We start from the raw sequence: 72,089 nt of genomic DNA, 5'->3' as shown, positions 1-72,089 counted from the left end.
TCCTCTCTGTCTCTTTCTGTCCCATCTCTAAAACCCTCAGTCTCTTCTATTTTCCACTGCCCAATCACAAGCTATAGCCTTATCTTGTGCTTGCCCTCACTTACATATAGACAGCAACCCACATTTTCCCAGTGGTCGTGGATGAAATCATTGGCTCCGGCTCCTCAGCAATCCCTACAGAAGCTCCTTCATCACTTTATGGCTTACTTTCCTATTTCAGTGACAAAATACTCAGCAAGAGCCATTTAAAGTAGGAAGGATTTCTTTTGGCTCGCAGCTCAAAGTGATACAGTCCTTCCTAGTGAGGAAGTCATGGCACAGGAACGTGAGCAGCTGAACGCATTGCAGTCCCTGTCCAGAAGCAGATGGAGATAAATGTGAATGTCGTGCTTGCTGCCTTCATTTCACTCAGTGAAGGATCTCAGCCTGGAATAGTGCCACCCGTGGTTAGGATCCTGCCTCGATTACCTCCATCCAGAAGTTATGTCACAAACGGAAGTTTGTTACCATGGTAACTCTAGATCATGACTAGTTGCCATTCTATATTAAACACTAGTCACATAACTTTGCAATTTATTCCACTGAATATATTTTACAATGGCTTGGTGAGATATATAGATCCAATGTAAGCCAAGACCTCAGGATGACACACTGGAAAAGGTTAAGCTACTGAAAGCCCACCCCAGTATGAGAAATGACACAAAGCTGGAACCCTGGATCTCTGCATGACTCAGAGCAGTCCTGACTCTCCTCAGTGGTCTTTGCTGTTTATATAACCTTGGGGAGACAGAAGCACTTAGGTAGGTTCCTATGTCTGTGTTAAAACACCATGAACAAAAGAAATTTGGGGAGCAAAGGGTTTACTCTCTGCTTAGAGTTCAGCATCACAGTCCATCTCTGTAGAAACCCAGGGCAGGGATCTAGAGGCGAGAGCTGATAAAGAGGCCACAGAGGGATACTGCTTACTGGCTTGTTCCTTTTGACTTGTTAAGCCTGGTTTCTTATCTCCAGGGCCACCAGTCCAGAGGTGGCACAAGTCTTATGGTGGACCCACCCACATCAATCATTAATTAAGAAAATTTCCCCGCAGGCTTGCCTATATGCTAATTTTATGGACTTACTTTTTTTCCAGCAGTTCCTTCTTCTCAGATAACTCTAGTTTATGTCAAGGTAAAAAAAAAAAAAAAAAGACCAACCAGGACAAGGGGCATTTGAATGTAGTAAATTTGACGACCACCCTGAGAGTTGTGAGCTATTTATTTTCTAAGTCCTACTAGGATTCTCTCCAGGATGCCTGCTATACAGCAAGCTTCGACTTGCTCTTTTTCCCTTTTCTGTGATGAGAACCTCCTAAATCAAACCGCCTCTCCACTGAGAAGCCTTTAAGGCTCCCTGTCTCACTCAGAGAAAAGGGGCAATCCCCGTAAAGAGGTCCAACTATGTTGGGCTTTCCTCTTACCTCCCTCTTCTCTCTCTTCTCTTCATCCCCTCTCTCTCTCTCTCTCTCTCTCTCTCTCTCTCTCTCTCTCTCTCTCTCTCTCTCATGAGTCTTTGAACTCCAGAGGGTAAAGGTCACCTTCCAGACACATGGATCTCCATAGTGCTTTCTAAAGCTTGGGTTAGATAAGATTTTTTCCCTATTATCTCCTCTGTTGTGTTTGTTCCTTATAGATACCCACGCAGTCCAGACCTTCAATAAAGAACTCTCCTCCATGAAGATTTCATTGATCATTCTATTTAAAGTTAAAAATCACTTCATGAACTTTGTGGATCCACTGACATTCTACAAGTTTCATTATACTTAATATTAGATAGATAGATAGATAGATAGATAGATAGATAGATAGATAGATAGATTCTGCTTCCTACTGCAAAAAAATGTTATTTCTACCTTGTAAGATATTGGACCCTATTCTATTCACTGATGTTTCAGCACAAGGAGAGGGCAGAGTGTCCTATGGGTAGCTGATTAGATCAGCTATGTGTGTTAACTTAAGACTTTCAAAAGTATCAGGGTTTAGTGCAGAATTCTATCAAACCTTCATAAAACACCAATACTAATACTATCCAAACTATTTCACAAAGTAGAAACTTTGAAGAAGGAACATTACCCAACTCTTACTATGAAGCCATAATTGTGCTTATACCTAAACTACACAAAGACCCAACAAAGAAAGAGAACTTCAATTTCCCTTATGAATATTGATGCAAAAATACTCAACAAAACACTTGCAAACCAAATCCAAGAATACCTCAAAACGATCATCCATCATGATCAAGTAGGCTTCATCCCAGGGATGCAGGGATGGTTCAATATATGGAGGTCCATCAATGTAATACACTATATAAACAAACTCAGAGGAAAAAAACACATGACCATCTCAATAGATGCTGAGAAAGCATTTAACAAAATTCAACACCCCTTCATGATAAAAGTCTTAAAAAGATCAGGAATTCAAGACCCATACATAAACATAGTTAAAGCAATGTACAGCAAACCAGTAGCCAACATCAAACTAAATGGAGAGAAACTTGAAGCAATGCCACTAAAATCAGGGACTAGACAATGCTGCCCACTGTCTACCTACTTATTCAATATAGTACTCAAATCCTAGCCAGATCAATCAGACAACAAAAGAAGGTCAAAGAGATACAAATTGGAAAGGAAAAAGTCAAAATATCACTATTTGCAAATAATATGATAGTATAAATAAGTGACCCCAAAAATTCCTCCAGAGAACTAAACCTCATAAACAACTTCAGCAAAGTGGCTGGGTATAAAATTAACTCAAACAAATCAGTAGCCTTCCTATACTCAAAGGATAAATAGGATGAGAAAGAAATTAGGGAAACGACTCCCTTCACAATAGTCATAAATAATATAAAATACCTCAGTGTTACTCAAACCAAGCAAGTGAAAGATCTGTATGACAAGAACTTCAAGTTTCTGAAGAAAGAAATTGAAGAAGATCCCAGAAGGTGGAAGGATCTCTCATGCTCATGAATTGGCACGATTAAAATTGTAAAAACGGCCATCTTGCCAAAAGCAACCTACAGATTCAATGCAATCCCCATCAAAATTCCAATTCACTTTTTCATAGAGTTAGAAAGAGCAATTTGCAAATTCATTTGGAAATAACAAGTGAAGTCCAGTATAGTGAAAACTATCTTCAACAATAAAAGAACTTTTGGGGGAATCACAATCCCTGATCTTAAGGTGTGTTACAGAACAATAGTGATAAATACTGTATGGTATAGGTACAGAGACAGGCAGGTAGATCAATAGAATAGAATGAAAGACCCACAAATGAACCCATACACCTATGATCACTTAACCTTTGACAAAGGAGCTAAAACCATCCAGTGGAAAAAGGATAGAATTTTCAACAAATGGTGCTGGTTCACCTGTTGGTCAGCATGTAGAAGAAAGCATATGGATCCATTCTTATCACCCTGTACAAAGCTCAAGTCCAAGTGGATCAAGGATCTTCACATAAAACCAGATATACTCAAACTAATAGAAGAAAAAGTTGGGAAGAGCCTTGAACACATGGGCACTGGGGAAAATTTCCTGAACAAAACATCAATGGCTTATGCTCTAAGATCAAGAATCGACAAATGGGACTTCATTAAATTGCAAAGCTTCTGTAAGGCAAAGGACATAGTCATTAGGACAAAATGGTAAGCAACAGATTGGGGAAAGATCTTTACCAATCCTACATCCAATCATGGATTCAGAAAATGTGGTATATCTACACCATGGAGTACTACTTAGTTATTAAAAGCAATGACTTCATGAAATTCATAGGCAAATGGATGGAACTGGAAAATATCATCCTGAGTGAGGTAACCCAATCACAACAAAAAAAAACACATGGTATGCACTTTCTGATAAGTGGATATTAGCTCAAAAGCTTGGATTACCCAATATGTAATCCACAGACCACATGAAGCTCAAGAAGGATGAACAAAGTCTGGATGGTTCAGTCCTTCTTAGAAAGGAGAACAAAAATATTCATAGAGGAGATATGGAGACAATATTTGGAGCAGAGACTGAAGGAATGGCCATTCAGACTGTCCTACTGAAGAATCCAGCCCATATACATACAGCCACCAAACCCAGTCACTATTCGGGATGCCAAGAGGTGCATGCTGACAGGAGCCTGATATAGCTGTCTCCTGAGAGGTTCTGCCAGAGCTTGACAAATACAGAGGCAAATGCTGGCAGCCAACCATTGAACTGAGAATGGGGTCCCCAATAGAGGAGTTAGAGAAAGGACTTAAATAGCTGAAGGGGTTTGCAACGGCATAAGAACAACAATATCTACCAACCAGAGCTCCCAGGGACTAAACCACTACCCAAAGAGTACACATGGACAGGCCCATGGCTCTAGCTGCATATGTAGCTGAGGATGGCCTTGTTTGGCACCAATGAGAGGAGAAGTCGTTGGTCCTGCCAAGGCTTGACTGCCCAGTATAGGGGAATGTTGGGGCAGGGAGGCAGGAAGGGGTGGGTGGATGTGTGGAGGAAACACCCTCATAGAAGAAGGGGGAGGGGAATAGAATAGAAAGTTTACGGATAGGAAACCAGTAAAGGGGATAACATTTGAAATGTAAATAAATAAAAAATATTCAATAAAAATTATTTTAAAAAGAAAAAGAAAATCAACAACAAAGGAAAATTTGGGGACTAGGAATATCCTAACATGAATTGGCACAAAACAAAATATGTCTCATTGTATACCTATAATTTATCATTCTCCTTATATGATATTTAGTTCACTACAGTTCATTAAACTTATAAAAAATGGAAACCTCTGGGCCTTTATCAGGGACAACCAGTTTGGTGTTTTGGGTTTTTTGTTTGTTTGTTTGTTTTGTTTTGTTTTTTTCAATTTGAAGGTCAAATGATGAGGATTTCAAGACTGCTGTAGGTAATGGTGAGCATGACTGAAGGAAGAATTGAAACTTAAGAAATGGGCACATGTTAAAATGTGCTAAGTCGATCTCTTACAGAGGTGATTTTTTTTCTTCAAAACTGTTTAGAAGTTTTGGACTTAACATTATAAAACAGCAAATTTCACATTCCCTTGGATCCCTTTCCAGGTAATTTCTCAAGAGAAAATCAATGAGGTGACAGATGTAAGCAGGGAGATAAAACCTCACATTCTGGGGTGGCTGCTATGCTCACATTCAAGGAAGAGCTAAGTCCTGGAGCCTTCATAAGCAAATGGAAACACCCAGTCTCTGCTGCCCCTACTTCACCCCAGCCCTGCACAATTCAGGTCCCTGATTTCTTCCTGAAGTGTCTGACCTTGAAGTAGCTTGCTGTTCACTGTGTTCACATGTCATATATGCTCAAACCATATCCAGTCCCAGTTTCCCCAGAACCATGTAAACTGCATACAATGGTGCATGCCCCCATAACCCAGCAATCAGAAGGTAGAGATGGGACGGGGGAGTGTGTCAAGTGTCTAAGACCATCTTCAGCTACAGCGTGAATTCAAGGTGAGTTTAAGATACATGAGACACTGTTTCAAAACAGGGAAACAAACAAACAACAACAAAAAGCTACTCATTACTTTTCTCACAAAACTTCAAGAATCTTTATCTGCCCACTCTTATCTGAAGTTGTACTTGCAACAGGGTATATTAAAATAAATTCCCCTTGTCTCTGAACATATGGTATGTAATACATACATATGGCAAAATAAATATACATCATATATATTAAATTCTTTGTAATTGCCTGACATCCATAAAGCAAAAGTAGATATTCCTTTTCTAAAGCCCAAAACATGTTTGTGACCACGATCCCTTGGTTGCTTTGTGACTAGAGAAAATATTGCTTCCAGAATAAATGTGATTGTGTCTGTGAGACATGCTATTTAATTGTTCTGAAGAATGTGTATATGTATTATCATAGAGACTCTTCATCTGTGAAACTGCAGTACAATGGGAAATAGAACAGTTCAGCTTTGGAACATGGAGATCTAACTCTATCTATCTCAACTCAATGAATACCATTCGTCTTCCCTGGTCTTAGTCTATACCAGCCATATGGAAATAATCGGGAAGGGGATTATAGAGAAACAATGATTAAATGTAACATACTTTTTTCTTAGGATTCGGTCACAATGAAACTAGAATAGACAGTGAGTTGGGGTACATCCCAACTGAGACAGAAGCTGTAGAAATAGACTGCTAAAGTCAGCAAACAAAATAAGGTTCAGGAAGCATGGCAGGGTGTTAAGATGTAAATGTGAAAGTTCTGATTTTCATTTGACACGAATCATGCTGTCAATGATGTTGAGAATGGATTGAACCCAACCAATATGGGAGGTGGGAGTATGCGAGTACGGGACTTTTGAATTTTAACTCCCAGTCAAGGGAAGAATCTCAATGGGAAACAGACAGAGAGGAGAGAGTATGAACCAATGAGTTTGGCAATGACCAAAGCAAACAAAAAAGGTTAACCTGCTGTTCTGCTGAAAATGGGGGGTGCACGATGAGATTTCAGGGTGCAGGTCAGCAGGGGAAGAATGACAAGTTGTCAGTGGTGACTTCTTCCAGAATTAGAATCCCAAAGGTGCTGGTTCCTTAGTCTGGGTTGCTAGTGGATGGGGAGTTAGATCAATATGTAAATCAGTGATGTCCTCTGTATCCATGTAAAGGCAAGGCTGGCAAGTCATACCTGCAATATCTGTTCTGAGGGGGGGAGAGGGAGGGAGGGGGGGAGAGAGAGAGAGAGAGAGAGAGAGAGAGAGAGAGAGACAGAGACAGAGACAGAGACAGAGACAGAGACAGAAAGACAGAGACAAGTGGATCTTCGGAGTTTCTTGGCCAGGCACTCTACACCAAATGATCAGCTCCTGGTTGGTTTGTCTAAGCTCTTGGTATCTGTTATAAATGTCCCCCTGGACTTAAATTTTAATCAGAAAGCTGACATTATCCACAAGCACTCATGGCACTATTATGCTAACTGACACATCTTGCTTGACACAGCCATCATGAAGCACGTGGAGTCCACGACTGAATGGTACTCTGGCTCATAAGCATCCCCAGCAACCTTAGCAGAACTCCGTGGGACTACACGAGCTAGGAGGAGACCCTTCCTGGGCATAGCAGAACTCTGTGGAACTGTAGGAGCTAGCCTGCAGGGAGGAGACCCTCCCTGCGCATTCCTCATCCTATTTAAAGTCCTTCTTTGTCTCCCACAGTAGGTTCTTCCCATCCATTCTAAAAGGTGACTGGTTTCAGTGGCAATATCTTTTAATGTTTTAGGGACCTTCCTGGCTAACAACTGTTAAGGCAGTAGTCTGCCACTAACACTAAGATCTCCAAACCTTATGGTTTGGAGCAGGCCCTGTTTTAGTCTTCTAGGACCCACTGGGTTTCTCTGTAGCATTTACAAGACAAGGCTGTGACGGATTTTTCCAGTTTTGTGTAGACCATCAGCCCGCAATTTGAACTTACATTACAACTGTGGACAGTTACTTCCTGGAGGAGGGTAAGTGGTGTTCATTGGAAGAGGCTGACACTTGGAAGGACTCGACATCCCCCAGAGTTGCTCTCATTCAGCCGACCCTCTTGCTTGCTTTCTATAGCAGCCTGGCTCTGCATCTCCCAGTGAAGCTACTCTTGTTGGATCTATAGGACTAGGTTTCTTTGAAAGAAGGAACAATAACCTGGCTAAAATCAAGTCTGAGGAGATGGAGAAGAGTCTTAGGCATGCTTGGAAAGTTGGGCCAAAGAATTCCCAGGTTTTCAGAGGCATGCTTCTTTCTAGAAGGCTGCCATTCTCCATGAAACAAAGTTCCCAGAGATCTCTGTCTCTGAGAGATCTAAAATTAGCCAGAGCTGGGTCCGATCTATCCCCAGAGTGATGGGCTGGCTTCAGATGCTCCACAGGGCAAGACAGGGCTTTCTCTACCCCGCAAGGTAGCAATAAAAGAGTTATCAATTCATCTTGATCTTCCTCTGGGACTCAAAGAGAAAGAAACAACAACAAAAAATCTAAGTCTGGCACCTAGTTTCTTCCCTGAGTGGGTTGTCATGGCAACAGAATGTAGCAACTGTTTTCAGTATTCTGGGGCCTTGGCAATCCTCACGAGTTTCTCTGCCTCAGCTTCTATGTATGCACAGACATATGGACACCAGAACCAGTGCCAGCGTGAAGGAGAGGGACGGAAATTCATGCCAGGATTCCTCTGGGTTGCTTGGGACCTCAGCTGACCTCACAGGGTTTAGCTCACTGCACACCAGTGCTCTGAGCAGGACCCATCTGGTTCCTGGCCTGGAGGAATTTGACAGCTTTTGCTGTGGAGTGAGGGACTGAGTTCATTGAACTCAAAGGTCAGTGCCAGCTCCAGAGGGATTGAATCCAGAGTCCGAATCTCAGTAGTTCAGTTTCATTCCAGAGTGCCACAGTTTCGTCCTGGTCATTCTTATTCCGATAAAAGGAAATTTTTCTCCATTGTGTACATTGTCGATACGACCATTGACTCATGATCAGTGGCTTCATTGTAACTCAAAAATAAAATGTACTATATGCAGTACATTTTAAGAAGGCAAGATTGTGTGTGTGTGTGTGTGTGTGTGTGTGTGTGTGTGTGTCTTGTGTACTTCCATATAAGGATCTTAATGTCACTAGGTCCTCTTTAAATGGAAATTAAGATTTTAAACTGTCTCCTCTAGATATTTGAAAGTGCGAGGCAACCGGATGTCCACACATTTCTGTTCTTTTCTTCCATGCTTTCATTTGTTTGTATTGATGTCTCTGTGGCATGTGAATCTGTGTTATCAACATATATTCTTGTGTCCCTGCATGTCTGTGAATGTGCATCTATGGATTTGCCTCAGTTTGTGGGCTATGATCCTGGTATGTGTCTTTGTTTGTGCAGGGTGTGTGTGTGTGTGTGTGTGTGTGTGTGTGTGTGTGTGTGTGTATGTTCAGAGCATGTGTGTCTGTATATGAGTACATGTGAGCATTTCTCTATGTGTGTAGATGCCTGACAAGCTTCCAGCTTCAGCCCAAGTTCTGTTCCTTCAGAGGAGAGAGTACAGTGCTTATGAGCTCAGTGGCTGTTCCTGGCTGTTCCTGCTTCACACACTGATGTACCCTTAGCACTCTGGGTAATTCTTAGCAAACGATAGGTGGTCAACAACCCCCACTGGAGGAAAATGAAGGACTGGTGCTGTGAAGGAGTCAGTGTGGGCCGGGGAAGTTTTCGTTGTTTTCATTCAAAAGTGTCTCTTCAGAAAGAACACAGTACATTCCGCTCTTCTCTGGCAATGTAGCAGGTAACTCGAAAACGTAGTGGCCCCAACTTTTTGTAGTTTTAATTAATTCAACTATTTAAATAAATTAGTATTATTGTTGTTATTATTATTATTATTTGTGTATGTGTGTGTGTATGCGCAGGTGTGTGTGTGTGTGTGTGTGTGTGTGTGCACATGTGCATAAGAGTGCCAAGGCACACGTATGAAGAGGGACAACTTTGAAGAGTCCTCTCCATCCACAGTGTGAAGAACTTGGTCCCTCAGCAAACAAGTACCCTCACCTGCTGACGTATCTTCCAGCCTAAGAGCTTTTTCCTCTTTAATTTCAAGTGCATAAATTCTGTCAGTCAGGATTGAAAAACAAAAAGGACACAGTGAAGACGTAGATGGCTGTTCTCCATTTCAATGGAGCCCTGGTTGAGCACACTCAGTCAGCTGGGTGTGGCCTTTTAGTAGCTGGAAGCTCTAAGGTCTGCGGCTGAGGGACACTGTGCCAGGCTGCCCTCTTTGCCCCCATGTTGATGTCTTAGGACCTTTCTTCTTCCTGTCCATCCTTCTGTCCTTTCCAGGAAAACAGTGCACTATCTGCTGAACATTTCACATATGAAGTTTTTGATGCCTGGATGCTCTCTGTTTCTAATCTAAGACTTTTGTCCCTGAGTTTATCCCTCCAGTGTCTTCCCACTTTTAAGGGCACATGTCTGGTGTATTTTACATACTCTCCTCTCTGTCTTTTTTCCCGTAAAGTACTTGCAACTAACATGGAATCTAATCATTTTGCCTGATGCTCCATCATTGTGTGTAACGTAAAGAATTCAACATCTACTCAGCCTGTGCCCTGCAATCTGGCCAGGGTGAGGCCTCAGGTGCTCCTTTGCCATTCTACCAAGCCTTTCTGCCAAGCAGCAGATCATGTTTAGATCATCAGAGGAAATAAATGTATGGAGAAGAGAGACCTTTCATGGATGTAATCTATCAGCCCTAGAATGTAGAGAGAAATCACCGAGTCCCTGGATCCATGCACTTGTGAACATCCACTCTTTAACCTGGCAGGCGGGAAGCTAACTTGTGCCCTCTGGAAGACAGCAAGGACTTTTAACAGCTGAGCTATTTTTCTATCCCAGGAAATAGCTTCTTTAATGCCTTACTTCTCAATCAGTCATTTGTTGGCTTTTCTCTCTCTCTCTCTCTCTCTCTCTCTCTCTCTCTCTCTCTCTCTCTCTCTCTCACACACACACACACACACACACACACACACACACACACACACGACGGCATCAGGTATCACACTTTTCCAGGAGTCTCCCCCTTTTAATTCCCCCAATACCTCTAGGGCTGATAGGAGGGGAGGCACCTGCTCCCCATACTAATTTTCCATCTCATCAGAAATGTAAAGCTCCTCCAACACCTCTTTTTCTAATTAAATACATTTCCTGAGGTGAACTGCAGAAGGAATATTCAGAAGGACAAAATATTCATTTTTAAACTAAATGCCCCAATTGTACAGTACCCTGGTGATGTGTCTGTGGGATGTATCTACTAAAATGAGGCATCTGTGGGAATTTTACTCAGGTACATTAGGATTATAATTGTAATTATAATCATCTTAGTTACTATTTAAATAATTTATTCAGGATTTTCTAATGCCACATTGGGTAATACTATATACATGCACACACAAACACATGCATATGTATGCAAATGTTTGTGTGCATATGTGCAAATTTATATAGATTGTTCCTTTTCAGACAGATATTCCTTAGTACTTACAGAAAATTAGAGAATATAGTCCTATAAATTAAAGGGAATCAAAATGAATTAAGGAACCAAATCATATCTCAGTCTCAAGAAATACATACACAGATGTTTCTTATGACTTTTCCCCTTTATTCTGTTTCTGGTCTCACCACATGGGACAGACTGTCATTCCTCTCTCTGTCTCTCTCTGTCTCTCTGTCTCTCTGTCTCTCTGTCTCTCTCTCTTACACTCTCGTGTGTGTGTGTGTGTGTGTGTGTGTGTGTGTGCGTGTGCGCGCACGCCTATGTGTGCATGCATGTGTCTCTGTGTGTATAGATTTGTAGATATACTTTTCTGTGAACTTCCCATTTTGTTTCTGGTCTTAAGTCCGACCTCTTTGGGTTTACTTTGTGTTGCCTAAGACTTACTTGGAAAGATAACGTCCATAAGGAGACTTGAGCTTGGAAAACCAGTGTAGCTCTTTGGTCAATTGGAGAAGGACCAGCAGGGATTTCTTTCCCATACATTTGAACTCATTCAGTGTTCTTAGAATCAGAACCGTATTCTTTGGGTGAGGGCAACAGGCATCAGACAGCTAAATGTGTTTGTCCAAACTTGCATTGGACTTTCTTATAACTGTAAGGGGGAGAGTTCTTCACTCAAATGTTGATGTTAGTGTTCATTCCTGGCTCTCTAAAGTATCTATATCCTTCCACTAAAGGATAATTTTTTTTTTAAAGAATGGAAAATTCCAAACCTTCTTCAGATAAATGTGCTATTTCCTCTGTGATAGCTTTGACCAAGGGAGACACTGTGCTTAGGAAACCTGCCTGAACCCTGAATTGCTGTTGCCCAGTCAGCTATAGTTCCACTCCTATGAAGTCCCTCACCCAAGGCTACTACTAATTCATATGCTAGGTCCCATAATGTGGAAATAACCAGCTTTACAGCACTCAGCACCTATTAATAACTCCTGACAAGGCTAGCTCATTGGAACACTGATTTGCTTATTACCATCATCATCGTCGTCGTCGTTATTATTTACAATTTAGTATATTGTCCTATTTTGCTTTTCTTGCTGCAGTAAACATCATGACACCTTGGAAGGAATGTGTGCATTTGGCTTACACTTACAGTCCATCATTGAGAGAAGCCAGTGCAGAAACTTAGGGTAGGATCTCGAAGCAGAAACCATAAAGGAATGCTGCTTACTGTCTTGCCCCCTCTGGGCTGCTCAGCTACCTGTCTCCTTCAGCCCAGACTCAGCTTTCTGTGGATCCCACTAGCTACAATGGGCTGGGTATTTCTACGTCAATAAACAATTAAATAAATGCCTCACAGACATACCTATTGGCTTGTCGGAGGGAGACAGTTCTTCTATTGAGGTTTCCCCTCGACAGGTATGTCAAACTGAAAACTAAATTTAATTCCAGTTTAGAAGTACACTTTGCAGGAGGGAGGGCCAGTTAGCAGTGGGAGGGAGGGGGAGCCTGGCATCATCAGTCAGTAGGCACTGGAGTTCTTGTTTTGGGATTTTAGGTCATTAGGTTAATTAATGAATGACCTGAGACATTCATTATATAGTTTCTGCTGGACTTTTTTGAGATGTCTTTCGTCAATGCAATTAATACAAATCTCTTTACCTTAGCTTCAGGTAGATTCTTCAGACAAGGGCAGAAAGCAACCATATTTTTCACCAAAATACCACAAAAACACTCTCTATGCTACACACTGAAAGTCTCCTCTAAAACCTCTCGGGTTAGGTCTGCACAGATAAAATTACTCTCAACAACAGTCTTCCATACTCCTACTAAGATGGCCCATTAAGCCCCATTTAAAGCACTCCACTGCTTTCCAAATCCAAAGTCTCAAAATCCACATTCTTCCAAACAAAGGCATGGTCAGGCCTATTACAGCAATAACCCAATCCCTAGTACCAACTTCTGTCTTAAGGTGTTACTGTTGTCAACAGACACCATGACCAAGGCAAGTCTTATAAGGATGACATTTAATTGGGGCTGGCTTGCAGGTTCAGAGGTTCAGTCCATCATCTTCAAGGCAGGAGCATGGCAGCATCTAGGCAGGCCTGGTGCAGGAGGAGCTGAGAGCTCTACATCTTCATCTGAAGGCTGCTAGTGGAATACTGACTTCTGGGCAGCTAGGATGAGGGTCTTAAAGCCCACACCCACAGTGACACCTCCTCCAATAGGGCCACTCCCTGGGGCAAGCATACACAAACTATCACAGCAGGATAGAGTTACCCAACAACAACTGTAGCTCTCAGAGTTCAGACATGCCTATAAATTTTCCATATAATCTAGAAATGCCATTTTCATCCTCTGAGACTAGAATTAAACTTTCAGGTGTCAAGAGATGATACAAAAGTTATCCATGAGGAAATTTGACAATGACATACAGGATTAGGTTAGAGGATTGAAAGGAAAAGGAGGAAGATAAAAAAAAAATTTCCAAGAAATTTGATTTACTTATACCTATAGACCAAATCTCTAATAATAACAAAATCTAAACTTTTGACAATGGCCTAGAGAATATTTTGTGTGCCTTAAAAACCAATTACAGATGGTGTATACCAGAAACAAGCCAAATCTATTTATTTCCTGCATACACTATATGAAGAATTGAAAACACGCAATTCAAGGGTTCAGAATCTACAAATCTGTGAACTGACACGTCCAAATGGTAGGTTGTTTCTCCTCGCCCCTACAATATTTTAGATAAAACATAATTGATTTCTTGGTTTGAAACAAAGAGGTAATGGGTGCATTAAAGAATAAATCAACTCCATGTTTCTGTAGGGTTTGCAATTTTCAAAGTGCAGTTACCAACATCATGCATTTAATCAGAAACTATTTGAATCTGTGTCACTACCACTTTACAAATAATAAGATAAAATACACACATACCAGAGTTCAGGAATAGAAAGCTCTCTGGAGCACCCAACTCTCTCTTGAATTCTAGCTATATTTAGACATAGAATCTTAGATGCAACCTACCCTGTGAAACTAGAACCGCACGCAAATCAAACCGTCTGAAAAATACTATGTTCTAAAGTCATAATCAACATTAAAGAAGTATATGAAAGAGAGGGACACATTATAGATTTTCTTAAGTATATTTTTAAGTATTGCATTAAAACCTTGCTTGTCTTCATGGCTACACTCTTGTCAATTTCTTAGACTTTTGTAGTTGAGCTATCATCCCTTGCCCTATCCCACTCTCATCTCGACATCCTTCCCTTATGTCAGCCTAGATTTTGAAAAACAGGCATCATTCCTGTTGTTGGGCCTTGCAAGTTCCTGGTGGTACAAAAGCTCACTTCCTTTCTCTGACACTGGCGACATCAAGGAAATATGGAGGAGAGTTTAAATTGTGAATATTTGATGGGAGTTGATTGTTTCCAGGTTTTTGTTTGTGTTTACTTGCTTCTCTGTTTGAAGATTATGTTTGTGTTTCTGTCCTTTTATTTTGCTAGCTGCACACAGTCTCAGTCAGGGCCAAGGAGTGGACACTTCTGTCTTTGTTGTTATATCTTTGCTAAAAGTACCTTGACAAAAGCAACTTAAGGGGAAAAGGGTTCATTTTGGCTCAGTCCCAGAGGAAAATTCCCCATCATGGTGGGGAATGACATGGCAGCAGGAACAAGAAACTTGCTGGTCACATTGCATTCACATTCAGGAAGTAGGGGGTGAAGAGGAAGTGAAGCTTCCATAGAAAGCCTCAAGCCAGCCCCAACACCAGAGTGGCTCAAGTGCTCCAGCAAAGTTCTGCCTCCTAGAGGTTCCTGACCTTGAACAATGCCACCAACTGGTAACCAAGTGTTCCAACACACAGGCCTTAGTACAGAACTCACATTCAAAGCACAGCAGCCCTTCTCTCTGCTATTGCTGCCCCACCACACTCTCTGTAGAACTGGAAGAGACAGGGCAGCAGGCCGAGCTCAGCGGCTCCATTAAATCCATCCCTGCTGGGTGTCAGTTATCTGCTTCGCCACATGCTCCCCAATTTTAATAATGCTCTATTGTGAGCTTCATAAACTGCTAGAGACATTCATTTTAAATATTCCATTCGACCACAAAAGAGGTGATGGCTATATATTCATCAACTTGGCTGACTCTACAAAGTGTACATAGATAAAAATATCGCACGGAACTATAAATAGACAGCTATTACTTGTCTGTTAAAAGCATTTTTTATATTTTTTTCAGACTGACAATATAGCTGTTTACTGTTTGAATATCATGCATAAGGCCCTGCGTGCTATGTGTATCTCCTTACCCAAAATACTGGATTCTTCAAGGTTATTGGGAGCCCCACACAGAATATTCCTTCCTCCACTGTTCAAGCCTAACAGCTCAAAACTATGCACACCACAAGAAGAGGGGCAGGAGACACAGCACAGGGAGACCCCTGGTGTTCCAGGCCCAGCATAGCTCAGTTGGCGTCAGAGTGAGACAAGACGCTCTACGGTTGAGTTCGCAAAGGGTCACTGCATCGGTTACCTTCCTGACAAAAAAAAAATAAATCTGCAGCTTTATACTGATAACAGACTTCATTTTGACAGGAGCTTTAAAATGAGAAACCAAAATTGACTCAGTAAAGGAAGAAATTGGACAGTGTGACCAGCAAGAATAATTTAGCTTAGCACTTCCCAAAGTAGAGTTGACATGAAAAATTAACAATAATTGTTTTCGCTTGCTTACAAGGAATCCCAAGATACTTTTAGGCCCTTTGTTATTTTCAGCCTTTGTAGCAGTCTCACAGGAGTCACTGCTTTTCCATAGTAAAAGGTCACAAGCTTTGACAGACTTCAGAATACGCTAGCCACCATGCTACATGCCTCTAGCCACTATGATCCATGCCTCTCAAGGGTTTAAGAAAAATCCCTTCCGGGAAGTTTAAGCAAATCTCATTAGCATAGATGTTTGTCTGACAGTTGTAAGGTGCCGTGTGTATGTACATATTTGGAGGGACACACTTATGGAAGTCTGGACATTAATCCGCCTGGAAGGCAAGTGAGAAGTAAGAGAAACAGAGTTGTAAAGCCCACCAGTGCCTTGAAAAGACAAGGATGAACAGAAGTTCTTCAGGGAGGACTTGGAATAACTCATACCAGGAGCATCATTGCTTGGTGTACGTTGGTGATGGTTGTGCTACTGCAGTCCCTATCCATTCAGTCCCTTTATTGTCACTTGGCCATGCTTACTGGGGCCATGAGAAACACTGAGGACAGAAGGAGACCTTGAAGATGCTGGAGGAGCAGGTGATGGTTCAAAGGCTACACAGAGCCCTGGATGCTCAGAGAAAAGGAGGAAGGAAGACTGAGTGGAGCTCATCTGGTCTGTTGCTATGTAACTCCCATCCCTAAGGAAAGGGCTGGCACAACCGTATCAGACTGCAGAAGCAGCTTTTATTTTTAAACCAGTGTGTGAGTGATGTGTGAACATGGGATGTGTGAGAGTGAGACTGGGTAGTGGATGTGTGCAGCATGAAGGGGAGCAGTGTGGGTGTATGTAGTGTGGAAGTATGAAGTGTGGATGTGAGCTGTGTGGGTGTGTGCACTGTGAGTGTGTGCAGTGTGGATGTGTGCAGTGTGGATGTGTACAGTGTGGATGTGTGCAGTGTGGGTGTGTGCAGTGTGGGTGTGTGCAGTGTGGGTGTGTGAAGTGTGGGTGTGCAGTGTGGGTGTGTGCTGTGTGGATGTGTGCAGTGTGGGTGTGTGCAGTGTGGGTGTGTGCAGTGTGGGTGTGTGCAGTGTGGGTGTGTGCAGTGTGGGTGTGTGCAGTGTGGATGTGTGCAGTGTGGGTGTGTGCAGTGTGGGTGTGTGCAGTGTGGGTGTGAGCTGTGTGGGTGTGTGCAGTGTGGGTGTGTGCAGTGTGGGTGTGTGCAGTGTGGGTGTGTGCAGTGTGGGTGTGTGCTGTGTGGATGTGTGGTGTGTGTGCAGTGTGGGTGTGTGCAGTGTGGGTGTGAGCTGTGTGGGTGTGTGCAGTGTGGATGTGTGCAGTGTGGATGTGTGCAGTGTGGGTGTGTGAAGTGTGGGTGTGTGCAGTGTGGATGTGTGCTGTGGATGTGTGCAGTGTGGGTGTGTGCAGTGTGGGTGTGTGCAGTGTGGGTGTGTGCAGTGTGGGTGTGTGCAGTGTGGGTGTGTGCAGTGTGGGTGTGTGCAGTGTGGGTGTGTGCTGTGTGGGTGTGTGCAGTGTGGGTGTGTGCAGTGTGGGTGTGTGCAGTGTGGGTGTGTGCAGTGTGGGTGTGTGCTGTGTGGATGTGAGCTGTGTGGATGTGCTGTGTGGATGTGTGCAGTGTGGGTGGAGCTATGTGGGTGTGTGCTGTGTGGATGTGAGCTGTGTGGATGTGAGCTGTGTGGATGTGAGCTATGTGGATGTGTGCAGTGTGGGTGTGTGTGGGTGTGTGGGTGTGTGGGGATGGGTGTGGGTGTGTGTGGGTTGGGGGTTGTGTGTGGTGTGGGGTTGTGTGGGGGTGTGTGGTTGTGTGTGCAGTGTGGGTGTGTGCAGTGTGGGTGTGTGTAGTGTGGATGTGAGCTGTGTGGATGTGAGCTGTGTGGATGTGTGCAGTGTGGGTGTGAGCTATGTGGGTGTGTGCTGTGTGGATGTGAGCTGTGTGGATGTGAGCTGTGTGGATGTGAGCTATGTGGATGTGTGCAGTGTGGGTGTGTGCAGTGTGGGTGTGTGCAGTGTGGGTGTGTGCAGTGTGGGTGTGTGCAGTGTGGGTGTGTGCAGTGTGGGTGTGTGCAGTGTGGGTGTGTGCAGTGTGGATGTGAGCTGTGTGGATGTGTGCAGTGTGGATGTGTGCAGTGTGGATGTGAGCTGTATGGATGTGAGCTATGTGGATGTGTACATATTCCCGGGATTTATGGCACTGCTCACAGATCAGGAGCAGAGTTTAAAAGGTTAAACCCTACAAGAGATTTGCGAAACATGGACGGATTTTCAGACATCAGAGGGTTGAACCCTTTCAGCAAGCACTCCACCCATGTGTGTTCTTTCACATATATGGGAAATAAAAATCAAATTGCCTTATGTCTCCCATGGGGCAAGCAAGTGCTGTGGCTTTGCTTCCTAAGCAGATGTCAGATCTGTGCTAATACCTCAAACCAGAGCCTGGTCTTTCATGTGACAAAGTCTCTTAAAAGCCTGATCGTTTATTCTAAGGGAAAGAGGAAAACGGATAGATGGAGTTTATTTGAAGTTGGAGTTCAGAGGCAAGGAGACGTAGCAAATTCACATTGGAACGGTATTTTATTCATATTATGAATTTTTATCATGTTTAGTCAGTGAACAAAGACTGTCAAGTTGGCCTAAGGGCTGGCGAGATGGCTCAGTGGGTAGAAATACCTACCTCCAAGCTCAATGACCAGAGTTCAATCCTTGGGACCTGCATGGTTGAAGGAAAAAACTGACTCTCACAAATTGTCCTCTGACCTCCCCATAGTGCAGTTGCGCCTGCATGCACACATACAAAATTAATCAATGTGGTGTTTAAAAATAAGTTAGAGGGACTTTCAAAATAGATGGCTGGAGATTTACAAAAATCACATCGAATCCACCAGAATTAGGTCAAATTCAATGTGACTTGGGAATGTTCGCCAGTGTGCAAGGAGAGTTTCATTAGGTCAGGGGCCATAGCGTCCACTCAAAGTGTGGCAGTAAAGGCAAAGAGAAAATGAAATCTTTGTTCTAAGCAAGAATTGCTTGCAAGTCTCAGTCTTTAAGTCAGGTTGCTGACAGGAAACAGATTGACTGCATGACTAATTTAGACCTTGGAGCCTGGCAAAAATCCCAGAGGCTGCACCCCAAGCAGATTTTCCTCAGGGGTGAGGGTGGATAATGGAGCTAAACAACTGTGGTATCTACTGATTTGGGAAGGAAATGAATAACCAGGGGTCCCTGAGAAATGGACTACATTGAGCTGGCTGTAGCCTGTTTTTTGGGGGGATTAGTTCTAATGCTTTGCCTTAATTCGGTTCCCAAAAGCTGTGTTTCCAGACACTGAGGGTCCCTGTCCCCAGCTGGCTTTGATTGGTAACAAAGAACTGCCATACAGCCAATGGCTGGGCAGGGAGATGGAGGCGGGACTTTAAGGTTCTGTGGGTAAGGGACCAAGGGGAAAGAAGAGCAGAAGAGCAGACAGAATCACAGAATCGCCATGATGGGGGAAGGGCTGGGAAGCAGAGGGATCAAACTTAAGGTCTACTCCCCTGACTGGGTCTGGGGCAGCAAGGATAAACTATAGGTTTAAAGGGTGTTAATTAAGGATTACTGGAGGGGAATGTGTGCTAGCCGCATGGATGGTCAGAAAGTGTCCAGCCATGGCACTAGTAAGGCATATTAAAAATTAACTGACAAATGTGTGTGCGCGTGCGTGCGTGCGTGTGTGCGTGTGTGCGTGTGTGTGTGATTCGTGAATCTCTGGTGGGTGCTTAAAAGCATGACCCACTGAGAGCTCAGAATAGATGAACTATTCCCACTACACATCTTGATGATTAAGATTTTCCAAAAATCAGATGCTATGGCCAAGAAAACTGTTCAGGAGAGCTTGGTTAGATCCAGGATGACTCTCAGCCTTGGTCTTGAGACTCTTACCTCTCTCACTGGTCATGAACCGGGAAATTGTCAAATGACCAAACGCTCCTTTTGCCTAGAGACCAGACTGAAGCGCAGGAGTTATGGCATATAATTTTCAGATAAATAGAACTGTATCATATAAATATATATACATATATATATATATATACATACACACACACATACATATATACATTTGAAAGGAGAATTGTTTGAAAATGGTGAACCCATACTAAGTTGTCCTAGGTATATCAGAGTTTAAAGTCTGATATGTTCTCAAAATATGAGTTCATTCCTCCAACCACAGAGCTACAGCACATGGGTCTAATGGATCAACAATACTAAACTCATGGAACGACAACAACAACAACTGTCTAACTCTGGAATACTTACTACATAATCTTTCAAGCCTTCCAAAGCTTCTAGAAAATTTTACCTGGAGTGAATACTAACCCAGTGACTTCTGAATCCAAATTCCAAGTGTGTTTTATGAATTTTCCCTCATAAATCCACATAAAGCATTTCCCACATAAAATAAGACATTTCAGTCTACAATTCTCACAGTAGCAGAGACCAGGAGTGCAATAAAGAAAAAACAGAGTGCTCTGGAACCATTATTTCCAAAGTAAAATAGAATTCGAATCCAAGTCATCTGGTTTTAGTGCAATTTTTTTCAAGCAAAAGACTACCCTTCCTCACTGGAACAGACAGACAGACAGACCAACAGACACACACACACACACACACACACACACACACACACACACACACACACACACAGGAGAAAGAGGGAGAGAGCACTCAGAAACTTCTTTTACAACCTCCCTTGTGATTGTATCAGACTAACGCATGTGTTGCTTGCATGAGGCTCAGATGTCATGTACCCTTATCCCGTCCCTTAGCTGCCGCCTTACTGAGTTCAGACCATTCATCTCTGCATGCACCTCCTCTTCACCTAGCTGGGAATTTTCATGGAGAGCTTCAGCATGAGCTGCAAAGTTGGTGCATATAATGTTTGTAGAAAATATCGGAATGATCTAGAAGCATTCAATGTACCCAGAGGTTATGGTCAGCTGAAGATTTCAGTGATGTTTCTTTTAATGGGAAGGCATGGACACATTGGTATCAGAAAGCCCACACTGAATGTTATTAAGGATCAATGAGGAGGAAGGCTTTGCAAATGGAACTAGACACAAACCTGATTTGAGTGTTCTGTGTAGGGGGAGGGTGCCTCCAGGATAAAATTTTCTTCTGGCCATCACTCTGATGAAGCTATAAGCTTAGCTTTAAAAGTAAAGTTAATTGCAATGGAAATTTCACGTTATCGAATCAATTTTCCCCTAAATATTTCTTTTTATAATTGACTCAGAAATATTTTTTATGCTATTCAGTTCTGCTTAAAATTCCTTAGCTCATAGTAGATATGGAGGCTGCTGTTTCCAGGCCCCGTATTGCCCTAATTTCTCCACTTCCTTGGTTCGTGCAAATCCTCAGCTTGGACATTTTTTGGGGACAGAATTATTTTAGGATGTCACCGTTTACACAGAGGAAGAGCTGCTGACTGCCGGACAAAGTCCAACTTTGTGCACTTAAGATTTTTGATATGGATTAAGGAAAGTTAGCTTGGGTCAAAGCTGTAATTTCAGACCACATTTTAAACCTGATTCAGATGGACCCCAAAATAATTAGTTTGCCCAAGAGTTCCACTTTAATATATGTGTGCATTGCATAATATTGCAGCAATGCCACTTCGGGCTAGGGATACTCTCAGGAAATCTCGTTTTATATTTGTAGAAACTCTGGAATACTTATCAGCATTTGCGCCATTGTTTGGAAGGCCATGATGGATTGGCTTTTGCTCCCTCCAAATCTTTATACTGTGGGGAATCCAGTCTACTGGGCGAGCTAGTTAAGTTACAGGGCACTTGGATGACTTATCCTTCAGTCTGTGGCCTATAGAACATCTATAGGTCAAAGGGATGGCAAGCTCATCTGAGGACAATCTGACCTGGAGCCATTTATCTGTATCATACTCTATCTCTATTTCTTAAAGGAGACCTTTTGTACTGGACCCTTCATGGTCAAGTTGAGGACCTATTCAAAAACAGCTGAATATTCTCTTCTAAATTTGATCAAACTCTCTTCCAATCAAGGGCATGGGTTTCTAAAATACATCTTTTAGGCTGACTGCCAGTGTGGTGCACGTTGTAAGAGACCATACGGGGACAGAGAGATGACTCCGTAGTTAAGAGCACTTGCTGCTGTCTTGGAGAAACTGGGTTCAAGTCCCAGCACCTATATCACAACCCCATGTAGCTCCAGTTCTAAAGGACCTGAGCCTTCTTCTGGTCTCATCAGGCACTGCATGTATATAATACACATACAAAAAGCAGCCACACCTACATGCTCATAAGTAAAATAATAGAGGATTTTTTTTAATTTTAAAGATTAAATTTTAACAAAAAAAAAAACCCCACAATTTTAAACCTAGACACACTGAAATGTCTTCACATTTGTGTCCATTGACTCTTCCTCAAGTTTTCCAAAGAGTTTGCCACTTAACACTGAGAGGCTGAGCTTCGTCTTATACAGTGCCTGTCGGGAGGGTCTGGCACTCCACTGCTGATTAATGAATAAAAGTTTGGCTAGGTTATTGACTGAGTCTTAGAAGCACAAGGTTGTCCACCAGCTGAATACACTCTCCTCCTTACCCTTCATAATCATTATGCCACAAAAGAAGGATACATAATAAGTATTTAGGTGAAAATGAATTAAGCAACAATTAAAATTAAATAAAACAACAACAAAATCAATGAAATGAATCTAGATTCTAGGTAGGCTAGGATTCTCAAGCACGTCTTCAGGGAAGTAAGCTGACTGAGATCAAAGGGACATGAATGGGAAAGATCAAGAAGGAGAACATGGCCTCCTGTCCCTACAGCAGAGAAGACCCAGAAATGGAAACTCATCCACCACTGACCAAGCTTCTGAGCATGTTAGAAACTCATGCTGCTTAGGGAGTAGAGCAAAGGCAGATCTGGAATAGGAGAAGGTATATCACCTGTGATTTCAGACTCACAAGGCTGAGTCAGGAGGATGATGTTTGAGGCGAGCCTAGGCTATGTCACAAGACCTATCCTGAGGAATGAGGTCTATGAAGGTAGGTCTGTAGGGATTGCAATATCACATAAGGCTCTGTGTTCAATTCTTAGCACTACAATCATATCTTCCTCCTCCTCTTCCTCCTCTTCCTCCTTCTCTTCCTCCTCTTCTTCTTCCCCCTCCTTCCCACGTCTCCAGTACCACACAGGATAGAGCTTTGTAAATGCAGGGCCTATCCCTGAATGTATGGCACACACAATCTTTGGTAACAAACATTTATGGGAAATAAAGGACCAAAAAGTTAATTCTAACCCAAGCATTCAATGAATACGAGGTGCTCTGACCACACTCACCTGCGTTGTATGGCATTTCTTTCCCAGTGCTCTTGGTTCTGAACACACAACATACACCATTTGCATTGTGCGTGGCACCAGTAGTAAATGCCCCTTGCTTTGCCTGGGTGCAAATTCCTGGCTACTGTTTGCAGTGCACGGCAGTGCTTCACTGAGACCACTGTAAAGAATCATAACAGCTTATCTATGGAAAACAAAGACCAAGTGTTCTCCTACCTCCACTGCACAGCATGTAAGACTGAAGTCAATGAGTCCGTGACTTGGATTGTGTTTGAGAGTTTGACTTTAAAATAGTATTTGAGCCACTAACTTGAGTTTCACACAGAAGCTATTCAGTGAAGTTTGGCTTGGGATCGGAATAGTATTTCCATCGATTGATGAAATGCCCCTAAACACGCTTTTGCCATTTTTTGTACTGTGTATTTATGCAAAGTCATATTCCCAGCATTGGTAATTACAAAATCAAAATATCGATCGACTCTGAAAACTGCCGAAGATGTCCTGTATCCTGGAGAAAAATAGACAGCCGGGATTTAATTCTTCATGTAGAAACAAAGAAGCACGCCCATGCCATTAACATAGAATATTGCTTGTATCCTTAATACATGGTAAAAACATGTGCATACCAAAAATGTTTAAATGCATTTATTTAGTAGACACAAAACCCCACCCCTATCCATTTGCAATAGACATTTGATGGAAAAGAAAATTCAATTTTCTTCAACAGAGGACCCACAAACTGGGGTAGGTCCTACGCCAATGAGTAATGCCAAAAGGACTCCATGTTTAGTTGCTGTTGTGGTGTTGATGGTGGTGTGTGTGTTTTGTTTTAGTATATTTTACCTTATTGGTCTTTTATTTTTTAGTTTGTTTGATTTTCATTTTGTTAATTTTTTCAGGTTCATTGTTGTTGTTACTGCTGTTGCTTTTGTTGTTGCTGTTGTTGCTGTTGCTGTTGTTGTTGCTGTTGCTGTTGTTGTTGTTGCTGTTGTTGTTGTTGCTGTTGTTGCTGTTGCTGTTGTTGTTCTTATTGTTGTTGTTGCTGTTGCTGATGTTTAAGAAACTGCAAATCTTGGGTGGGCAGAGGAGTGGAGAAAGTTTGGGAGGAACAGTGAGAGGGGAAAGAATGTGACCGAAATATCTTGTATAAAATAACTTTTCAAATGCTTTAAATTTTTCCCTTATGTTGCTTATCTGTCAATATCTAATGTGCATACCTATCGTATAAACCTACATATTCTAGAGATCAAGTAAAACTTTCTGGGGCTAAAAGGAGAGTTGAATGGAAAAGGTTAAGAAGCCTATTCTTGGGTTATCCGCTCCCAGCTCAGGGAGAATTAGCTGTACCCAGGAGCGCTGCTCACTGACTCCCCCTGCTGTTCGAAGTCTGCCTCCTGGGTGCCTTCTCCTGGGCCACTTTCCCCATCTGGTCCCCAGTCTTCCCTAACCTTGCTCATCCGACATCAGCACATTTGCTGACGCCCTTGCCTTTCTATTTTTCTCCCTAAGACAGCAACTTTTCTTTCCTGTTCATTCACCCCCGAAAATCCCAGACATTCGGGAAAGAATGCAGAGCAGTCCGTTATCCCCCCCTCCCCGATCTTATTTTCTATTTAAATTTGTTTCCTTCTTCTTTCTTCCTTCACGTCCTTCCTATCCTTCAAGCCCCCTTACCTTCCTAATAGCCCCTGCCCTCTTGGAGCTGTGGACTCCTTAATGTGTTTAAAGTCATCAAAGAAGAAGGGAGATCAGACAGCTCCCAGGGAAACTAAAAGGAAGATCTGAGCTTCCCTATGTCACCCATTCTGTGTTTATCTCATTTCCTTCCTCTTGCCTGAGGATGCCATCTGACCGACTGACGGCTCTTCCATTGTTATGATCTGATATTGTGACACCTCATTTTCTTCTACCTTAAGACACTCAACCATTAGGATCATCATCAGTCATGCCAAATTTTATGATTTAGAGTTATTTCCCCCAGTCAGGATCATAATCCTATGATTTGTCCACTGCACTGAGTTCGATGCCACCTGCTGGTCTGGTCGGAGTCAAGGAATCTTGTGTGTCAAGGGTCAGCTTACAGAGAGGCTACGACCCAGCTTCTTAGAGTGGTCGGGCTTGTTTCTCGTACTCGTTCACTCTTTTGCAGGGCAGCCAGGAGTGCTCAGTACCAGTGGCCAAGGGAAGACAGGCAGACTGAGAGGAAGACCTGGGTGATTGAGACAAGCAACTCAAAACTGTAGGACAGACAGGGGTCCGCTTGAAGTTTAGTGCGAAACTCAAGTCAGACAGGCAGAGGGAGGGGCACAGACAGGAAGAGGAGGAGCAAAGACAGGAGGAAGAGGAAGAGCACCAACAGGAGGAGAAGGAGGAGCACAGACAGGAAGAGGAAGAACACAGACAGAAGGAGAACAAACAGGAGGAGGAGCACAAACAGGAGAAGGAGCACAGGAAGAGGGAGAATGGCTGACAGGAGGAGGCGGGGGCACAGACAGAAGCACTTCCTCATGCCAGCTACCACCCAGGTGCTTTTCTTAGAGCTTTAGGCCAGGCGTTCCCTCTCCCCTTCCCTTCCCCTCCGCCTCTCCTCCCCTCCCCTCCTCTTCCGCTTCCCCTCGCCTTCCTCAAACTTTACTGTGATATTTCAAGTAACTTTTAAAGTTTTAAATTAATTCCACATACTTATGTTATCTGTGGAATAGGTATGTGTGTCAACACGCATGTGGCATGATGCGCATATGGAGGTCAAGGGACAGCCTGTGGTGTCCTCAGTTGTCTCCTTTGGCTGTGTACACCCCCCCCCCCAAGAATCACACTAGCTATCAGCCATGGCAGCAAGCCCTTTACTCGCTGAGTCATCTCAGCAACCTGTAATTTTTCTTAAATAGTTCTTGAGTTCATGAAACCTGCAAGTGTCCTGGAGCCCAAAGGCATTTTGGTCTTGGCGATGTATTGTCCTCAGGTGTGACCACGTACATTCTTGATCCTAGGATATTAAACGGAACTTCACTCCTGATTTCATTACATGGCAGCTGATTTCTATCGTTTTTCCAGGTCGTGTTTAAACCATTCCCCAGAAACCCAGCTTCAGTTGGCTAATGATGGTCCTAGAGAAGAGGGAACGGTCATTGCTCAGCAAGTATGGGGACAGAAGGAAGGAGGAACAGAAAGCAGGAAGGAAGAGGACAGAAAGGAAAGAGAGGAGACAGAAAAGAGAGGGAAGGAAGGAAGGAATGGGGGGGGATTAGCTAGAGAGGAAGGGCGAAATGAGAGGGAAAAGAATAACCCAAATGATTGGATTACACAGGGAAGAGCAGCCCTGCCCCCTGTGCTGGAGAGTTCATGGTAGAGGGGAGGGCAGGGTATGTCAGCCAGTAGGACCCTTAACTGGTGGGAACTCAGGGCTGCAGGGAGAAGCTGGCAGGCAGTGTCAGCTTTGATATGTTAAATAGCAACCTCAGCCTTTTGTTCCAGGGTTGAAGCCTAACACAGTGCCTTGTTAATGCCTTCTCCAGTCCTTAACACAGACTTTGAAGTTTGTAACTGCTAAGCTAGGTGCTAGGGCTAGTGAGGTGGTCCAGTAGATAAAAGCACTTGCTACTTAAACAAGAACCCGTGTTTGGATCCTCAGCATCAGAAATCAGAGCATGCTCATAATCCCAGCGCTGGACAGAGGGGTTGGAGTGTTAAAGACAGCGAGATCGCTGATGCCTGCTATCTACCAGTATAGTAGACAAGACCAGGTGAAGCATCTTGCCCAAGTCGCTGACCATGGTTCTTCCCAACAGAGAACAGCACTTTCTGCTAATCAAGGACAGTCCTGTGGGACAGAGGAAACGTCAGTGTTAGCCTCACGCAAAGCTCCAGATCCAGAATATGAGATAAAGATGATACCCAGAGATCAGGTCAAAGGCCAGGGAGAACTTGCCCTGGGGAGAGCCAATTAGCTTGTGTAAAGCGGAAAGATACATTGCAAAGCCAGAGCCTGTAGGTCATGCAAATCTAGGCTGATTCACAGGCTGGGGCTTCCTTGTGACTGAGAGGAGGGGCATACGCTTGTTCTCCCCATGAGGGTAATCAGAATCCTGTCACCTCGCATCATGGAAACTTCCAGTGCATTCTGGCTTAAGAAGAAGCCATGGACAGTATTAGTACAATATTGTGAAGCTTCAGTGGCAGAAGAAGTATATTGGGCAAACCTCCGAACCTCCCTGAATCTGATTACTATCTGTTAAACAGGAGTAATAAAAATAGAGTCCATAAATTAAGGCTCAGAGGGATGTTAAGGACCCGATTATGACACAGGAAATGAGATACTGAGAACTCCGTGCAGCTATGCGTCTCAAATATCAAATACGTAGATTAAAGATAACACCAAACATGCCAGCACCAGCATCTTGAAGTTGGGATGCAGCAGTTGGGAGTGGGCAGCTCCTCTCCATTTAGAGGAGGAATTTGTGATACCGTATGTCATCAGGGTTCCAAGGAACTAACTATTCCACAGTCCCAAGTTTCGTTTCCTAAGTGGGAAAAGCAGGCTTGCAAATTACTTAGTGGTCTTGGCTACAGCTTAGGGAACCCTTGTCAGTCAATAGACCTAAAGCCGTGCTGTCACAACAGCGTGCAGGACGATAGGACTGCCCTGTATCTGACTTCAGAAGGAGCCTTCTTTTGAAGGCTTCTCGGTGAGCACAAGGTTCTGATGGGGAACCCTCTTTCCCAAAGCTCTGCAGCAGTTCCTACCCAAGCCAGACCTCACAAGCCACCTCTCTTCCCTCAGAACTCAACCCACAATTCCTAAGAGTGATATGACCCCTTGTTACATTTAAGCTTGCTGTTTCACAGTAAGAAAATCAGATGGCTACTTGGAAAGAAATAACTCTTCATTCAAAATTCTTACAATAAAATTTAGTTAATAGTTTTATTAGAAAGAAAAAAATGACTTTAGGTCTTTTCTCAGGTTATTTTCTGTGTTCACTTTAAGATTACCACTTACTGTTCATGTGGTAGCTAGGTGAATAAAGCTATTTCTAAGGCCCCTTAGCACTTATTTATTTCTGTGATGGGGTTGTTGGATTTTATTTCTAAAGTGTCCATGGCACTAAAATTACGTAGTATAAGATGAAGAGGAGGAAGATGAAGGTGGTAGTGGTGGTGGTGGTTATAATGATTAGTGGTTGTGGTGGTGGTGATGGTGATGATGATGGTGATGATGATGGTGGTAATGGTGGTGGTGGTGGTGGTGATGATGATTAGTGGTGATAGTGATGTTGATGGTGGTGGTGGTGGTGGTGGCGGTGGTGGTTATAATGATTAGTGGTTGTGGTGGTGGTGATGGTGATGATGATGGTGGTGGTAATGTTGGTGGTGGTGGTGGTGGTGGTTATGATGATTAGTGGTTGTGGTGGTGGTGATGGTGATGATGATGGTGATGATGATGGTGGTGGTGATGTTGGTGGTGGTGGTGGTGGTGGTGGTTATGATGATTAGTGGTGATGATGGTAATGACAGCAATAACCATCACTGAATTTCCATATGTTATTTTAAAATTGCAAAATGCCCTTACGACACATTATTTTGCATAGACATCTCAGAAATTAACACGTTATGGTCTTTGTAGTTGGAGAAAAGGGTGTGATTAATGTGTAGCAACCCAGTCCAAGAATAAGATGCAAATGCTCTCTTTCTGCTGTAACAACCACTTGAGAGGATGTAGCACTTTTGTTGGAACCCTAGGACTAGTGAGATGACTCAGTGGGTAAGAGGGAGGACTTGCTGCTGAAGCATAAAGACCAGAGTCCAATCTTTAGCACCATGTACGAAATCTGAGCAAGTATGACTGTAACCCCAGGGCTGACTTTGAGGTGGATTGGAGACAGAAAGGTCACTGGTATTTGCTGGCTACAGCCTACTACTAACAACCCACAAGTTCCTGACTCAGTGAAAAACCCTATCACAAAGAAACAAGGCAGAAAGCAATAGAGGGAAATATTCAATGTTTCCTGATGTTCTCTGCACATTACATATGTGCACATCTCTCACAGCTCATACCCTTCCCCAACACACACACACACACACACACACACACACACACACACCTATGTCAATTTCAATTACTTCATATACATATGTATATAAAGAAGCCTGGAGACGCTGGAAAAGGTCAAGTCCATATGGAAAGCATATTGATCCCTTTCAGGAGCCAGATTTGCAGTTAAGTTCTGAAGGCTGAAAGTACGAAAAAGACTGCATCTGTGTATGGGACTGGAGAGATGGCTCAGGAGTTAAGAGCACTGAGTACTTCTGCAAAGGACCTGGGTTTGGTTCCCAGTACTCAGCACTCACATAGAGACTCCAACTGTCTATGATTCCAATTCTGAGAGAGCTGACATTGTCTTCTGAGTTCCGTGGGCACTACACTTACATATAGGTAGGCAAAACATTATTAAACAGAAAAGAAAGAAAATTAAAGAGAGTGTATGGGGGCCCCCAACAGATCATCTACTGGGCAGGGGAGAAAAAGTACGTCAAGGTTAAACAAATAAAGAAAAGGAAAAAATGCCATTAAAATGTTAAAGGGGTTTAACTTAAGAAAGCATTCTTGACAATATATTAATCAGAGGATGAAACTGTGAGATAAATGACTGGGAGAGAGGGGATCAAAGAGAGAAGAGGGGGAAAAGAGAAGGGCAAAGAGAGAAGAAAGGGGAGGGGGAAAGAGAGGGAGGGAAATGAGAGAGGGGAAAGAGGGGACAAAGAGAGAGGGAGGAAGAGAAGAAAAGGGAGAGGAAGGGAGGAAAGGGGAAGAAGGAAGGAAATGGAAGGAATCAGGGAGAAAGCAAGGAAGGGGAGGAAAGGGCTTCTAAGAGGGAGAAGAAAATGGGGAGAGAGAAGGAAAGGAAGAAAGGAAGAGAAAGGGAAAGAAAACAGGTATAGGAAGGAAAGCAAGAGAATATGAGGGAGAGAAAGCAAAGGAGGGTAAAAAGAGGAAAAGAACAGGAAGGAAAGGAAGATAGAGGGGGAGACGTAGCACAGCGCGTCGGGGGGGAGGAGAGAAAGAGAGAGACAGACAGAGACAGAGGAGGGAGGGGACAGGACTAGGTACTTGCTGTGCAATTCTGATGCCCTTAGTCTGATTCCCAGGCCACATAGAAGATTTTGATTCCAAAGGTTTTAATAAGTAAACTTGTATTTTAGAATAATTATCATGACTGTATAAAGGGTGGATCTTTAGAAGAACAAGAACAGACCACAGATCTCCTTGAAGACCATTCTAATACCGTAGGTTAAAAGGAACTAAATTGAATTTAACACTCTAATGGAAAAGAGATATTGATTTCCAGAATTACTGAGCTGATAGAGACACCAAAACTTGGATGCCGGAGTGGTGTGGGCCTGGATTCATGGCATAGGACATATGCTAGGGAAATCTCCAAGAACTGAAGGCTGGAGACATTGCTTGGGGGTAAAGTCCTTGCTTTCATGTCCAAGGTTCCATGGTTATTCCAGAACATTCAAGATTTTATAATAACTTTTTGTACAAGGATGATCATTAAGAAAGGATTGAGGCCAAACAGTAAGATGATACAGGATTTATAAATATCATGTTTAATGAAACATGTAAGTGACAAGAAAGTAATGAAGTAGTTGTGGAGCACACCAAGCTGCAGATTTTGCAGTTATATCCAGTTGATAGCTGAAAATAACCCTAATATTGAAAAAGGAAAGAATTGCATTAGAGATATGAACCTGTGGGCATCTGTCTGCCTAACCTAATCGAGTTCCTGAAACATGTAAAAAAAAGTCGCATAGAGATTGTAGATTAGGAACAGGTGATAGAGCAGACTGGGATTTGAATTTAAAGGGTCAAATAGCGGAAGGAGATGTCCCCTGGGAGTCAAAAGAAGTAACATCAGAGAGGCAGAAGACAAATATGAAGAGCATGTTATCAAGAAAGAATGATGTATTAGGGGTTATCAGCTTTGAGTCAGCCAGATATGTCAGTGGTTAAATCACTACCCGCATAAGGCTGATGGCCTGAATTTGATCACAGAACCTGAACAAGCAGATGTCACCACACAAACTTCTGGCTTGCATCTGTGATCCCCTACTTCACGATGGGAGGTGGGGACACAACCATTGCCTAGAGACTCATAGGCTAGGGAATGCGCAGATGTGGAGAAACGCGGAGAGAGATCGTCTCTTCAAGGCGAAATAAGGAAAGTTATCCTATTGCTGCATGAAATAATTTTTTCCATCTTTATTAACTTGAGTATTTCTTATTTACATTTCAATTGTTATTCCCCTCCCCGGTTTCCGGGCCAACATCCCCCTATCCCTCCCCCTCCCCTTCTGTATGGTTGTCCCCTCCCCATCCTCCCCCCATTACCGCCCTCCTCCCAACAATCACGTTCACTGGGGGTTCAGTCTTGGCAGGACCAAGGGCTTCCCCTTCCACTGGTGCAAGGCACCCAGGCACTGCATCGGCGGGCAGGCAGGCTGGCCTGGTCTGTGCTCATGTCTGCAGACTCTCTGACCCGGAGCTCTGAAATCTTTCCACCGAACTCACTAAGTTCTCACAGCCGGTCGCTGCCACACCAGCCCCACGCATCCAAATTCACGCTGCTAGCTGGTTTGGACTTCTTGAAAACATCTCGCATTGCCGCTGTACCTTTCTCTGTAGAACCCAGCTGAGTCGCCTCGAGAAGGAAAATACCAAACTTAATTTAGAATTAACAGGTAACACAATCACTGGGAACAGCAACTAGCATCCTAATTTTGTAAGCCATTCTAAGTTATACTCCTCTGGTGGCGAATCCTGGAGGACCTGTCATCTAAACAAGGGGTCTCTTGTTAGCTACATTTTTCCTCCAAGCTCTCCCTGTCCAAAAGCAATTTACCTTTTCCTGTCTCCTCTCTTCCCCTATCTGACCCAGAAGTTCCGCCTACTCCTCACCCAGTGATTGGTCCCTTGAATTCTGTATACATTAGGGGAAGGTTCTGCCACAATCTATAACCACCATGCTTGTTCTTATGTGAGTACCTGTAAGCCCACACACATGCATGTGCACTAATAAATAAAATTCTGGTTAATAATAATATAATAACAGCAGTGGGAGGGGAGGAGGAAAGGAAGAGGAGGAAGAGGAGGAGGAGGAGGAGGAGAGGAGGAGGAGGAGGAGGAGGAGGAGGAGGAGGAGGAGGGATGCACTTCTCAACTTCAGGCAAGAAGTGTGTTTTGTGCTTCGTGGTTCCAACATGGTTGGAGTGTCTGAGGCCAGTTGTTTTGTTTTGTTTTGTTTTTGTTTTGTTTTGTTTTGTTTTTCACAAGACATACCCCTTTCACATTTTTATATTTGTGATTTTTCTAAATCAGTATAAAATGTGTTAGTGAGACTTACCTCTTAGGAGCAAGAGAGGACACAGAGAGGGAGATATTGTTTGGACACTCTTACGCTCTAAGACAATCCCTTTGTGTGTGCATGAGTGTGTGTACACTGTTCATGCAATTGTGGATCTGTGTACTTGACCATGTGGAGAGGCCAAACATCAAGGTAATATGTCTTCATCTATGGCTTTCTACTTTAGTTCAGATCAAAATGCCCTTAACATATGTGGAGCCTGCAGCCGTGGGTCTTTTCTAGCTTTACCTCCCAGCTATAGGATTATAAGAGCATCAAATGCACACAGGGTGGGGGTGAACTCAGGTCCTTATGCTTGTGCACAGAGCTCCTTCCATACTGAGACTTCCTTCAGTCCTTGAGGTGGTTTCTTCCCAGGTTACCAAGTCAGTTAAGCTTGTTAGGAATTGGAGGATGTCAAGGCAGTAGATCCTACCTCAATGGAAGTGATTGGGGTTTTTTTGTTTTGTTTTGTTTTGTTTTAATAGGAAAATTACAGATATGTTTTCAGTAAACCGGGAAGTCAGTGTTGATCAATTTCCATGTCTCTACCTCCCACGTTTTTGCTTATCTATTATTTTATGTGTATGGGTGTTTATGTGCATGTGTGTGGATGCACTGTGTGCGTGTAGTGTCTGTGGAGACCAGAAGAGGGCGTCCGATTCTGGGGACCGGATTTATACTCAGTGAGAAGCTGGGGATCTTACGCCAGCCCCTCTGCCTCTCACCTTGCTGTAAAACATTGATGTGTGGCACTGTGCCTACAGTTTTTTGAAATTAGAGTCCCTTAATCACAATTTCAAAATGATGCTAAATTGTACCTTCTGGAGGTTTTTCTTCCCTGAGCATTTTAGTTGACGTAGACACTGCTATGATCTCCTACTCACAAACTCCATGAAACTTGCAGGTTAAGGGTCAGTCATTTTTAGAAGATTGCTAATTTAATTTTTAAAATTTTATCTACGTTTAATGGTCTTAACCTTTTATGGTAGAAATTATTTTCATGTATTCTTAAAAATCTCCATATTATGGGAAGTATTTCAAAGATGGTCACAGTGAACCAAGTTCAAACAAAAACACTATCCCCAAAGCTGTAACATACGCTGACACATATAGATAGCCCAAATAACCTAAAAAATACCTAAAAATATAAGGTATTTTTAGAGAGAGTATCTGGGGGAAAGCTTCTTTTGAAAATCCCTAAAATTGGACTGCTCATTTTGTTTTGAGCAGAAAGAAAAACTTGTGGGTTCAATTTAGTTACACTGGCCTTAATAGGAAAAAAAAAAAGGGAAAACGTATATATACATGCCTTTTTTTTTCTGGAGCAACACATCTTTTATTTCAGTCAGGAGCAAGTCTATTTAAAGCTGTCCTTATTCCCAACTTGTTTGAAATGGGGGTGAAGGCTAGTTCCATCCTGGAGGGTGTCATACTGCATACAGCTTTTGAAACCTGCAAGCAATTTCCATGAGATTATCCAAAATCTACTCCTGGTCTTTCTTGCGCCTTATTGATGTTTAGATTTTGAAAGCCCAGGTCCGCTTGCTTTATTTGTTTGTTTGTTTGTTTGTTTGTTTGTTTGTTTGTTTATTCAGGCAACATCTGACAAGGCTGGTCTGAGCTTGAGGAGGTCCAACTGAGTCTGTATCCCAAGTTCTGAAATCAGAGACAGACAGCACCATCCTGCCTAGCACGCTTAGGTAGTTTAAATCTTCATTCATGCCCAACGCCTATCTGGAGAACGTTTGCCTTGGTTTGCAAACGTGCCCTGCATACCGCGTAGATGCTTATGGTCCATAGCTTTGAAGCAGTGGAACAGATAAACTCAGATGGAGCAGAGGGAATTTCCAGCCCTCAGAGTCAGTATGGTCATGGTCTCTGAAGATAATTTCCAGGAAGCCAAGTAGGTCCAGAAAGGTCAGACTTTTGAAGGCCTTTGGATTTTAACAGACTGTGCTCTCGAGAGAACATCTTCCCATGAGTGTTTGCAGCTTCTTGTCAGCACTGGGGAGGCACAAACCATTAACTTTTATTTTACTGTGTGCACTAGGCTTTCCCTCATTACAAATAATACCCACTGAGGCACTCATCAAACACAGGGGCTGAGGCTGCAGCTGCAGCCCAAAGGGAGAGGGATTGTGCAGCATGTGTGAGTTCCTTGGTTTCGTCTATGACACAAAAAGAAATGTTGGCATATGAACAGTGGCGCTTCTATTGTTTTGTGTCATGGATTATTTTTTACAGATGTAATATCTGAGGCCCATAATAGTAATAAAGTGTTCCAAAGCAATTTTATCTCATGAGAAATAAAATCAGAGTAAGCTCATCCTTTCTAACATTGTTTTTAGGGCTTTAATTGTTGTTTGTTTTGAAGACAGGATCTTAGTGCTCTCCATATTAGTCTTGAATTCTCCACTTCTCTGCCTCAGCTTCAAGAAGGGTGGGGTCGCAGCAGTGAACCACCATACCTGTTTATCTAAACCCATTCTTTTACAATTTCATTTACTTAGAGTATGTGTGTGGGCACATGACCTTACATATGTGCACTGGGTGGGGTCTTCTATGCTCTAGTATAATTGTGAAGATCAGAGGACAACTTCCAGGAGTTGGTTCTGTCCTTCTACCCATGAATCCCAAGAGTCAAACATGAGTATCATTCTTGACAGCAAGTGCTTTAACGCACTGAGTCATCTGTCTGGCCCTCTAATCTCAGTCTATATTTCACACAGATACCATGGAAGCCTACTGTGTGCTGTCATCGCTCCCTGGTGAGAGATATAGAGTTGAATGAGACAAGAATTTCTTCAGACAACATTGGTCTATGAAGAAAATGTAAAATCACACAAATAAAGAATATAATTCAGTTAGTACTTCTATTCAAGGTCAATAGCCCAAAAGGAAGCCCAAGGGTCTGAAAGACTCCTGGATCTGATTGGGACCTGGTGGCCTCTATAGAAAAGGGATAATAGCAGCTCATTCTTTGACACTACAACAATGCTGGGAATAATCTCTGACAAGAAGAGGGGAGCTTCCCTTGAAAAGATAAAGAGGCTCCCTGCTCCTTGTCCTTGTAATGACATCTCTAATACCCACTATGTGGAATATCCTCTTGATGTTTCTATTACCGATGAGGACAACTATGCAAAGCGTATGTATGTGGATGTATGTGTGTTATATATGTATGCCTATGTATGTGTGTATCGTGTGTATGTATGTATGTATGTGTATGTGTGTGTATATGTGTATGTGTATATGTATGTATTTATGGTATGCATGTGTTTGTATGCATATATGTATGTGTGTATATGTGTGTATGTGTGTATGTGCATATATGTACACATGTTTATGTTTATGTGTGCATGTGTTTATGTGCATGTGTGTATGGGTGTATATGTGTGTATGTGTATGATTATATTTATGTGTGTATATGTTGCACACACAGATGTATTCATGCTTTGAGCAGGTCTTCCTTTATTGCTCATCACCTTTGGTTTTGAGATGGAGTCTCCCACTGGGACTGACTCCTGCAGTGTCTGCTTGACTGGCTGGCCAGTGAACTGAGATATGCCCATTTCTTCCCCTGGCGCCGGGATTACAGAAGCCCAGGATTCCATGTAGGTGTGGGGATCTTAACTCAGGTCCTCAGACTTCCTCCATAAGCCCTTTCTCTAGGGTCACCACACACCCCTCTCCACTCCGTCTACCAAGCAACTCTCTACACGTACAGAACTTAGGGGTCTGGTTCCACAGCTATGGCTACTTCTTGTTTCAGTCTCCTCTAGAATGTGATTGCTTTTCCTTCTCTACAAAGTGCTTCTGCTTCTAAAGACAGACGTGACACATCCTCCTGGAAGCCCACCTAACTCTGCCTATTGTCATCTAAAGACACTGACCCTTGCTTGAGAGGTGTTGGTTCTGCAAGCTGATCCACCCTTTAGATCACATACCTACTGCTCATCTGCAGCCCCTATGCTTTTGGGCTGTGATCATGGGAAAGGCCTGGCAGGTGAATGAATTCTCCCAAGGGAGCACTTGGCTGGGCAGTAGCTATATACAGTTTGCAGCCTAGGACATGGGCTGAAGAGAGCCGCATTTAAAGAGGTTCCTCTGCTCTCATGGTGGGTTTCTTTGTGTAGTTTCCTGACATATACTTCACATAAGACGCAGGGTGGAAGGCAGTCCATACTGGCTGCTGTGAAGATAAATTAAAGGGGAGAATCAGTTGCTCTGCACATAATTTCCAGTTAGGGATCTCTGTTATGCAAATAAGGGTATTGTAAATTAGAGCAGTCCTGAATGATTGAATTTCAAACATGGTCAAAGGCCAGGATCATAGTGCATGGGGCTGCATCTCTGTGGTGCCCGGGGCAGAGCAATTTAGAGTTTAATTGAGTAGATGTATGAAGATCTCATGTGAGTATGCGAGGGATGCTCTCACAGGGAAGCACCCGGTGCATCACAGGAGGGCTGTGCGTCTGACACATCTAGACCCAAGTCCAGATGCCATTAGGTCCCCCTTGTTCTTTTAACCATCCCAGAACTGGGTATTTCTGGTCTGAAATATGGATGCTGGGTTAATTACATTTCCTGTGGTTGTGCTGAATACCCTGACAAAAGATCTTTAAGGAATATGGGCTTATTTTGGCTTGCAGTGTGAGAGCACAGTTCATCATTGCTGGAACATGGTAGCCAATGTTAGGTGTGGTCACATAGGTCACATTGTGTCAGTATCAGAAAGAGAGTTGAGTGTTTGTGCTGGACTCTCCTTCTCCTCCTGATTCAGTGCCCAGCTTATAGGATGGTGCTGCCCACCATTAAACTGGACCTTCCCACTTTGGTTAACCTACTCTAGATACTCCCAGACAGACAGACAAGCCCAATGGCTTGTCTCTGGGACATTCTGGATATTGTGAAGTTGATCATAAATACAAACCATCTATGATTAACCATCATAGAAAAATGTGGATTTCTACAGTTAAACCTAAGCAGAAATGTTCATCCCTCAAAGAGCATGGGGAATTACTAGTAAATTTAAAGTAATAATGGCAAGGTTTTTTAAAAAAATCACTATTGAGGGCAGGCTATGCTTTACCCTAACTTACTGTATATTGTGTAAAGCAGTGGTATTTTCAGGCTGGGATTTTCACAGATTCATCATAAATTGTTAATATTTATTATTAACTTGACAATACTCAGGAACATCTTCCTTATAAGTCCTGAAGCCTCCATGGGAGCAAAAGTAGTCTACATGAAAGTGACTTGGGCTGATTCAACTGCTCATAAACCAAGACCTCATTAATGTTCATCCTCCTCTTTCAATATGACATATACATTGCTTAAAGCTACTTAGAATCTAGTTAAGCAAAATTTAGAGAAGAACACTACTTAATATCAATCAGTCTTTTCAAAATACTATGTGTATGTCTGTGATAGGTCAGTATGTAATAAATGAGAAAGATGCTAAGCTGTTTAGCAACTTTTACAGATAAAGATATTGTGCTCTCCATAGCAGCTGTTTGAACAGCAGTGTTAGCATATCAAAGTTTATTATGATATTAGTGGTACTGTTTTTCCTAGATTTTCATGATAGTTACTGCTATGTCCAAAGATGATTATAAAATAGGAAGACTATTAAGATCAAAATAATGGGAAATCTTTTTTGTGCATGGTAGGAATGTTTGTCCCCAAAGAACATAGGGGAATTATTAATAAATCTAGTAATGACAATTAAAAAAGAACAATCACTATTGAGGGTAGGCTCTGCCATCTCCTAAATTACTCTGTATTGTGTGAAGTAGTAGTTTTTCCAGGCTGTGACTTTCCCTAAAGGACTCCATTTTACAAGTAGCTCTCAACTCCATTTTGAGTGCAAATACAGAACCAGAATGATCCTATGTCTGGTCCCCATAGAAAGAAGGACACCTAACACTTCCATGATAGTACATACCCCCACAGTCATGACCAATCTATCATCTGTTTGTTCAGTGAGTGTGTCAATGGACTCACAAGCAGGGAACTCTCAGGTGTCCCAGTAACTATTGTTCAGCTCAGTTCCCACTGCTGACCTGACCTACTTGAATTACTGTCTTCCCACTCAGGGACTTGTTCATCCACCTGGACCTGCCATCATTCTTCTATGTAGATGTGCTACTGTCTATGTCCATGGTCACATATGTGGACACATCTACAGCCTCATGTCTGGTCCCACAGTATGCTTCTGAATTCTAACTAGGTCCTCAGTCCTTCTGACCCTGAAACTTGTCTCTTTAGCAATAATTCCAGTTGACCTCTAACAAGATTCATTACCTAAGGACCACTGAACTATTATTGATTACATATTAGCTTTCTACTTGCCTCCAGTTAAACCTTTCTGATAATCTTTGAACTCTTTTTCCACCTTCTCAAACCTTTGTAGCCATTACAGAATCCTTTGAAGCCATTGCTGGCTGAACACTTTGAAGTCATTATTAAACACTTTGAAGCTGTCACTGAACACACACACACACACACACACACACACACACACACACACACACACATATATATATATATATATAGAGAGAGAGAGAGAGAAGAGAGATAACTATGTCATCTGTGATCTGAGTGTAATGTTCATATGTCCATAGTTAACATTGGAATAAAAGTATCAGGGTTTGCTTCAGTTGACAGGTTGTAGATTTTTCACATCATGGAAAGACATAAGCTTTCCAACCTATGTTTATAAAATGCTCATATATGACATCTACCCATGTCTCAAACTAACAAAAGACAGTAGGAACTGTGAGATCACTGTCGTCCTTCTATATAGCCCATTGTCATTCCTTGATGATATCTGAATTTGCTCTTGGGAACAAACAACAAGGAAAACATACTTAGATTTCTTGACCAGCTTCTAGTATCTTCATGTCTGCTGTTCATCTCTGAAATCTCTACTCAAAACTGAAAGGTATTAGTTCTAGTCTCTCTCTTCTATTAAACAAGCTAGTTTCTGGTGTTAGATTTGAAGATATAAATATTAGGTACTTTTAAAAATATTCCTGGGCATGTTATAGAAGCTTTAATTGTCATACATTTCCACTTGTACAATTTATGTATTCAGGGACTTCAAACCTTCATATGCTTAAGATTTGCTTTGTGCCCAGCTGAGAGCCACATAAAAAAAAAAATTCGTAATCTTAGAATGAGAATTCTTCTCCCAGAGACATAATGTTGCATTTCCAAAAGGTCCCAACAACAAACCCACACCAAAACCACCCTGGTAGACATGTATAGTGCTTAAATATGTTGAATGGGTGAAAGGTGTTACTGGTCAGCATTTGTGTGATACCCCAGGTATCTACACTGGAAAGCCTTCACCCAGCATGGCTGATGTCTCCCCCTTCTATGTGGATCTCTTGAATCAGCCTCCCCAGCCTACATATTTTAGCACCTTCCAAGACCCAAGGCTACATTCAATTAAGGCAGAATTACATATGAATGACAAGGAGTAGTTTAGCTGTCAGTGAGTCTGAAGACCCTCCTTAGCTCCCCATTTTACAATTCTGTTCACTGACTCTTGCATGAAGACATAGCTGATCCAAAAACATGGTGGCTGTTTTGCTCAGCTGACTGAATTCTACAACAAGCTCTCTTTGGTGTTCAGATGTTAAACTGTCAACTCACAGGTCCAGTGTACGTCTGTGAATCTTTAAGATATGGTCTCTTACTTCTTTTTAGTCAGTACTAGCAGTGGAGGGCAATGGTAGCCATAAATCTTGATTGAGAGTGAATCTCAAGAGTAGAGCAAAGAGGACTCAATATTGCAAGCCCGATGCTTCCATTCCTTTAGGTACCTGATGAGCCACATTCTTTGGATTGCGTGAGCCAGATTCATGCCTTGCTCAGTGACCATGGAAACCTGAGGCCTGCTCATGCTGTGGCTATGCTGTGGTAAATGCCTGTTAGAAGCAGGAAAAAGTGAAAGCAACACTTTGATGTGGCCCTGACAATGGGTTCAAAGAAGCCATAAATGTTCCATTGAAACCCTGTAGTTTTTTTCTTTCTGAGAGGGTGACAGAAGTAATTTGGGTTAAGAACATTCTGGGTCACAGACACCTCTTGCACTTTTTCAATGGTGTAGGACAAAGATCACTGGGTGGTCACAGGTGCATGAAAGCTCTCCCATGTGTGTGCGTGTATATGATGTTCACCTGTGTCTGAACATATGCACCTCTCATCCCATTTGTAGGCATTACCTTCCCCCTCAGAGCTGCCTGCCCCTCAATTCTGGGCTCTACAGTCTCAGCATGCTTAGTATATTCAGTTCGAGGTTCAACTAATCACACAGGACCCAATGTCGCATGGTTCTCTTCAGTCAAGTGAAAACTTTTTCCCTTCTGCATGCAAACAGCGTTGCTTTTGTCTTTATACTGTCTCTGGTCCTTTGCTTCTATTTTTTTCTGCCTTATGTTAATGTTGAGAGAGAATAAAGCTCATTTATTTCCCTAGTAAAACAGACCCATCATTAAACTCATATTTGACAAGCGGTTGGCCCTCAGCACATGAAAGTTAAATGAGTATAAAAAACTAATATGGCTGGGGATGTAGAGTATTGGTAGACTATTTGATCCGTATGTTAAAAATCTGAGTTCAATTCCCAGTGTCCTATTAAATCAGATATGGTGACACATGCCTATAATTCCGGCACACAGGAGGAAGGGTGGAAAGGAGGAGATGGGAAGATCAGAAGATTATGATCAATGTTAACTACATACTGGGCTCAACACCAGCCTAAGCTACATGGGACTCTTTTTCAAGAAGGAAAACAAAAGGCAGGGAGATGGTAAGTGGGTAAAAACACCTGCTGCCAAGCCCGTTAACCTGAGTTCCATCCCCAGGGACCAGACACAAAGCAACTTAGATGAGAAAAGGTTGCTCTTACAATTTCACATTATGGTCCATCATCACGCAAGAAAAGACAAGAAGTAGTCAGTCACATCATAGCCATAGTCAATAGCAGACACAGGTAATTGCAATTATGCTTTCTCTACTGTTAGAAAATGCTGGGTCACCAGTACTGTTCCTTTCCAGGCTAGGTCTCCTCACATCGATTGAAGGGATCAATATTGTTCAGAGAATCTGGCCTCTGAGAAAACAGAATTTACATGTCTCATACACAGACTCATACATACACATAATCTTAAAGAGAAATATTTTTGAAAGACGTAGGAATGAAAGCTATGGTGGACTGTGGGACAGGGGCCACAGGTGGCTTCTGAAAGCTCGGCAATCCCTGTTGGCTGTGAGCCCTCTCTCCAGCCTCTTGACTGTATCTGCCCAAGGGTTCTAGAATTTAGTCCAGGTGGTATACCAGAAAGAGAAATGGTTTTCCTTGTTGACTTATTCATAACGATTACATTTGAGGGATACCTTCCCCACACAACCTCCCTCACCTTCTGACGAGTGTCCAAGTCTGTCACGTATTGCTTGTGTCATCACTAAAACTGGAAACCATTTAATAGACACCTGAAGCCCCTCTCCTTGGCTCAAGTAAGTGCCAGGCAGGGTGTCCTATGAAAGGCTCACCTCTCTCTTCCCCTAGATGACAACCCTACTCCCTCATCAGCCAGCTCTTTCTATTAGAAATTCAATGAGCTGAGAGAAAGGAACAGATCTTGGCCCCAGACGACATCTGTGGGAATTTATCTGTCAGGTAATTGAGGAGGTTGTGTCACACTGCGACTTGGGTGCTTGGCCTCCGACCTCGCACAGACTATGAGGTGCGAACAGACAAGACAGCTTCATTTACTGTTGGGGCAGAATGAGGAGAGGGGTATGAGTGGTTTTGCTGGTGTGGGAGTTTTTTATTTAATTGAATCTGAGTTGATGTCTGTCTGGAGGACCTCACTGATACAGGAAGGGTGGCAGAAAGGCTTTGTGGGTATTTAAGGCCAACAATAACATTTCCCGGGTGTAATTAAGCAGCCATAGCTTTTGGTTCTTAGAGAAGGACAAAGTGTTTGAGGCTATTCTGTCATTCCGAAATTCACCCTGTCACAGCAGCTTTATTAGAACTGTGACCTTGGGTAAGTCACTTAACCTCAGTGACTTCTGATATGAAGCAGGGTTATTAATGCTTCACAGACGGCACTGTTGTCAGCATAACCTGAGACTGTAGATGGGACAGCCTCTCTCTCCCTGCAAAGGCTTCTCTCAAAGCTGCCAGGGCTCTTCTTTATAATGACCATGTAGAGGTAACGTTATCCATTTGATTAGAAGGACGAGGACTTAGTTTCAGGAAAGTAAAGTATGTGTTCAACACCCTAGAGCATAGAGACTGAAACACAGAGGTTGATCTCTGGATATCTTTAGAACCTACATATGTTTATTTCCAGAGAAGAAACTTTTTTCTCTTTCAGGGTTCTTATAGAAGCTTTCTATTTCAAGGAAGCAAACACTCGAAAGAGAAAGATGCAATTGGGAAGCCATGAGCACTGACCTGGTATGGAATGCTCCCTTGCAGCATAAGGGTGTGCTGTGCAGTAACCCAATCCCAAAGAAACATGCATGGGATGCATTCACTGATGTGTGGATGTTAGCCCAAAAGCTCGAATTACCCACAGACCACAATGAAGCTCAAGAAGAAGGATGACCAAAGTGCAGATGCTTCAGTCCTTCTTAAAAGGAGGAACAAAAATACTCATAGGAGGGGATATGGAGACAGAGTTTGGAAAATAGACTGAAGGAATGGTCATTCAGAGTCTGCCCCAACTGGGGATCCAGCCCATACATATACAGCCACCAAAACTAGCCAATATTGATGAAGCCAAGAAGTTCATGCTGACAGGAGCCTGATATAGCTGTCTCCTGAGATGCTCAGCCAAGAGCGTGACAAATACAGAAGCGAATGCTAGCAGCAAACCATTGAACTGAGGGTTCCCCATTGGAGGAGTTAGAGAAAGGACTGAAGGAGCTGAAGGGCCTTGCAACCACATAAGAACAACAATATCCAACCAGAGCTCCCAGGGACTAAACCACGATCCAAAGAGTACACATGGACAGACCCATGACTCCAGCTGCATATGTAGCAAAGGATAGCCTTGTTGGGCATCAATGGGAGAAGTCCTTAGTCCTGCCAAAGTTGGACCCCCAGTGTAGGAGAATGTCAGGGCGGAGAGGCAGAAACCGGGTTGATTGGGGAGGGGGAACACCCTTGTAGAAGAAGGGAGAGAGGGATGAGATAGAGGGCTTATGGATGAGAAACCAGGAAAGGGAATAACATTTGAAATGTAAATAAAAATATCTAATAAAAAATATCAAGATGACACAATCTAGTGTCATCTGAGAGAAGAGGCTCAACAGGGATAGCCTCGATGAGATTATCCTGTGCACGTGTCTGTGTGGAGAGGGTACTGATAACTAAACTTAATAGATGTGGGGGCCCTAAAGGTACGAGCCACATTCCCTGAGTTTGGGTACTGGATTGTGTGAAGAGGGAGCCGTGGGCAAACCTGAACTCATTGTTTTCTGCCCTTGACTACAGAAGGGCAGCCAGCTCTCCCATGCTCTTACTCCACTGTGACGGACTGAAATCTGGAAGCGATACAAATAAACCCTTTTCCCCAAGTTGATTTGTCAGGGTGTTTCCCCACAGCAGCAGGAAAAGAAACTAAGACATCTGTGGTCATGTAAACATCCCTCAGTTGAAAAGAAACCACTAGTGGAAAAGACTTAGGAAGCCCTGCAATAGGCACCCGGTCATCAGGTCTTCATAGCCTTGCTGGGAGGTTGCCCAACTCTGATATCTGCCGAGTAGGTTTTAGAAGCCAGCAGGCTCTAAATCAGTGCTTCTCAACCTTCCTAGTGCCGCAACCTTTAACACACTTCCTTATGCTTTGGTGACCCCAAGCACAACATAATTTTCATCGCTATCTCATAATTGTAATTTTGCAACTGCTATGAATCACAGTGTCAATATCTGTGTTTTCTGACGGTCTTAGGCAATACCTGTGAAAAGTATCATTCATTGAGAATCCCTGCTCTAAAATGTTTTTGTGGGAAACAACACAAAAGCAAACATCATTAAATATCTATAAAACGGGGGGTGGGGGGCACAAAAAAGTGTGCTATGCTGGGCTCACTTGCAGCACAAGAAATAATGAGCCCAACTGATGGTCTCCTGTATGATCTGTTTATGAATCTGCCAAGACTTTTGCAAGGTTTCTTGTCAATTCAGCCAGGATACCAATGTTATTACTAGAGTTAATTGAGGGAAACTTGGAGTGAGTTGTAGCTCTTCATGTCAATCGGTTGTTTCTACTGTGACAAAATGCTTGAAACAAATTTAGAGAAAGGAGGATACAATTTGGTTCCTGGTTTTAGATGCTTTGGTTCATGACCAGTCAGTTCCATCGTCTCTGGAGGGTGGTGAAACAGGACATTCTTGTCAGGGCCTCTGGCATAGGAGTATGCTCATCCATACATGGTAACTACACAGTTCAGTATTCCCAGCCTTAAGCCCTGCTACACTGGGAACAAGTGTTGAGCCTGGGAGAACCATGCCAACCTTAACACCTGTGTGTCTGTCTGCATTTCACATGGATGTTCTTTGTGAGATGGTTGAACCTTGAACCCTAGAAGGATCAGCTGTCTCAGATTACCACTTTCCCCTCAAATCTAATTAGTAAATGTCCTCATGTCATTTTTAAAGTAATTAAAATTTGTTGAATTCTAGGAAACCAGTTATTTATCTTGTCTTTTGTTTTGTAAAAGAACAAGATTTTTTTTGATAATTAGTACTCATTTCAGGAAGCAAGTCACAATTCAAGCATTGGTGGCATGGTTTTCTGAGATGTGTGTCTGAGTCTTTGGAAAAGACACATTGAAAACATTATCAAAGTGCCTAAGATTTCATTGTAACAATAAGTGTTTTTCTATACTATGTAAATATATGCCCAAGAAAAAATATTTCCTAATTTAACGTTTATGCATTTTTAGTTAAAATTTATTTAAAATGTAATTATACAACTTTCCCCATTCCCTTGTTTTCTCATTCAGCCCCTCCTATGTCTAGCCCCTTATTCTCTTTCATATTGGAGGCCTCATTTTCCTTGGTTATTATTGCCATATATATGTATGTGTATATATATATATATATATATATATATATATATAGACAGACACACAAATACACACACATACATGCAAAAGTATATACATAAAACTGCCTCAGTCCCTTTAGTGTGGCTTGTGTGTATGACTTTAGGGCTGTCTACCCTGGGAGAGACTAAATTCTCTCTCTCTCAGTAGTCACTAGTTGGTGGGGGCCAATCCAATTCAGGCACTGAGGTGGGACACAATTTCAGGTCAGACAAAGGCCAAAGACTGATGACTTCTGTGTTTGTAACCCTCTCTGACTGTTCTGGGGGCCAGAAGCTACTGGATTCTGGAGATTTAACTCTCTCTCTCTCTCTCTATACATATATATATATATATATATATATATATATATATATTTATTTACAATGCAGACATCCCCCCACAGTGTCTCATCTCATTCCTCATGCCCAATAGGCCTCCCTCATCTCTGGGGCCTCAAATTTCTCCAGGATTAGGGCATCTTCTCCAGCTGAGGCCAAACCAGGTAGTCCTTGGCTATGTGTGTGCTGGGGAGCCTTGGACCAGCTCCTGCTTGCTGCCTAGTTGGTGGCTCAGGGTCTGGGAACTCCCAGGGGTCTGTATTAATTGAGACTGCTGGTTTTCCTATGGGGTTGACTTCCCTTAAGCTTCTTCAATCCTTCCCCTAATTCAACATATAGGGATATCCAACTTCAGTCCAATAGTTGGGTGTAAGTATCTGCGTCTGTCTCATTCAGCTGTTGGTTGGCCTCTCAGAGGACAGCCATTCTAGGCTTCTGTCTATAAGCACATCATAGCATCAGTAGTTTCAGGCCTTGGTGCACTGCCTCCCCCATGAGATGAATCCCAAGTTGGGCCAGTCACTGAACTCTTTCCTTCAGTCTCTTCTCCATTTTTGTCCCTACAGTTCTTTTAGACAGGAACAATTCTGAGTCAGAATTTTTACTATGGTAACCCCTATTCCTAGTAGATAGAGGCCCTGTCTATCTACTAGACGTAGACTCTGAGTTTCCTCTCCCCACTCTTGGGCATTTCAGCTAATGTTACCCCTATTGAATCCTGAGAGTCTCTTGCCTCCCAAGTCTCTGGTACTTTCTAGATTCTCCCCCTACCTTCCATCCCCCCGAGGCTGTAACATATTTCTATTCACTCTGCTGGCCCTCTGGGCTTCTCTCCTGCCCTCCCATACCCAATCCTGTTCCCCTTTCACCTTCTGCTTCCCTTTCCCACCCAGATTTCTCCCTCCCTCTGCTTCCCATAATTAATTTCTTCCCCCTTCTAAGTGGAATTTAAGCATCCTTGCTTAGGTCTTTTGCTTATTAAATTTCTTAAGGTCTATGGGTTGTATCTTAGGTGTTCTGTAGTTTTTAGCTCATACTCGCTTACCAATGAGTACATACCATGCAAATCTTTTTGGGTCTGTGTTACCTCACTCAGAATGATATTTTCTAGTTCCATCCATTTATCTGCAAAATTCACAATTTCCTTGTTCTTAATAGCTGAATAGTATTCCATTGTGTAAGTTAACCACATTGTCTGTATCTATTCTCTGGTGTGCTTCTCATCTAATGTTTCAGCTGAACCTAGGCGCCCTTCTCTTTGGCTTCCTTTTTCTTCTAATGGTTCTCCTTCACCCACTTCAGGAAGCTGTCTCTGCTCTTCAAGTGTGTGATGTGTGCTCAATCCACACATTGATTCTGTTGGCCAGAATTTTGCCCCCGACTTGCTTGATCATTACAATGATGCTCACAGCACGCTGTGTGACATTATAGACTCTTCCGGTTTTGTCATGGTAACACTTATGGGACATTCCTTTTTGAACAGTGCCCCCATTCCCTTGCTGTCTACAATATCACCCTTCTTGTAGATTCACATGTATGTGGCCAAAGGAACAACTCCATGTTTCCTAAAAGACCTAGAGAACATACACCAAGTGCCTCTCCTCTTTACATTTGTGTTCTTCATTTTGGCGAGTTACAAGAAGATGGCTGCCATGGCCCTTGAGGGTTTTTTTTTTTTTTTATCTTAGCCATTCTGATTGGTGTGAGGTGGACTGTCAAGATCATTTGATTTGCATTTCCCTAATACTGAGGAATCTAAGCATTTCTTTAAGGGTTTCTCAGCCTTTTGAGATTCTTCTGTTGTGAATTCTATTTAGCTCTGTTTTTTTAATTGAGTTATTTGGTTTAAGGGGGTTAACTTCTTGAATTCTTTATATATTTTAGATATTAGCGCTCAACCAGATGTAGTGTTAGTGAAATTTTTTCCCAATCCTCAGGTTGCTGATTTGTCCTATTGACTGTGTCTTTTGCCTTGTAGATGCTTTTCAGTTTCATGAGGTCCCTCCCATTGACTAATGGTTAATCTTAGAGCCTAAGCCATTGGAATTCTGTTCAGGAAATTATCCTCTGTGCCAATGAGCTGAAGGCTCTTTCCCACGTTCTTTTCTATTAGTTTCAGTGTATCTGGTTCTATGTTGAGGTCCTTGATCCACCTGGACTTGAGCTTTGTGCAAGGTGATAAATATAGACAGACTGCCAGTTAGACTGTACCATTTATGAACATGCTGTCTTTTACTCACTGTATGGTTTTGGCTTCTTTGTCAAAGACCAGGTATCTATAAGTGCTTTGGATTATTTCTGGGCCTTCAATTCTACTCCCTTAATTGACCTGTCTGTTTCTGTACCAATACCATATGGTTTTTATCCCTATTGCTCTATAGTACAGTTTGAGGTCAGAGATGCTGATTGCCCCAGAAGTTGTTGAGAATTGCTTTTGCTCTCCTGGGTTTTGCTTTTCCATATGAAATTCGGAATTGTGGTTTCCATGGCTGTGAAGAATTGAGTTGGAATTTTGATGGGGATTGCATTGAATCTGTAGGTTGTAGTAGGATGGCCATTTTTACTATGTTAATTCTACCAGTCCATGAGTATGGGAGATCATTATATCTTCCAAAACCTTCTTTGATCTCCTTCTTCAGAGACTTGAAACTCTTGTCCCACAGATCTTTCACTTGTTTTGCTAGTTACACTAAGATATTTTATATGATTTGTGACTTTTGAGAAGGGTGTTGTTTCCCTATTTCATTCTTAGTCCATTTATCATTTGTATAAAGGAAGGCTACTGTTTTGAGTTAATATTATATCCAGCTACTTTATTAAAGTTGTTTATCAGCTGTAGAAGTTCTCTGATAGAATTTTTGTGGTCACTTAGGGATACTATCATATCATCCACAGATGGTGATACCTTGGCTTCTTATTTTCTGATATGCATCCCCTTGATCTCCTTGTGTTGTCTTAATGCTCTAGCTAGAACTTCAAATACTATATTGAATACATACAGAGAGAACGAACAGATTGGTCTTTTCTCTTATTTTAGTGGGATTGTTTCAAGTATCTCTCCATTTAATTTGATATTGGCTATTGGTTTGCTATATATTGCTTTTATTAGGCTTAGGTATGGGCCTTGAATTTCTGACCTCTCCAATACTTTTAACATGAGGGGATGTGTATGCTGTAAAGGTATTTTCAGCATCTAATGAGATGATCATGTGATTTCTTCTTTGAGTTTGTTTATATAGAGGATTATGTCAATGGCTTTTTATATATTGAACCATCCCTACATCCTACTTGATCACAGGGAGTGATGGTTTTGATGCATTCTTGGATTTGGTTTGCAGGAATTTCATTGAGTATTTTGCATAAGCAAAAATGGTCTGAAGTTATATTTCTTTGTTGATTCTTTGTGTGGTTTATGTATCAGAGTAACGGTGGCTTCACAGAAAGAATTAGGTAGTGTTTTTCTGTTTCTGTTTTATGGACTAGTTTGAGGACTGTTAGTTTGAAGGTCTGCTAGAATTTTGCATTAAAACCATCTGGCCCTGGGCTTTTTGTTTGTTTGTTTTGTTTTTTTGTTTTGTTTTGTTTTGTTTTGTTTTTTTTTTGGTTGGAAAGTTTTTAATGATTCTATTTCCTTAGGGGATATGGGAATGTTTAGATAGTTTACTTGCTCTTGACTTAACTTTGTTACCTGGTATCTGTCTAGAAAATCATTATTTCATCTAGATTTTCCAGTTTTGTTGAGTATAGGCTTTTGCAGTAAAATCTGATTTTTTTTAATTTCCTCAGTTTCTCTTGGTATGTCTTCCTTTTCATTTCTGATTTAGTTAATTAGGATTCTGTCTTTGTGTACTTTAGTTACTCTGGCTAAGTGTTATCTATATTATTGATTTTTCTCAAAGAACAAGCTTTTGTGTTTGTTGATTTCTTTAGACTATTCTCTTTGTTTCTAATTGGTTGATTTCTGCCCAGAGTTTGATTATTTCCTGCCATCTACCCCTCTTTAGTTGTTTGCTTCTTTTTGTTCTCGAGCTTTCAGGTGTGCTGTTAAGTTGTTTGGATGGGGTCTCCAATTTCTTTATGAGGACACTCACTCAGTGCTCTGAATTTTCCTTTTAGCATTGACTGTATACCATAAGTTTTGGTACACTGCCTTCTGTTTCATTGAATTCTAGAAGATCTTTAATTTCTTTCTTTATTTCTCCCCTTACCTAATTATCATTGAGTAGAGACTTTTTCAGTTTCCATGGGTATGTGGGCCTTCTGTTGTTTTTGTTATTAAACTCTAGCCTTAGTCCATGGTGATCTGACAGGATGCATGAGGTTATTTCAATCTTCATGTACCTGTTGAGATTTGTTTTGTGTCTGATTATATGGTCAGATTTGGAGAAGTGCCATGAGGTGCTGAGAAGAAATATTCTTTTGTTTTAGGGTGAAATGTTCTGTACATATTTGATAAAACCATTTGCTTCATAACTTCTATTATTTCATTCTGTCTCTGTTTAGTTTCTGTTTCAATGACCTATCCATCAGTGAGAACAGGGTCTTGAAAAGTCTCCCACTATTACTTGTGAAGGTCAATATCTGTTCTGAGCTTCAGTAAAGTTTCTTTTATGAATGTGGGTGCCCTTGTATATGGGGCATAGATATTCAGAGTTTAGAGTTCATCTTGGTGGATTTTTCCTTTGATGACTGTAAAGTATCCTTCCCTATCTCTTTGGATAACTTTTGGCTGAAAGTCTATTTTATTGGATATTAGAATGGCTACTCCACCTTGTTTCTTGGAATCATTTGCTTGGAAACTTTTTTCTAGCCTTTTAATCTGCAGTAGTACCTATCTATGTCACTGAGGTGTGTTTCTTATATGCAGCAAAATACTGGATCCTTACATATCCACCCTATTAGCTTATGTCTTTTTATTGGGGGAGTTGAGCCTATAGATGTTGAGAGATATTAAAGACAAGTGACTGTTAGTTCCCGTTCTGTTTGTTGTTGGAAGTGGTACTATGTGTGTGTGACTTGCTCCTTTTGGGTTTGTTGTGAAATGTTTAATTTCTTCTTTTTTCTTTGTTGTAAATACCCTCCTTGTGTTGGACTTTTCCTTCTAGAATCATCTGTAGGGTTGGATTGATAGATATTTTTCAAATTTAGTTTTGTCGTGGAATATTTTGATTTATCTGCCTATGGTGATTGAGAGGTTGGTTGGGTATAGTAGCCTAGGATGACATTTGTGTTCTCTTAGGGTCTGCATGACATCAGTCCGAGATCCTCTAGCTTTTAGAGTCTCTGTTGAGAATTCTGGTGTAATTCTGATAGGTCTGCCTTTACAAGATACTTGGCCTTTTTCCCTTGCCACTTTAACACTCTTTCTTTGTTCTGTGCATTTCGTGTTTTGATTATTATTTGTTGGGAGAATTTTCTTTTCTGGTCCAATCTATTTGCTGTTCTGTAGAATTCTTGTACAATTATGGCTATCTCTTTTGTTAGGTTGATGTTGTTTTCTTCTATGATCTTGAAGATATTTTCTGATCCATTTGAGCTGGAATTTTCACTCTCCTTTATTCCTATTATTCTTAACTTTGGTCTTTTCATTGTGTCCTTGATTTTCTGGATGTTTGGGGTTCAGAGATTTTATGCTTTGTATTTTCTTTGACTGTTATGTCAATATTCTTATAGCATCTTCTATGCCTAAGATTCTCTCTTCTATGTCTTGTGCTCTGTTAGTGATGTTTGCATCTCTAGCTCCTGATCTCTTTCCTAAGTTTCCATTTCGAGGATTGCCTCCATTTGTGTTTTTTTTTTTTTTATTGTTTTTACTTCTACTTCCAATTTTAGGTCTTGGACCACTTTGTTCAATTCCTTTGGCTGTTTTTCTTTAAGGGATTTATTGGTTTCCTCTGTAAATGCTTCTACCTGTTTGGCTGTGTTTTCCTGTATTTCTTTAACTGAGTTATTTATATCCTCCTTAAAGGTTTTATATTATCTTCATGAGATGGGATTTTAGGTCAGCACCAGGCTTTTCAGGTGTGTTAGCATAACCAGGTCTTGCTGTGGTTGGAGAACTGGGTTCTGATTGTGCCCAAATATTCTGATGGTTTCTGTTGCTTATGCTCTTGTGCTTGCCTCTCATCCTCTGGTTATCACTAGTGCTAACTAGCCTGAGTGTCTCTGTCTGGAACCTGCCTCATGTGTCTCTGATCATAGCAGATCTCCTGGGAGACCTGTAGACTTCAGGGTGGTGAGAGGGCAGACACACTGATCTGTCCTGGTAGAGGTGCAGAAAGGGTGATAGGAGATGCTTGGAGGATAGGGGTCTTCCATCTGCTAGACTCCATGGGGATCCCATCTGGTGTGGTTATTTGGGTGGTGGTTTCACCTGTTGCCCTGGCTGCAACAGACCAACTGTGAGACCTGCAGACTATGGGGTAGTGAGAGAGGCTAACATGCCAATCTGCCCAGTGGCACCAGAAGAAAGAAAGGGTTCAGGTTGAGGGTACTTTCCTTCCTTCCTTCCTTCCTTCTTTGTTTCTTTCTTTCTTTTAGAAATATATAAATATATATATATGTGTGTGTGTGTGTGTGTGTATATATATATATATATATATATATATATATATATATATATATTATAGCTGTCTTCAGACACAGCAGAAAAGAACATTAGATCCCATTATAGATGGTTGTGAGCCACAATCTGGTTGCTGGGATTTGAACTCAGGACCTCTGAAAGAGCAGTCAGTGCTCTTAACCCTGAGCCATTTCTCTGGCCTCTTAATTATTTCTTTAACTATTTGCTATTCATTTAACCCCCGCTGATAGCAGCAGGGGAGAAAACAAAAGTTAGTTACTTCACTTCTTTTCTCTTTGTCTCTGGTCTTTCAGAGACAAAAGAAAAGAAGAGAAGAGAAGAAAAGAAAAAAAAGAAAAGAAAGACACACAAACACATACAGACACACACACACACACACACACACACACACACACACACACACACACTGGATTAAACAGAAAAGGGCCAAATCACCTCTTTATTGTTCTTGATATTCTAAGCACCTTTATATTCCATAACATTATAGTAAGTTTAAGGCAATAGTTCATATCATAGATCAAAAAGGAGTTATAGTAGAATTGTTTACATGTCTTTCCATTAAGACTAGTAGTACCTGACTAAACTTTCATTATCTGTTACTAGCTCTATAAGTTCATTATAAGTTAAAAGCAATAATTTTGTCATAAATTAGCACAGTTTTCTCAACAGACAAATCATTTGCCTTGTATCTCATTATTTTGACATCTTAGATAGACTAGTCCATCATTTATTTTCTGTCCTTCTACCTGTGATAAATTGTCCATTCTGAGTTTGTAACACTTAGTTATCAGATAGAGGACTCATTTCTAACCTAGAAGTAATGTTTTCCTTGACCGTAAATTTATCCAAGCCTGCTTTCTTTTCCTATTGCAATTACCACTTGACACATGAAGATTTACAGATCTCTATTTGCAGTTCTTATTTTATACGGGGTTTGAAATTACTTGTATCAGTTTAGGAATTCTATAAAGTCATTATCAGAAATTATGAAATCAATTCATGTACACAGCATTACTATGTGAAAGTCCATCTTCATATTGATCCTGCAGGAAATCTGCCAAACAGGGTGGTCCAATATCCAGGAATCATTAGACTATCTAATAGTGACAGGAAAGGCACATCAGCAGCAAGAAGCAATCCTGGAACCCTGCATTTCAGAGGATATCCATCACAGTCATGCACACTAGCAGGCCATCTCCCCCAAACTTGCTTGCCATAGCCTTTCCTATAAGGCTTCTATTTGCTCATGGGACTTTGTCCAAGGGTGAGACCCAAAGGATTTCCTCTTTCTGCATTAGCATGTCTACTAATGGTGTTATTGTTTAGATCTTGTTTAGGAAACTATACTGTTAAAGTATCATGGATGTAGCTTTTCCTGACCTTTCTAGGAGATAAATAGACTTTTTGTCTTCTGACTTTTACAGTCTTTCTGCCCCTTCTTCTGATATATTGATTGAGTATTAAGGGTAGGAGATATGTTGTATACATGTCCATTGTGGCTGGGCTCTTGATGACCAGATATGGTTTTCTTTAATGGTCTCTGCTCTGAAGAGAAGCATCTTTTATGAGAGTTAAGAGCTGTATTTATTTGTGAGTATAAGTATAAATTTGGGAATACAGTTAGGAATTATAACGGTCTACTAATGGGGTAGTAGTCGGTTCTCTTCTCTAAGATTCATGACCATGTGTAGTGGTTTATGCTTGAATATGCTCGGCTCTGGGAGTGGCACTATTAGGAGGTGTGGCCTTGCTGGAATACATGTGACCTTTTTGGAGGAAGTGTGTCACTGTGCAGGCCACTTTGAGACATTTCTCCTAGCTGCCTGAGAATGTCAGTAGTCTTTCCTGGCTGCAGTTGGATCTAGGTATAGAACTCTCAGCTCCTTCTTCAACATCATGTTTGCCAAATTCTACCATGCTTTCTGCCTTGATGATAATTGACAGAACCTCTGAACCTGTAAGCCAGCCCTAACTAAATGTTGTCCTTTGTAAGAATTGCCTTGATCATGGAGTCTCTTTAAAGCAATGGAAACCCTAAGACACAAGGTTAACCCCAGAGAGTTGGCTAAGCTTCCAATACCAGGCGTGCTTTTTCTCCTACTGAATGGATGTTAAGTCCAATTCTATGAGTGGTACTATTGCACTTTTAGGGCTTTCTTGTCATTTTGGTCATTGTTGCAATTCATAGGCATCACAGCTAAACAGAACTATTGATTGGTCATATCCCCTGACAGCTTACATAGTATTTTCCAACACTGGCACTTTCAAAGCTAACTGTAAGGGGAGACTTCTGGGTTAGATCCAACATGAACCTTCTCAGTGCTTTGTCTGAAGTGCACAGTGTCTTCAGCAATGGAGACTTACCTACAACTTCTGGGAGCAAAATAACAGCAGCGATATCTGAGAAGCAAATGCAGGCAACCGCAGCAGGTACACTGTTTAGGGAGTCATTAGTACTACTCTGAGCAACCCTGGAGCAGAGGTTTCTCACGTCTGGTACTGAGATTTTCAATTTAGCCCTTTAAGGGAACAAACACACTTCTTGATTAAAAATATAAAAATACGAAGAAAAAGATTGAGAATCAAGGAGGAAACTTTGCAAACTTTGGGTACGAATTCCTTATTTACGAGAAATTAACTTTTAACTTAGTTACTCAGATAACCATTTTCAGTTAACAATTCAATAATACACCTGTATATTTCTAGGCATGCGGTGGTGTCTACACACAAGAAGATGTGATACATTTTAAAGTCTTAACTGTAGCTTTAAATTCTAATTATTTTTATATTAATTATATATAGATCCTATCAATCAATCAGTCTACATATGGTATAATAATTTCCTAAATAAATAACTAATATAACATATATTATATTAGTTAACCTATCACATTTCTGTGATAAAATGCATGTCAAGAACCAAATTAAAAGAGGAAGCATTTACTCTGATTAATACTTTGAAGGTAAAGTCATTATGGTGGAGAAGCCATGGTTTGAGGGGTTTGAAGCAGCTTATCACAGTGCGTCAACACCCAAGAAGCAGAGAATATTGAATGCTGGTGCTTAGTTTGTTTTCTACTTTGACACAACCCAAGATTCCAGGCCATGCACTAGTACTGCTCACATTTAAGGCCAATCTCTCCATCTCTATTATTACAACCCAGTAGCCTTTAGGTGGGGCTGGAGAGATGGCTCAGCAGTTAAGAACCATTGTTATTTTTGCAGAGGACCTGGGTTGGTTCCTAGCACTACATGGTCATATAAAACTATCCATGGGCACACATGTGGTTAACATACATATATGCAGGCAAAACATTCATACATATAAGTTAATGTAATATTTTTAAAAGAGACTCATAATACTGTTTAGAGGTTTGTCCCCTGAGTGCTTCTAGATCTTATCAAATTGACAATCAATATTAGCCATCACCCTGACTCAAAGTCTTTAATACATCTTAATATTTACCTGTAGTTATTCAACTATTATAGCCAACAGTTTGTATTGATCTCCATCTTTAATTACACTTTTCCACAGTCAGGCAAAAAGAGTGGACAGGAATCTAATGACAATTTAGCATCATGCCAAGTGACTACCAGTTAGTAATCATACAAACAGTACTCTTTAAATATTTTTAGTAGCCTTATCATTCAGAATAATATAAAAAATAACAATAAACAAAAATCATATTTAGTGGCTATTGTTTTGCATGGCTTGGACTTAGAAGTTGTCCAAGCCCTCAGAGATTGTCCTTTAACTCATTCATCTGTTTAATATTCCCAAGGTAAAGTTTTAGAATTTGTATTTTAGTTTATACAATCCTTCTGATGTGTATATTTGTAAGGTTTCATGAAAGTAAGCCGAGATGTCCTTGGCAAGTTGACCATGTACTGAAGGCTCTTCAGCCTTGGATTGTCTCCAAACTGAATGTTCATCCTTCAGCCTCAAAGAATGTTGCTCTTCTGGGCCTCCTACAACCTCACCCTGACAACATATAACATATTTTTGCATAGATTTTTGTGACTCCTTCACTCTACTTCTTTTTTTTAAGTGCCATCCCCAGAATGCCATCTGCCCTAGAAGCCTCAAACACTACTTTTTATCTTCTGGCCACCCTCTCTATCCAGCCCCTGCTTCCATACATATACACTCCATATGGTAGCCTGCTATAGTACCATCAGACATTTAAATGTTCTTTAATTCCTTGAGTCTATTATTAAATTGTGAAAGAAAATTCATCTTCAAATGTTATATTTCCTTTTGGATTCTTTCCTGGGAGAAGATTTCAGAAACTGGGCTCCTAAGTATACAAAAAGAATTTCTTTTCGAACCCTTTTGAAATGACATCAGCTCCAAGACAGACCAGTGGGAATCCTTGCTACTTCTGAGCCATAGAAGTGATGTCTCCTAACTCAGAGAACAGTCTATCGGAAAATGTCAGCAGAAAAATAGATAACAGGGATTTTTAGTTGCTCACAATCATATCTTGAAGGTTTGGAAGACACTCAGAAGTTTGATCGGTGGTGATTAGTTTTAATTCCCAAACTACACAACCTGAAATCACCTATGAATAGAGTCCTGGTAATAAATTGCTTAAATCAGGTGAGTTTATGGCCATGTCTGTGGGGGATTGTGTTCATCAATGTGAAAAGGTTCATCCTGAACTTGGGTAGCATTCTTCCTGGGGTACGTGCAGGCAGGCAAGCAACCAAGCATAGAGGGATGCATCCATTTACCTCTGCTCGTGACTGTGGAAGACATAGTGTGACTAGAGTGTTGTGAGTCCTGCCTTGGCTTCCCATGACAGTGGATTGTTTGAAGCATGGACTTGTAAGATGAGGTAAACCCCTTTTCTCCTCAAGTTGCTTTGGTCAGGGTATTATCTCATAGCAACAGGATTGAAGTGAGGGGTCAAGACTCCTATGGAACCTAGTTCAGTATATTTCTTACTGAAAGATTAAAATATCATTTATAAGTTCATGCAGCAACTTTGTTTTTTGTTAGATGCACAAAACCTTTCAATGTTTCGGAAAAAAATATAAAATTCCTTGCTCCCTTTATCCAGTTTAAAGGATGAGCAAAAGTCTAAGAAAAGCTCATTTAACTTTGGCCACCTCAGCTTCACTCCGAAGAAGGGAAGGTGTCCATCTGTCTGTCTGGTGTCTTTTATAGATGTGCTGTGCTAGCTACTTTCACACTGTCATAGGTAAACATCCCAAAATTCCTTCCAAATGCTTTGTTCAGCGCTGTCACTTTGGCTTTCCTTTTTATCTTTGGCTTCCTGTTCTCAGTTCTTTCCATGTCTCCCTCAATACATACTTACATTCATATTTCCAATTCCCTTTTTAGATTTTGAGGTGATTTTCTAACTTAAAAGAGGCAACCAACTTCACAGGATGACTTTCAAATTAGAAGCCTAGTTCTTTAGCTCAAAATTCATGTAGTAGGAGACCATATATAATTGAATTACAAATCAATCCGGAGGCTTTAGATCACTGCACACATTTTTGAATAACTGTAAAGTCAAGACTCAGATCTTAAATTTTTATCTATGATTTATATTTAACAAATGTTCTCTATTTTTTTTAAAATCTGAAACTAGTTTGTGTCTGCTTGCAACAGTCTATTTGTTACACAGACTGGGTAATTTGTAAAGAGAAGAGTTTATTTGTTTGTTTGTTATATTATTTAATTCTCTCACACAATATATCCTAACTGCAGTTTCCCCTCCTTTCACTCCTCCAAACCCTATCACCACTTACCCTCTCCTCCAGATCCATACCAAGATACAATAAGACTAGGTGCAAACCCTCACATCAGAAGAGTTTTATGTTAGTTAGCTTCTTATAGCCCTTCTTCAAGGTTGAACAGTGTTATAGCCCTTTTGTTAATGGAGTTCCAAAGCAGCATTGAGCCTCTGATGGTGAGAGATCCAGAGGGGCCAGCAGACTTGGATGAAATGGCTGCTGTAGGAATCTCACCCTTGAGAGGAATCTGACACCTCAAGGCACAATTCTCATCTCTTACAATTTTACAATGGGGATGTAATTTCCACAAATGTCTCAAGAGAACAAATTACTTTTATAATCAATGATGCATAAGAAGAAGGACCAAGGTAGACCTTCCTTTGTTTCCTCTGTATTTTTAGTTCCTTTTCTTTTCTACTTGAGTGGCAGTCACTTTTTATGACTTTCCAGATCTAGACCAGCTTGTAAGGCTCAGGGTGTGTGACTTGATATTGGGAGTTTTGGGAAAGGATGGGAAATGATCCTTGTAAGCCGATGAGCCATCATGAGTCAGGCAGAGTAAAAAATTGAAATAGCATGTTAAAAAGAGCTCCAGCCCTTAACTTGTGAATCTCCAGTCACACACACACACACACACACACACACACACACACACACACACACACACACAAAAAAAAAAAAAAACCCTTCAATCCAATGAAATAGACACAGGAGTCAAAAATGACCATTTGATGGCATGAAGGCAGAAAATAAATGAATAAGGGGGGCATTAATTCAGAGACATGCTCAAGGACATGACACACCTTTCTCTGCTGAGCCTGAAGGGAGTCACTGACCCAGTGACATTGTGCTATAATGCTTGTATCATAAGTGACCTTGTGACTGCCTGTAAAAATATCCCAGAAAATGCCAGTGGGTTGTTTTCAGAAAGACGCTGATCACTAAGGTACTAAAATATCTCGAACAAGTCATGGATTGACTCTTCTAATAAATGATATTATTTCCAATGAGCCTTTCTACCAAATGAATTTTGGCTGTAGAAGGTTGGCTACTAAAATGTGGCTAAGAGCACTACTGTCATGAAGTCTGGGAATGCACCCAGGGATTGTGAACAGAACTGTTGTATGAGAGATCATGAGAACTAATAAACTGCGGGACAGTTGGGGTCTAAGAGGGACAAGATTCCTCGTTTGTTAGGGTCAATCTGTAGGGAAGGAGGATAATTCAGGACACAACAAGGTTGTTGTTGCTGTCTTCATGTTCATATCTGCTATGTTTGCTTTCTAGAATGCACTGTGTTTTCCCTTTGGGAAGAGTCACAGACAAATGCAATAGCTTTCAGAATTCATTGACCAATAAAATGATGAATGAGTGTCAGTACTGCTGGCCCTCATTGCTTTCAGGAGCCATGTGCCTTCCCTCTACCCTGAAAAAGGCAACTTTCAGTTTATGTCCTCATGTATCACCTCCCTCATCTGGTTATTATAGACACCTACCAGAATTCAGAACCCTGAGTCTCACCCTTCAAGATGAAGGTCCAGGATACCAGCAACCTTCAGGACTGTGGACCAGACAGGATCCTTGGTGATATCAAGTTTCATATCATCTTCTAAGGTTCTTATCTCTCAATTATTTGGCCTTCATCCCTTAATAAACTTATCCTCCATCCTAAATAAGAAAATCACAATCTTACCTATCATCATTGTCAACACCTAAAATCATTCAACACCCTAAGCTTACTTTGCTGTACTTCTAGGTGATTAAACTAAGTACCCAGGAACAAACACCCTTTAATTCTAATGGCTGATGAGTCACTCATTTCTATTCCTAACATATTTCCATCTCCCCAATCCACTACCTTCTTATGCTTTCAAATCCTTTTTACATAACACATTTTCTCAATCGTATGTCGTCAATGAACTTGTTCTTACTTCTTTAAAATCCTAATATACTAAACAGAAAGGTCAATAACACTGGTGATATATAAAATCTCACCAACTCCATGCATCCTTGTCCATGGAACATAGGAAAGCCACACTTGTTCTGGCTGGTCTTACTTCAAAGCCATACCACTAATTTCAAATGGGTTTATGAAGCTATTTTGCATTTATAATCCGTTTTTCTCATCTTACACACCCTGAACTGTTTTGTTTTCATTGTTACCTACTGGATTGTGATTGTTCTACTACATTAACAAACACAGAAAATTAGAAGGGCCTCTGAGCAAGCTCCTAGCTATGCCTACCTGTCAACCTGCATACCCACATGTTGTGTGACACAATTGCTGGGAGACCTAAGCAAATGTTGATGCATCATATAAGGCACTGAGAACCAAACACAAAAGTAAGGACGCCAACAGAGTTCAACTTAGTCAACTAATGAGTTTTACTGAGATTATTTCTAGAAAACTAGAGACATAAAGGCAGCCATGCCACTGAAAGTTTACCCCAATATGGGTAGCTCATGAGAACTAGAATTCTGGATCTCTTTGTAAAACTTTGGTGATACTTGAAAGCTCAGAGTCTTCTCTCGATTGGCATCAGTCTTTGGAGAGAGGGAGAAGCCTTGTGCATCTGGTAAGTTTCAGGGGGTTCCTAAGATTTGTGATTAGTTTACTTCCTCAGTCTCCTAGATCTTCCCTCAAGGATGGAATGTTTCAACTCGGGGCAATTGCTACCCAACACTGTAACATACAAACTCTCTAGAAGATGTCCAGAACAGCCTTGCCTTCTCATTTTTATACTAGAGAAAATTTCCTTCTGTGATCTTTATTCCAGTCAGCATGCAACCATGCTGAGCTTTCTCTCATCTTGACCCTATTTATAACTGTGGCTCCTGCTCCCTTGAAATATGACAAAATGTCCTGTCTCTTATGCAAATGACATCTAATCTTCTGCTATCTTTTATCAAATCAGTCTTGCCATCTCAACATTCCACAAAACTGATATTTAAAGATTACAGTGATAAAATGTTAATTCTCAGTCTTTATAGCAAAAAATATACTAACTAACCAAGTTAGCCTGGGTTAGTAAGTGATATATCGTGTGTTGTGCTATAGGCATTAGTCAGACCAATATTTCTGATGATTGTACGTATGTTTAGACAACAAATGGATCTCCTTCCTGTCAGAACTTTACAAAGTCAACTTTATCTCTTGCCAGATGTCCACATCCTAAATCACCAGCTACTTCATAGTTTTTCTATTTTTTTTTTTTTCAAGTTTTTCTTGGAGGGACAAAGATTCATTGTTCAGGGCCAGGCTGGTTTGACCTCGTGACCCTGCGCCATAGCCTCCAAACTGTTGAGACAATAGGTAATTCTATGGATATTTCAACCTGTGAATATGATCAACCATAGAGGGTTGTGGTGTGTAACCCTTCCTATATCACCACCGATCAACCCAATTTCATTAGATTTCCTGCAGTTATGCTCAGGAGAACTCTGGTCTGTCTATTCTCTTGTAATGTTTTTATCTTGTTGTAGAATTAGAATATCCTTTTATGGAATGAGAGTCTATTCCTTTTCCATTTCTGAAGAAACTTTTAAAAAATTGTATATATATATATATATATATATATATGTGTGTGTGTGTGTGTGTGTGTGTGTATGTGTGTATACAAAATTGTAATATACAAAATTATATATATGTGTGTATGTGTGTATACAAAATTGTAATATACAAAATTATATATATATATGGTTATTTTTTGGCCGAATTCATTAGCGTACTTGCCTGGGCACTGCTATAAGTTTTAATAGGTTATATTCTGTTGAGGTTATATGTATTTTCTTCTGTGACTTTTTCGATTTGAATGTGTGAAGGATGCCTGCAGAGGCAGATAAAGAGCACCGGATCCCCTGGATCTGGAGGTACAGGTGCTTGTGAGCCACCCAACGTGGTTCTGGGAATAGAACTCAGGTCCTCTGCAGGAGTAGCAAGTACTCTTAATAGCTGAGCCATATCGCTGCACACTTGCTGGTTTACTTATTTCTTGTTTTCAATGTTTGCTAATTTATGTTCTCAGTTTTATTCTTCTTCTTCAATTTTTTTGGCATTTTATTTTCTTTTTCTAGTTTCCTGAAGAAGAATTTTAGTGATGTGTTTCTTGGCATGTTTTAATTGTCTTAATTTCCAAAACATGGATACATTACTCTAAGAGTCTTGTTGAACATTGTGTTGACTGCCTCCTATTAATTTAGTTTTAATAGTATATGTATAATATATATATATAGATAGATATAGATATAGATACATGTTTTTGACTGAATTATGTATGACTGTATTTGACTAAAGTACTTTTAAGTATCTACAGAGTCTTTTTATCGATCAATGTCTTATTTATAAATGTGTTACCCATTTTTCAAAGAAGTTTTGCTCATTTCTCAGCTTGTTACTGATGTGTCCATAGTTGAGTTGTAATGATTCAGAGCCTATTTTGTGAGAACTCTGTTCTTCAAAACTTATTAGGACATGCTCTTGGGCTTGGAATGGTTATGGATAAGAGCAGTCTGTAGCCACTACTATTGAATGAACCATGTCTCTTGTTTGCCAGTTGGATCTTGTTGGCCAATAAGGTTGGTTAGTTTGAATATGGCCGAGTTTGATTTTCCAATGGCCGAGTCTGCCAGCTACTGAGAGTTGGCTTGGGAGTCCCTAACTTTGATAATTGATTTACCTATTTAGCTTTGTATTTCTTCCCAGCAATGTCCTCCTCACAGTTCTACAAGCTTTCTGCTGTTACACTCATGTATATTCAGTGTGGCTTATGTTACACTCATGTACATTTAGTATAGCAGTTTATCCATTCTTTTCCATACATGATGTCTCTCTTTATCCATAAAATATGTCCTTGCTATGAAGTCTGTTTTGATAGCTAAATTTTCTTTTTATGCCATATATTTATTTTAATTATGTGTGTGTATAGGTAGGGAATACACATGGGAGAGAGTGCTCACAGAGGCCAGAACAGGTCATTAAATTCCTTGGAAATGGAGACATAGGCTCTGGTAATCATCCCAAAGTGGGTGCTGGGAACTGAACATGAATCCTCTGCAAAACCAGCGTTCTCAGAAGCACTGAGCTGACTTCCTGACCTTCTGATGGTTACCTTCCTGTGTCATCTTGATGGGGCTACACAGTGGCAAGATATATGGTCAAACATTACACATTTAAAAGACTTACATCTCTTTAAATATAATATATTTAATGTATATTTTATCATGCACAACATTTAATCAAGTCTTTTTACAATTTCATTTTTGAAATTTATATAATATAATTCTATTTATCCCTTCTCCTTCCTCCCTGAAAACTTTTCTATACATCCCTTCCCGTTTTCCTTCAAATGCATGACCTCACGTTTCACTGTTATTGCATGCATATATGTGTGCACCCACACACCCACACACATACATATATACATACACACGTGCACACACACACACACACACACACACACACACCTCTAATTATCATTGTTTTTAAAGTAATTTAAGTAGTTTCGGCATGTAATTGATTCATTTAAGCAATTTTAAAGGGGTTTCTGTTTAATCATATTATTTATCAGACTTACTACTTCTCTGATCATCACTCCAGCTTATCTCATTTTTGTATTCTTTTCCTTCATCCTCTGATTTTGATTAAGCATTTTCTACAACTCCATTTTCTATTTCTCACTTAGTTTGTCTATTCTTCTTTGACTTTTCAGTTTCTTAACATTCATTTGCAGTACAAAATCGTCACCAGCCCTGGTCCTTTCCAAACTGTGTAACATTGTTAGAACACTCACACTCCAAAGCACAAGTAGGCCCCAGGTCCTCCTTCCTGTCCCTTGTCTTGTCTTTGTAGTTACTGTCACACACATACTGCGACTACTTTGGAACATTTGTTAAATTAATTTAAATAATAACAATAAGAATTTGGGGTCTGACCCAGAGAGGTGGCTCTGTAATCACTGGCAGAGGATCACTGGCAGAGGACGTAGATTCGATTACCATCATCTATATGGTGGCTAATAACTCCAATTCTTTGTGATTTAATGTTCCCACTGGCCTCACTAGGTGACAGGTAGGCACATGGTACACAGACATATATGCAAACATGACGCTCTTATACAAGGAATAATGTTAAATTTTTATTATTTTTTCTTATGCTGTTACTTATTTTGTTCAAAATTACATGGGTCCCATCAAAAGTATTGTAATCTGTTCTGAAGAAATGATCTAATATCATATATTCACCTTAGCTAGTAAAGGTTCCACCACCTTGTCAAGTCACATTGAAGGACAGGCAACCATCAAAGGAACACTTAGGGCATAGAGCATTGTTAAAGTACAGTAAATAGACCAGCTTATACAAGTGTGGCTTTGTGGCCATCTAGTCAGGACTAACTATGAGTTATCTCCTAGTTGACAGAGGTCACAATTTCCTCCAGTGTCTTTATTTTTACATATTTTTTGTCTGTCAGTTTCTCTGGAGACTTTTTATTTTCTGAGAAGAGCTGGACTAGGCAGTGGATACCTGTGATCTCTATATTTGGGAGGGGAGGGCAGGAATGTTTTGTTATTGTGTTTGAGGCCAGCCTGAGCCTACTTCCCCAAAGCCCTGTGTATTTCAGTGTGTGTGTGTGTGTGTGTGTGTGTGTGTGTGTGTGTGTGTGTGTATGAGAGTGAAGGGGAGGGAGACTAACATTTCTATTGTCTAGTAAATATGCTGATGCAGTTTGGGGTCAACAGAAAGAGTCCTCTGATTGGGTCTCTTGGGTTTTCCTTTAGAAGCATTTCTTAGATACCCCTCAATGATGCCTCCTAATAGAGAGGAAACCTAGGCTGTGTGAAACTGGGTATGCCCATCAGCCACCTTGAAGTACGTACTGAGCTGAAATTGATGAACTCCCTCTTGGTTCAGCTCTGATAAAAGGATGTGTCACATAGATAGTGTCATACCAACCTCAACTCTTTATGCCCTTCATCGGTACAGATCTTGGTAACTGCCGAGGATTTTAACTAGACTGTTTACGTTGTCAGTCGGAAGAACAAAGCACCATGGCATGCCTTATTTTGAACTGAGAAAGATGCAGACGCAATGGGAGGGACTCAGGCGAGATACTAACTGTCAAACCGATGGTTGAGAAAGGCAGCTTTGACAGCGGGGATTCGGACTGTGTGAACTCATAAAAGACGAAGACAAAAACAATCTCCCAAAACCATGAGAACTGAAAATGAGCCGAAGAGCAACACAAATAAAGATGTTGACATGCAGAGAGAGGTGAAGGGAGCCCAGCTTTGATAACAGACTTACACTGGAAAAGGACACAGAAACCCCGGTTCTGGAAGACATAAATGTGCAAAGGTCCTTCAGTTTTAGCTCCTGGCACTCTTGAAATCTGCCTTGAAGGCAGCTCTGTGAACGCTGATCCCTTGCAGTGCAGATGCGTTGGAGGCATTTTCTGAACGCACGGCACTTCCGAGTGGTCACTCAGGGGCTGTGATGCCTGGGATGGTGACTTAGGACTACATGAGCTTTGTTAATCCATTTAGTAAGGAACTCAACGCACATGTAGATACCTCCCACTCTTTGGACTTGGATCTGAACTCTAGACTCAGACAGAACAAGGAGTTTAATATCTCTATACCCACAGAATCCAGAGGTTACTGAGCAAAAGGAAAAATAATTAGGCATACAGAAGCTAAAAATAAAATCTGATAGTTCTTTATCAAAATAAAAACTCCTCGAGTCAGCTTAGTTGCCACTAAAGATGAAGAAGACTCACGAGCTCCTGTGGGAAGCCTGCTAAGTTGGTTCTATCCCACCAACGCTCGGCTAGTCTAATTAGAGTAGAAGAGAATACCAGCAGTCAAGCTTGCCGAGTGACCGACCTACAGACACGAGAAGGTCTGCAGCTGGTAAGCTTTAAAATAATCAACAAAAAAATTCAGAGATGGCCTGTAAATGATGGGGGCAGGGAGATTAAATGGACACAATGTGGAAGACTGTACCCCCTGATCACTCCATGTTAAAGAGTGATAGGACCTGCCCTAGGGTTGTAAGAACTATTCTTGTCAGGTAATCAGTAGACCTGCCATTCTGGGCTGATGCCGCCTTGTTAAAGTTGTGAAAGAACCTGCCCTGGTTTCCTGACTCTTAGAGAGTGGAGAGAACACCGGGGAGAATTCTTCTGATGGGGAGGACCATTCTCACATTGAGTGGCACGGTTAATCTTAGGTGTTCTCTTGACTGAATATACAGTCACCTTGGAAACAAGCCTCTGAGTGTGTTTTGGGGAGGATTTTTCCAGAAAAGATTAGCAGAGGAGGAAAGAGCCATCCCCAGTGTAGACATCGTCACCTTACTGGCTGGGATCCCCAGACTGGATTAAATGAGAAGCAGAGATGTGCTCCAAATTTTATCACTCTCTGCCATGCTGATACATGTGACCAGCGGCCTCTTGTTCCTGTGACTAGGACTCTCCAACCATGTCACCTACTACAGACAGAACTGAGATAGAACTGCTCTACTGAGATAGAACTGTGAGTGAAAATCAAGTCATCCTTCTTTTTTTTGCTTTCACAATGCATTTTTGTTCCAGCAACGAGAAGAGTAACTAATGTATGGAGTCAAAGAGTCATTAACTGTGGAGTTTAGTCGATGGGATAAACAGGCAGATGCACTGGAGGAGAGAAGACTGAATGATGCAACCCTTCCGAGGTGAGAAATTACATGATGCTATACAGAGAGCAGATAACAGTGGAGATAAACATCACAGCAGCTTTGAGAGAGAGAACAGGCTGCAAGACTGAGACCTCGTGGAACTGAAAGCTTACAGGAGGGAAAGGTCAGGAATTATCTAAGCTAAGGACAAAGAATGTCAAGGAGCAACTGTGAAGATATTTGCTCCTCAGAGCCCCCTCAGAGCAGGGGCTCTGAGGAGGGCCACACAGAGAAGGCCACACAGAGCCGTTGTGGAGAAGGCTCCTGCAGAAAGCTCAGGTGGGATCTCAGAAAGAGGAGAACAGTTTGGCCTTGGAACAGATAAGACTTGAGTGGATTTTTCTCAGAAGTAAGTGATAGGCCAAATCTGGAATTTTCTGCATTCCTGTACTCTGAGGAGAAATTACAGCTAAGAATTGCCATGGGACATCAGCAAAAGGCCTCTTTCTTGAAAGGCCTCAGCAGAAGCCATGATCTCTGTATCTCTGTCCTCTTGCCCCTGCCAAAATTCCTTTCCAAAAAGAAGTTACTCTGTAGCTCCTAAAAGATTCTATTCCATTCTTGAACTGCCTTAGCAGTTCATCTTTCCTTTTTAATTTTTTATGAAGTAGAAATTTGAATGCCTGAAATATTTATTCACTAGTCATTATTCAAACTTAGGAAATCACATAGGAAGTCCACCTGTGAAGTGTTACACAGACCAGGGACAGAGAGTGTTGCTGAGAGAACATGTCTCTGATGCACATCAGGCTCGGTGCTTGGTTTATGCTTGGTTTTCCAAGTCCCACCTACCCTAGTCCCCCCTTACAGATCCCCTCACTGTTAGTGGTTACCTAGCCAAGCCTGTGTCTCTGAACGAGGCAGCCACAGATCTTAGTTGAACGCAATACAGATGCATAAGTATTGTTCATGGCTTCATAACAACACAGCTTTCCCCTGATGGGATCTAAAAGACAATACAAGAATCATGAACAGTACACCTTAGGATGCAACGACATGTTCTTTAACTTAAGAAACAGGGATGGGAAGATGATCTAGTGAGCAGTGTTTTCCATTCAAGCATGGGGACCTGAGTTTGGATTGCCAGAGCCTACATGAAGCCAGACACAGTGGTATACCTCTGTAAAGGTAATGATCCTATAGAGTGATGGGGAAGAAAGCTCATGGACCAACATAAGCAGTGGCTTAATGACTTTGCATCAGATACGATGGAAGGTGAAGACTGAGACCGAATATGTCATGCCATCTCTCTCTCTCTCTCTGTCTCTCTCTGTCTCTGTCTCTCTCTTCTGTCTCTCTCTCTGTCTCTCTCTCTCTCTCTCTCTCTGTGTGTCTGTATGTGCGTGTGTCTGTGTGTGTGTGTGTGTGTGTGTTTGTCTCTGTGTGAGACTCTGGTGTCTGTCTCTCTCAGAGATATACATGTATCATGCACACAAATATACATATGTACATATACATACATATACATACGCCCTTTATAAAGAAGCATACTTTATTTGTAATTAAAACTCGAATTTCTTGGGTTACTGATACTGGAAAATGCCATGACATTCAATCTGCACAAATGCAGCCCATACGTGAGCTGCGTTTTTCTCAACAAGGCGAGCTGTGTTTAAATCCCTGCCATGTTTTAAAATGAGGATGACTGCGCTGGAACCTACATGGGTAAAAATAAAACAGTTGCGGATGCCTCTGAACGGATTAAAAATTATTTTCTGTGTGAAGGCAACCAAGGAGGACACAGAGTGACTGTACATAATTGTCTGAATTAAAAACAAATTATCATTGTCCCCTTAAAAGTGCCGCTTGTTGTGTAGAGAACAAGGAACGTGGCATACATTCTGCACTTTGGCAGCGGTAAAATGGCTGCTAAAGTGTGTCATGAAATATGACCCAGAAAATTGGCTCAAATTGACTTGCAAATAGCACAGTAGCATGAATTAAAAACTGGTTAAATCACAAGAAACGTCAGTGATCGTCACTTGCAGAGGGCACCTTACATTCGGGGTCTACAGCTGCAGTCAACCTTTTGATTAGGGATTATTTGCATATTGACAGCCTGCAAAAGGGGACAGCTCTCAGACATCTTCAGGTTCACTTGGGACCCGAGAGCCACATGCTGGATTAGTGGTGACCACAGATGCCTGGACTCTCCCTACTAGGATACAACACCTGTATCCACTCCCAGGGAACACTGGTGGGCTCTGGGACTGCTCTGACTGAGTGGTCACAAAATTGGCCATCTTGTCACTTCCTAGCCCAGAGCTAAACTCTTCGACTCCAGGCCCAATAGGCCTGTTTGCTCTTTCTGGATACATAGCCCTTTTGCTGTGAGAAACTCAAAGAAAAGCAAGAGACACGCAGGGTCAATGCATGGCTGAATAGCTGTGCATCTAGCTATGATCAGTATGACCTACAGACCTCACACGGAAACTGCCCGGTCCAACACTGACTTTGAAGTACACAAGACGAGTCACAGTCTAACAGCAAGAGCACAAATAAATCACAGGGTGACCCCAGTGCGACCCTGAAATTCATCAAACTAAGAAGAATTATATTATGTAGGATTGAGTTTGATACTACACAGCACTACATAACTCAAAACTAATTATACAACAGTTTTAGTTTCAAGCATTATATAGAATGTAAAAGACAGAAATAGCCACATTGATTTACATAGAAAAGTATTAGAGGGAATATAGAAGGTTATTGAATAAATCGATACACAGATTTCACTATTTTTAAAAGTCTTTCATAAGCTTATCTTAAAATGTTTTTGCCTGGACGTGATGATGAGAACCTGCAATCTGGGTTAAGAGGTTGATACAGGAAGATCCTGAGTTCGAAGCAGACCGGAAACTGTGGGCATTGCCTTGGTTTGAATCTGCAGCGCAACAAATGCTAGCATCAGAATTGATTTCTGTCAACTCAACACAAGTGTAGAAATACATGGAGAGAAAAGGAATCTCAATTGAGGAGCTTCTCCCATCAGACCGGCATGTGGCCATATGTGCAGAAAGTTTTAGTGATTACTGACTGATGGGGCGCCTTGTCTTCTGCAACTGGTACTGTTTTTGAGCACTTGGTCCTAGGCTGCATAAGAAACATGGATGAGCAAGCCAGGAGAGCTGAGTCATAAGGCCTTTCTCCATGGCCTTTGCTTCAGTTCTTGACACCAGGTTCTTGTCCCACCTTATAGAGGGTAGCTCATAAGTCAAAAGCATCCCCTTTCTCTAAGTTTCTTTTGGCCAGCATTATATCATTGTAACAAAGAAGCACACTAATTACATTGTATATAATGTGTATTTTGTATATTATACATTCCCGTATGTCATATATATCATATGCTCATATGCATTATATGTAATTTAGTTATGTTACATATAATAAAGCATGCATGTAACACACTTGCATGTTACATTTATATGCTGAGGCCACTAGAAAGAAATTTTTAAAAATATATTTCACTGTACAGTTTTACTTAAGACAATTTTTAAAATTCTAGTTAAAATTTCTAATAAGGCTCATTTTATTTTTTATTATTTTCCAATGATATTTGATAGTAGTGTAAGGATGTAAGATTATATTTTGGTAGCCATCCTCAGAGATATATTTAAAGTATAAAGAAATTCTGAAACAACCCCAAATTTCTTAGACATATACCAAATGACACTATTTTATGTGAAGAAGTCTGAGGGGCTGGCAGAGCATCCAATCCAAGAATGGATAGTATTCTTAATCCACAGCCCACACCCATCACTACCTGCTACTTGACTGATTGGTAAACGTCCCCACAGATGGCCCATGACGTGAAGACAGACCACCAGGCACATCTCCTGCCATTCAGTACAGCCACAAAGAAGCATATTCACAAAAAGCATCACCCAGAAGACTCCTTTAAGCTTGCCATCATCCCCCTCCATCTGATGGCGACAGCTTCAGACATAGTTCTAAATGTCCCCGTCCAATTTGGATCTGGGTTTAGATGAGGTAATTGAGACAGGATCTTTTTTTTTTTTTTTTTTTTTTTTCCGGGCTGGGGACCCAACTCCAGGACCTTGGCGCCTAGGTAAGAACCACTGAGCCAAATCCCCAACCCCTAGATGAGGTAATTGATTCAGGACTGAATCCAACTCTTTAAAGAAAGAGTATAAAGGTTGAGATTTGAGTTGACTTAATTTTTTTTTCCGGTACCCATGGCGAATTTTCCAGAAATGATGCTGAGGCTGCAGAACTGCACAGCGCCACCAACAAGTTTAGCTTACTTATGAAAGTGTGGATGAAAAAAGTAATCATGGGGTTGGGGGATTTGGCTCAGTAGAGCGCTGCAAGCGCAGTCCTGGGTTCGGGTCCCCAGCCCCAAAGAAAAAAAGAAAAAAAGAAAGAAAAAAAAAAAAAAGAAAAGTAATCATGCAGAACAGCTGACAGGTCAAACGACACACACTGAAACTGCTCCCCCTGTTAAAACAAAAAAGCAAAGAGAACCGAAGTTCTTCCCTTTTCTTTTCATTTTGGACCTGGGACCCGCTAACAGTCTTAACCATGGGCCGTGGGATAGCTTGTCACCCTGTCAAGATTACTCAGCTCAAAAATCATTGAAAGAAGAGAAAGAATGTTGTTCAATAAAGCCAACCGATAAGGGGAAAGGCAGGGGTAAGGTCAGTCAGGAATGGTGTTTCTTGGTGTTTCCTAACTCCAATTCTCTGGACCTGTGGGAGATCTGCTCATTGCTGTCCCCTGGGTAAACTGGACTCAAATAAAACAGGATGGAAGAATTGCTCTTCTCATGTCTCCTTTGTCCCCAAATATATCCGAAGTAAAAGAAAAACAAAATGGATAATTCCTGCTCTCTCATCTCTCACAACCATTTGGTACTCACTTTGGTAGTGCACTTGTATATGTGCATGTGTGTGTGTGTGTATGAGTGTGTGCTTTTATGTGGGGGTGTATGAGTATGTATGTGTCTACAGTTCCATGTTGGACACTGCATCATAGAAAATTTCAGCCTCATTGAAACAAGAACGAACGTGCCAAAATCTGCTCAATGAACCAATTAAATGTTTCTTGGGAAGGGGAGATGGCTCAGTTATCAAAGGCTCCTTTGATTGCTGG

Source organism: Rattus rattus, chromosome 8, assembly GCF_011064425.1.
Source record: "Rattus rattus isolate New Zealand chromosome 8, Rrattus_CSIRO_v1, whole genome shotgun sequence".
Classification (NCBI taxonomy): domain Eukaryota; kingdom Metazoa; phylum Chordata; class Mammalia; order Rodentia; family Muridae; genus Rattus; species Rattus rattus.
This window is presented reverse-complemented; position numbering follows the sequence as displayed.